At 43.6% G+C, this 60,948-nt stretch overlaps 1 protein-coding gene across 3 annotated transcripts; it reads left to right on the plus strand.

Moving 5' to 3' along the window:
• Positions 1-10,852: 10,852 nt before the first annotated feature.
• On the plus strand, positions 10,853-48,947 carry angptl6 (angiopoietin-like 6). Of its 3 annotated transcripts, XR_011883771.1 has the most exons (7): positions 10,853-11,190; positions 19,879-20,556; positions 26,752-26,944; positions 31,142-31,335; positions 36,526-36,796; positions 38,396-39,965; positions 48,704-48,947. XR_011883771.1 is itself a non-coding variant. In XM_072248327.1 (6 exons), the coding sequence occupies exons 2-6, from the start codon at positions 19,918-19,920 to the stop codon at positions 38,578-38,580; spliced, it is 1,482 nt and encodes a 493-aa protein (XP_072104428.1). In that variant the 5' UTR covers positions 10,853-11,190; positions 19,879-19,917; the 3' UTR covers positions 38,581-42,714. The 3 variants fall into 3 exon arrangements, 2 of the variants coding, with proteins under 2 accessions (XP_072104428.1, XP_072104429.1); XM_072248327.1 differs by lacking the exon at positions 48,704-48,947 and having other exon boundaries at positions 38,396-42,714; XM_072248328.1 differs by lacking the exon at positions 48,704-48,947 and having other exon boundaries at positions 26,755-26,944; positions 38,396-42,714.
• The last annotated feature ends 12,001 nt before the right edge of the window (positions 48,948-60,948 follow it).

Genomic DNA, 60,948 nt, shown 5'->3' on the forward strand with positions numbered 1-60,948 from the left:
TCTTACTCAAAAACTCTTCCAGCAGGGTACAGGTATCAATTTTAACAGATGTTTTGATGACAAACTCTGCCATCATCATCAGGGATTATGCCTGGGCATGTCTAGAGAAGAGTTTATTTGTCACTTATGTCGGGAAAGCATGAGATCCTATTTCATCTTACTCAAAATTTCAAAGTAAAATCAATTATCAAAGTACATATATGCCACCACATACAACCCTGAGATTCATTTTCCTGTGGGCAGACTCAGCAAATCTATAACAAGATCAGTGAAAGATCAGGCAGAGTGCAGGGAACAACAAACTGAGCAAGTGCAAACATAAATAAATAGTGATAAATAAAGAAAACATGAGATATGAGATAACGAGTCTTTAAAGTGAAATCATTGGTTGTAGGAACATCTCAATTGATGAGTGAAGTTATCTCTCTTTTGTTCAAGAGCCTGATAATTGAGGGTAGTAACTGTTCTTGAACCTGGTGTTGTGAAGCCTGAGGCTCCTGCACATTCAACCTGATGGCAGCAGCAAGAACAGAGCATGGCCTGGGTAGTGGAGATCTCTGATGATGGGTGCTGCTTTCCTCCAGCAGCTTTTCATGTAGATGTGCTCGATGGTTGGAAAGGCTTTACCCATGGTGTACTGGGCCGAATCCACTACTTTTTGCAGGGTTTTCCATTCAACAGTATTGGTGTTCCCATAGCAGGCCATGATGCAGCCAGTCAATATCCTCCCACCACACAACTACAGAAGTTTGTCAAAGTTTTAGACGTCATCCTGAATCTCTACAGATTCCTAAGGAAGTAGAGACACTGCTGCCCTTTCTTCACGATTGCACTTACGTGCTGGGTCCAGGACAAGTCCTCTGAAATAGTAACACCCAGGAATTTAAAGTTGCTAACCCTCTCCACCTCTATTCTGCCAATGAGGACTGGCTCATGGAGCTCCAGCTTCCGTCTCCTGAAGTCTACAAAATATTCCTTGGTCTTGCCGACATTGACCGAGAGGTTGTTGTTAATACAACACTCAGCCAAGTTTTCAGTCTCCCTCCTGCATGCTGATTCATCACCAGCTTTGATTCAGCCCACAACCGTTGTGTCATCAGCAAACTGTTGGGCCGTGCGCAATCCGGATTTGATGGAGGCAGCTGTGAGAAGCGCGGAGGGACACCTAGAGAAACTTCTGAAATGCCCACTTCGCTGCCGCTGCTACTGTGCGATCGAGAATCTCCGGAGACGAAGGCCCCAAATCCCCGGCTTTGCCTATTGCCTGTTGCTGGGGCCGGGGTCGAAGCGCTCAGCAGAGATGGTGCTCGGTGCTCGGTGTCGGAGAGCTGGTCGGAGGCTCAGAGTTTTCGGACGGACTCGGAGTCGGACTGTGGTCGGGTGCTTCCAGGATGCTGCATCGGCAAGTTGGCGGCGCTGGAGGTTCACTGTCTGTGTGAGATGATGGGACCTTTGAGAGACTTTGAGACTTTTTACCGTGCCTATGGTCGGTTCTTATCAAATTACGGTATTGCTTTGCACTGTTGTAACTATATGTCATAATTATGTGGTTTTAGTCAGTTTTTAAGTCAGTTTGTCATGTGTTTCTGTGATATCATTCTGGAAAAACATTGTATCATTTCTTAATGCATGCATTACTAAATGACAATAAAAGAGGACTACGTGTCCTCATAATCTAAAAAAAACTTGAATATGGTATTCTGGTTACGATTCAGAAGTAGATCTCTGCACGACAAGCTCCAAGATATTCAGTAGAATGAAATAATTTGTTGCTTTGCTCAGTAGTTAAGATCAGGCGTAGTACAGCAGGCCACAGGTCCTTGATGTCAGCCATGGAATCAGAGCATGCAAACAGATCATTCTGCCTAACTTGTGTATGCCAGAGCCCTCCGAGACCAACGCACTCATTTGCGTTTTCCTCAGTAGAACAGTTTCCACCGACTAACGCCTTCCATATCCAACGCGAATTAATAAGGAAAATTCTCAGATCGCCAATCAGAAACAAATTCCTTCAAGCTTGGAACTTTGTGACCATACACGACATTAATCCCCTCAAAGTGTCTTGTCAGATTAAATGTACAACCTGCCAAATCCATTGTGCTGCTGAGCACTTGGAATTTATTTTATATAACCACTGTAACATAACTTTCAATTCCCTGGCTCTGACCACCTCATTTTCACCATGGATGTTCAGTCCTTCTATACTTCTACTCCCCCAGCGAGGCAGCCTCAGAGCTCTCCGCTTCTTTCCTAACAACAGAACCAACCAATCTCCCTGCACTGCCACCACTCTCCTTTGGCTCCCCCCACCTTCTCCAGACCCAAGGGGTAGCCATGGGCACCCACGTGGGACCCAGCTATGCCTTCCTTTTGGCTGGCTACGTATAACAGTCCACATTCCAAGCCTTCCCCGGTAATTCTTCACAATTCTTCCTCCACCACATTGATGACTTCATTGGCTTTCCTTTCCAGGACATCATAGATGTTTTCTTTCCTCCACTATTGATGCTGTCCTCGTCCTCATCTCCTTCATTTCCCAAACATCCACACTCATCCCATCTTCCCACTGCTTTGCCAGTGACAGAGTTCCTCTCATCCTTGCCTACCACTCCATCAGCCTCCATATTCAACAATCATTCTTGACAGCTTCCGCCACCTCAAGGGATCTGACCACTGAACGTACCTCGCCCATCTCCTCCACTTTCCGCGGGGATCACTTCCTCCACGACTACTTTGCCCATTTGTCCCTCCCCACTTGTCTCCATTCCAGTACTTCTCCATACAAGTGCCCCAAGTACTGCACCTACCCATGCACCTCCTCCCTCACCTCAGTTCAGTCCTCAAACTGTCAGCCCTTCCAGGTGAGGTGACATCTTACCTGAAAATCTCTCGTGTCCGGTGCTCCTGATGCAGCTTCCTCTACAATGGTGAGACTCATTGTAAACTGGGGGCCCCACTTCATCGAGCACTTCTGCTCCATCCACTAAAAGCAGAACTTCCTAGTGGCCAAACATTTTAATTCTGATAACAAGCAACACACATCAAAGTGGCTGGTGAACGCAGCAGGCCAGGCAGCATCTGTAGGAAGAGGTACAGTCGACGTTTCGGGCCGAGACCCTTCGTCAGGACTAACTGAAGGAAGAGCTAGTAAGAGATTTGAAAGTGGGAGGGGGAGGGGGAGATCCGAAATGATAGAAGAAGACAGGAGGGGGAGGGATGGACAGGTGATTGGCAAAAGGGATATGAGAGGATCATGGGACAGGAGGCCCAGGGAGAAGGAAAAGGGAGCTGGGGGGAAATCCCAGAGGACGGGCAAGGGGTATAGTCAGAGGGATAGAGGGAGAAAAAGGAGAGAGAGAGAACTACAATTTTAATTCTGATTCCCGTTTTGACATGTCGGTCCACGAGGAGGCCATCCTCAGGGTGGAGGAGCAACACCTGATATTCCATCTAGGCAGCCTCCAATCTGAGGGCATGAATATCGATTCCTCCTTCCAATAATTTTCCCCTCTCCCTCCTCTCCTTCTATTTCCACACTCTGGCATTTGACCTTCTCTCATCTGACTTTCACTCCCCCGGGTCTCCTCCCTCTTCCCATTCTCCTATCCTATCAGATTCCTTCTTCTCCAGCCCTTGACCTTTCCCGCCCACTTGGCTTCACCCTTCACCTTCCGGCCAGCCTCTTTCCCCTCCCCCCCCCACCTTTTTATTTTGCCGTCTTCCCCCTCCCTTCTCAGTTCTGAAGAAGGGCTTCGGCCTAAAACGTTGACTGTTTATTCCTTTCCATAGATGCTGCCTGACCTGCTGAGTTCCTCCAGCATTTTGTATGTGTTGCTTTTGACTTGCAGCAAATGTCAAATCTCTCGTGTTTAACATAACTACTTCATCTCGTGGATTAAATACCAATCCAAGCTTCCATCTCACTCGCTGTTAATGATCACATGGCACCACTTTAAAAGGGCGATATTTATCTGACAGATTCACAGACCAACTTCTGAAAGTTGGTGTGCTCAAAATTGGCTGCTGCATTTCCAAAATTACAACAGCATCCCCAATTTGAACTTCAACAGCTGTAAAGCACTTTGATATTTCCTTAAAGAGACACGCACAAAGATCAATCCAAATCTTTGTCTCTGATGGTTAAATTGTGCAAAACAACAGTGTATTTAAAAAGACCTGTCTTCGGCCATTCTGACGGACAAATTACATCAATGGGATTCTATCAGCAAACCTCATCACTGTAGACTTCTGAGCAATCACTGACATTTGAGGAAATGTTTCTGTATAACCTTTGAACATTTTCCAATGCAATCTTTAAACATTTCCCAGCGAGAGTGCTTGTAGGAGAAAATAAAATCTGAAAGGTTTATCCCAATGATAGCAATCAGGAAATACAATTTTAGATATCATTCTGGCTGCTGGCCAGTGTCATCTGTCCTCTCATTGGACCTGCTTTAGATCTCTTCCTCCCATCACCAGTAGAAAAATCCAAACCATCTGCTCAGCCGCAAAGCAATCCTGCAGGGGCTGGTAATGAGCTTCAATGTTTTCAGCAGAGAACATGGAAGAAGACAGATACCTTCACAGCAAATAGACCTTTACAGCAGGGTAATCCCTAGTACTTCCCAGCCCATCAGCAATGCCTGTAAATTCCTTGCATTTGATTCCATGTTGTCTAGTCACAGAGTGAATGAAAGATTCATACGCCACCCTTCCACAAAGTATTTTGACATGTAATTACCGCTCAAATGCAGAAAAGCCCTGAACTTTCTGACAAATTCCCAAAAGCCACAGCATTATAGGACAAGACTGTTGGGGCATATTCTGGAGTGTGGGGTATATAGCAAATATTAATTTCAATAGTAACAAATCTTCAGATTCGAGCGTGGATTACAGATTGAGTTTAAAAGACAGCTCAGAACAATTCGACCTCAGATGTCTCCAAGTGCATGAATAGAGCCCAGAGTCAGTGACGATGAACAGACATTTTGGGTGCCTGGAGTGTGGGTGTGAAGGACGTGTTTGAAAACTGCATTGTGTTGGCGCATGGCCAAGTGGTTAAGGCGTTCGTCTAGTGATCTGAATGTTGCTAGTTCAACCTCAGCTGAGGCAGCGTGTTGTGTCCTTGAGCAAGGCACTTAATCACACATTGCTCTGTGACGACACCGGTGCCAAGCTGTATCGGCCCTAGTGCCCCTCCCTTGGACAACATCGGTGGCGTGGAGAGGGGAGACTTGCAGCATGGGCAACTGCTGGTCTTCCATACAACCTTGCCCAGGCCTGCGCCCTGGAAACTTTCCAAGGCGCAAATCCATGGTCTCATGAGACTAACAGATGCCTAATAGTAGATATGTTGTAACTACAGAATTATCCTGTTACCGTTGATTTTTAGCTCAAAGATACCATGCAATATTGGGTTGAGCAGGCCTCTTCTTCCAAGAGTGTCTCGAGTTATGAGGCCACCTGCTCATTTTTTTGTTGTTGAGTAAAAAGTTTTATATCCACCAGTTTCAGTGTTTCTCTGGTGACTTTGTTTACGTCACAACAAAGATGATCTGTTTTGGTGAAGTTGGTGGACCACTTTAAGGGACAGAAAGAAATGAAGTCATCCACCTTGGCTGGCTGAGTATCTCTATTATTGCTGAGAGACAGAATGATGCTAGAATGGAATTGGGAACAGGATTTGAAGCACAAAAGAGGAAGAAAGATTGGTCATTTTCCAACATCTCCTTTGAAAGGACATTCATTTCAATGCAAAAAAGCAAATCAAGTCTGATCAGCACCAACAATTCCAGTGGACTTCAGTTACCAGATGTGGCAACAGTCAGCAGATGTCAGCAATCTGGCTCTCATCACCAAGTGTGATATCAGTTAAGGGGGAGGTGGGATGGATGCCACGCTGAAGATACAATACACAGGAAAGCTGCTTATCATAACAAATAAATTCTCCAAGTCTGTCTATTCATCTCTGGGGGAACCAGAACTCCTCTAATTCCGGAATTTTGCCCAAATTTAATCGTCATGAGAGGCTGTGTCTCCTGCTCCCAAGACGCTCAGCTCCTGAGTGCTCTCCCTGCACCTCTCCACTTCTCCTTCGTGCAGGGTGCTCTTTAAAACCTTCATCCCTGAACAAATGTTTGTTCACATGTCTGAATATAGCCTCTACTATCATTCTGATAACCATCTTGTGAAGTATCTTCAGGAGGCTGTCTCCCCCATGTTAAAGCTGCTCTACAATGCATCTTCATTCTTAAACCAGACTAAGTTCGTCAGCAGTTTAACAATGGAGTTAGCGAACGGATTGTGCACCACACTCACCATGCATATTGTAACATTCAGACTACTCATTTTCTCAGCAACCACGTACCAGCTCCAAGCTCACCAGCAGGTCTGGAACTTCTCAGCTCTGTGAATCCTTTGATAGAGTAAACAAACACACTATCTCGAGTTCTTAATTTAGTGAGCTACTGTTTAGACTTAATGGCCACTGACCTGAATGTATACGTTAACATCTGCTCTCTTATCCATTTATGGAAGCCCATCCACAGACTAGCTCGGAAAAAGAATTCACTGGCATTTGCAAATTCCGTTCCCTACCCCCTTCCCAACCCACTGCCCTCCCTGCTCCACCTTGTATCCATTTCAGGGAGGATGCAGAAGGCTGGTAGGAAAGGGCAAAAAAAAAAAAAACACCAAAATAATCAAATTCTTTAGTCTGAGGCCTATTTAATAACAGAACAAGCAGGCCTGGGGATCATTGTTCATCTTTCAACCCTAGGAATCTGGGGCCACTGACCAGGATCAGCATGGACCAGGAAACCTCCAGGGAAACAGAAAAACTCCACTAACCTGGCTTCTAATCATTTCGAAATCCTGATGGCCTGGAACCTACCTCATTCATTTGGTCTGACACCACCAAGTAACCTGAAAGTATCAGATTGACGTTTTACTATAATAACCTTCTACTTAGTTACTAGTGCATTCCAATCAAACAGAAAAACAGAAGTCCTTTACGATTTTACAGTGCTATCTCAGGTTTTAAGCTGATGAAACAGTGAGCAGCATCCCTTTGATATATTAAAAACACACTTTTTAAGCTTTCTCAACAGATTGGAGACTCATGGGACTTAAGAAGAAAACCAGATTCATAACCTGGGCCGTGGACCTCAGCTAATACAGCAGCTGGTCAACTGGTTGAGTGGGGTCACAGCAACAACAATTCACTCTGTTGCCAGCAAGATCGAGGAAATGATTGTGGACTCTAGGAAGGAGAAGTCAGGAGACCACACACTAGTCCTCATTGAGGGGGGCGGTATTGGAAAGGGTGAGTATTTTCACGTTTCTGGGCGTCAACATCTCAGAGGACCTGACCCGAGTCCAACATATCGAAGCAATTACAAGGGCACACAAGTGGCTGTACTTTGTTTTGGTGTTTCAGGAGATTTGGTCTATCAGTAAAGATTCCTGAAAACTTCTGCAGATGTTCAGTGGAGAGCATTCAGTCTGGTATGGAGGCAGGTTCACAGAGGCTGCAGACTTAGTCAGCTCCATCATAGGCACAGCCCCTCCCCACCATTGAGGACTCCAAGAGGTAGCACCTCAAGAAAGCAGCACCCATCATTAAGGGTGCTCTCTGCCTCATTCTCATTACTACATCAGGGAGTAGATATAGGAGTCTGGAGACCCATACTCAATTTGGGAACAACAACTTCTCCTTCACCATCAGATGGTCCATGAATCCAAGCACATTAGCTACTTCATTATTCTTTAAACTATTGATTTACTTTTATTAATTAGATTCTTATGCTTTTTGTACTGTTCTACTCTCTCTACAACCATGACTGTGTGGCTAGGCACAGCTCAAACGCCCTCTATGAATTTGCTGACAACACAATTATTGTTGGCAGAATTTCAGTTGGTGACAAGAGGGCGTGCAGGAGCGAGGTGTATCAGCCAGTTGAATGGTATAGCAACAACGACCTTGCACTCAATGTCAGCAAGACTAAAGAACTGATTGTGGACTTCAGGAAAGGCAAGATGAGGGAACACACACAGCAGTCCTCATACAGGGATCAGAGGTAGAGAGAGTGAGCAATTTCAAGTTCCTGGGTATCAATATCTCTGAGGATTTAACCTGCACCCAACATATTTATGCAGCTACAAAGAAGGCACAACAGCATCTATACTTCATTAGGAGTTTGAGGAGATTTGGTGTGTCACCTAAGACACTCAAAAATTTCTACGGTTGTACACGGAGAGAATTCTGACGGGCTCCATCACCGTCTGGTATGGGGGAGGGTGGTTACTGTACAGGATCAAAATAAGCCACAGTGAGTTGTAAACTTAGTCAGCTCCATCATGAGCACCTGTCTTTATAGTATACAGGACATCTTCAAGGAGCAACGCCTCAAAAAGGTGGCATCCATCATTAAGGACCCCCATCACCCAGATCATGCCCTCTTCTCATTGCTACCATCAGGAAGGAGGTACAGGAGCCTGAAGGCACACACTCAATGATTCAGGAACAGCTTCTTCCCCTCTGCCATCCAATTCCTGAATGGACATTGAACCCATGAACACTACCTCACTACTTTATGTTTCTCTTTTTTCATTAATTTAATTTAACTATATATTTGTGGGAGTACCACAGGAAAAAACTGAATCGCAGTAAAGGCAACAAATTTCACAACATATGCTGGTGATATCAGGCCTTATTCTGAACTCTACAGTTGCCTCAAAATAATAAAATTCATGTCATATGTCTGAGATAATAAATCCAATTTGGATTCTGAGCTAGAATCTATTAGCCTCAACTAAGCTCAGTAAATTAAGGGTTCAAACCCTATCACAGACAACTCAGCACAAGATCCTGACTCCATCTGTGTCTTTGTTGCCCCAAACTTGACGATGCCAGTGCAAAGTGGCTCCCACTTCTACCCTCTAAAAATATTCAAACTCTGCTTCCTCTACCCCAACTCCTGCAATGTTCTATTCACCAGTTATCCAGTCTTCAGTGACCTACACTTGCTCCCTGCTATTCAATGCCTCTCAATTAAAATCCTGAACTTTGTTTTCAAATTTCATATCACTAATTTCTTCTAAGGCGATAATCCTCAGATTCCTGCCCTCCCCCTTAGATTCGGGCCATGTTAACCCCCACATTTAATCACATTCAGCTGCAAAGGCCCTCCTGGTGGCAGAGGCTCCTTTAAGACATGTTATAAATCTATTCCAAGTGGTCATACCACAAAAGGAGCACCTTGCAGAGAATGGTAAAGGTTGCTGAGACAAATGGAAAGAAACGGTCGAGGTTCCTGGGATCTTGAGCTTTTTTCCTCCCCACTTCTAGAGTTATGGATCAGTACAGTTTACCAAAACAGTGTTCCAGTTCACAGTCCGTTTCCCTGTTTACATCAGTCATGCTGTGACATAGTACGAATCAAGATGGCTGGACATGACGATTCTCTCAGTTGAACACGGATTGAGTAAGTAGAAGCAATGGTCAGTGCAAAAGGAAAGAAACCATTCATTCTGTTCATGCCTGTAGGTGCTAAGTCATGCAGGTTCATAAAAGCTGATGCCAAGAAACCAGGAGTCAAGAATTAATTAAAGATTTGATAGGGAAGCACAAGTCCTGGTTGTGTGACCACTGACGCCAGGCAGACAACCTCTGAGGAGAATTGATAACGGCTGGGGTCACCTGTCTCGTAAAGGCACTACTCAGAAGGCAGCAATGGCAAACCACTTCTGTGGAGAAGTTGGCCAAGAACAATCACGGTCACGGAAAGGGACCATGATCGGCCACGTCATACAAAACAGCACCTAACAAACGAGGGACGCACAGGGCGAACGTTGAGTGTTATTATTTATTTATTGAGGTACAGCACTGAATAGGCCCCTCCAACCCGTTGAGCCACGCTGCCCAGCAATCCCCTGACTTAACCATAGCCTAATCACAGGACGATCTACAATGAACAATTAACGCCAACCGGTACATGTTTGCACGCTAGGAAGAAACCCAGGCGGTCACGGGGAGAACGTGAAAACTCCTAACAGGCAGCAGCAGGAATTGAACTGGGGTTTCTGTTTGCATACTGATTACCGCTATTCTGATGTCCCTAAGGGTAACAATTCACTATATTTATATTTCCTCTTTATCATTAAAACCTCTCTTTGACTAAGTTTTTTTGGATCACCCCAGTGTCTCCTCGTGTGGCGACTGTTAGCTTTACTTTGATACTGCCTATGGAACTTTCTAAGATATCCTTACTGCAATAAAGTGCTATACAAATGAAAACTGCTTATTTACTTCACCGCAAGCTGTCCCCTCTCCCTTATCGAGATGGCCTGGTGTCCCAGACTGCTGCACGGCCTTGCCAGTCAGACAGAATGCCAAAACTCAGTCCTATTTCGCAAGGGAAAAGTGGTGAAAAGCAATCAAACGTCGAGAGGGAGGCCATGCTTTTGCAAGCGGATGCAGACATGATAACAAATCTCCATGCGTGTGAGCACACTTACACAGATGTATATACACACATTCACTTGCTCCCTGAACAAGTCTAGGTTCTCCCCCCACCAGCTGACTAATTTCTATTCACTTTCAGACAGGATATGCAACTGTTTTCAGAGGTTCAACAACTTCAGTTTACAAGAAAAAGGTAAACCCAAATCAGAGGACAGAAATTTTGAGGCAACAGGATTTACTGCCCGAATCAGTTGGATCTTGGTTAGGAGTTCCCTGCTGTTTGGGGAGGAGCCAGAACAGCTATCTCGACTCATTACAAGGAGAGAGCATTGAGGCTTTAATCTACCAAACCAAGCCTCTAATGGGCGGGGAGATGAGAGGCTGCTGCTGCTTTGAGCAAGACCATTAGTGCAAAGAGGAGCTGCCTCTCTTCACTGTCCCACACACAGTCACTGACAAGTTACAACTGCTCTCAGCTGCCTCACTCCAGCATGGGACAACAAGGCACCCAGTACTAACTCAACAGAGAGGACGATAATCTAAACCCAGAGAATTCACCTGCCCAGCCTGTTCAAGTACAGCCAGGAACCCAGTTAGAAGTGAACTGCTGAAGTGGGATCTACAATGGTTTGTTTTACACAAATTCTTCCCCTTGTTGGAAGCTGAGAACATCGAGGGCTGACAGATATTCACATTGCAGCTACTGAAAGGTCTTCTAAACATAGGTAAGGGTGCTAGAAAGTTAGCATCAGAACAGTCGGTTATAAAGTCTGAATGCATTTTAGGATTTTAGAGTTTTTAAAAAGAATATTTTTACTCTAATAAAAAAATTAGTTTGTTGCTTTTAGCGATGGATGCACTATAATTTCTCAAAGAAATTTAAATAAGTTATTTTCTAGTCACTGAGCACAAATGATTCCTTGCGTTTTTTTAGGCTGACATTAAACATCCTGTAACTTTCAAAGAGGCCAGAGAATAGTTATAGGTAACCAGGCAACCCATCTTTCACTGAAACTAGGTCACGTATATACATCTCATCTCAATCCTGATCCCATTTAGGTTAAGACCCTTCCCCACTATTCACCCCTCCCTTTCTCTGTAACCTTTTCCAGCACTACAAAGTTAAATTTTACTCCAATTCGAACTTCATCTTTAAATTTGATTGCTGCACTGTTAATAGCCATTCCTTCAGCTGCCAAAGCCTTACAACCCACTGCATCTGACCCATTGACTTTATGTAACTCAGTATCAATTTTGTTCCGCCACAGGCCTGTGAAATTCCTCGAGATGGATTACACATTAAAAAGTGTTTTATAAATACAAATTCTTGTAAGAACGGATGTGGTGTCTGCAAAAGATTTTGTACTTCAAGAAATAATATCTCAGCTGTTAAAAGTTAGTCTATTAACACAAGACACTTTTGTCCAAATTATTTTATGCAAACTATTTTTATCTGTAAGCAACTTTACACCTACAAGTAATATTATGAATGGTGATATTTCTGATGACAAGAAACAACGGATAGATACTCATCCAGGTTAGGAACGATACATTACTGAACAGCACAGTGGGAAGTTGGGGGGTTGTGCAGGGTACTTGCGTCCTGTGGCAGCTGTTTTGGCACACAAAAGCAATGTACACAAAGACCAAGCCACACAAGGTTCTTTCTTCTGCTCTGGCAACTGTAGAGAGCTAACAGAGGAAGTTCGGAAATCTGTGAAATGTGGGAATGTTGGTAGGAAGAGGAATTGCGGCAAGAATCAGAAGACGGAGGATTAAGAAATCTGGAATCAAATATACAATCAGGGCAGAGATAAGGACTGGGAGGCAGGATCGGTGACAAACGCCAGAGGATTCAGGGAGTAGTGAGCAGGGCCTCCTTCAAAACCCTCATGGTAGGGAAAGTGTACACCAAAGAATGTACTTAAAGGAGGCTTGTCTGCAAGATTTGAATTCCATAGCAGCAAAGCAGGTAAAAGTCAACTTCCTTCAAACGTCCTTCAGCACATATGGCCTGTGTCTTTTGGAATCTCCAGTGCAGATTAATTTTGTGCTCATGACATTCACCATACATGCATGGGAGTCCTCAAAGCACTCCCTTCTCATTACTGAATAACCTTCCCTCCTCAAAGAGATATTAAGAGACCTCTTAGGCAACTGGGAATTTAATTTCATTTATTTTAACACCAATGTCCTCTTCTTAATGGAATTCATACAATTGAATTTGTCAAATTATTACAAATTACAAGGATGACAAAAAGACATTGGTATCATCAGAAGGGTGATGGGGAAGATTTTGCTTCTAAACAAAATTGCAGATACTGTAATGCTGTATTTATATTCTTCACAACCCAAATAGTGACAGCACAAGATCACAGAAAGACCAGTAAATACCACAACCATAGACTTGTTGCAAAACTGTTGGAAGCCAGAGAGGACTGGTAATATTCCAAGAGGTTTAAATCAGGAAACAGCTCTTAGAGAGGCAGGAAAATGGGCAAAACTCTAATGCCCTACCCACCAGCAATCAAAATCAGTCCCAAGCACTAGGTGTTATCTGTAAAGACTCTTGCATGACAGAATCGTAGCAGGGAACAAGGGCAGACAAATAGGACTACAACTGATCGGCATGGAGCTCAAACTTCTGTTGAGGGCACTGCTCACCTTGAAGTTTTAAGCGTTTCATGGTCTGTGAACTAAACAATTCACGGTTTTCTCATGCATGTCTACTGCATGCTCTGTTCTACAGTTTCCATCAACTCACATGGCAAAGAAGCAGAATTAGGCCATATTGTCCATCAGGTCAGCTTCAATCATGGCTAATTTATTATCCTTCTTAACCCCATAACCTTTGATACCTTTACTGATCAAGAACCCATCACCCTCTGCTTTAAAATATCTAATGACATGGCTTCCACAGTCATCTGTGACAATGAATTAGTCATAGTCATACTTTATTGATCCTGAGGGAAATTGGTTGCACAGATTCATCACTTAGGATTGATCAGTTGGTATGTTCAAAGGTCCAGATTCTCTGCTTTTCGATAGATTATTCCAGTTTAATTGCAGGTAGGACCATAGAGACAAAATGTAAAGAGACCAAATGCTAGTGATGGTTCCCCGCCCCCCCCCCAGAATACATCGTTGGGATAGGGTGTTGTCCAATTGTCTTCTGGAGGAGAGACCTTGTCATGCAAGTCTTTACAGATGGCTCTCAGTGGACCAATTTTAGCTTCCGGAAGTAGGGTTTGGCCTTGGACATTTTCATCTCCCAGGATACTCTGGACTTTTCGAAAGAGGATGGGGGTAATATGCAATCCTGAGGTGGGTTGAGTTGGGGTTAACAAAGACCATGCTCCAGGCAAGTGTTGCTGGACAAGCTGAACTGTTCCTGGCTCACATTTTCAGGAGATTGGAAGTTTCACTGTGGGACTCTTCATTGTTTTGCTGGCCTTCTTGTTCTTCAATACATTGCAATTGATAGGCCAGCACTCTTAGAACTAGGATTAAGCTGCAACTACCCGACTCAAACCTGAAGGTAATAAAAAAACAATTGTTCAATCATAACATGCATCACATCTGGAAGCACAATTCTCTTCTGAGATCTGTGCACATGCATTCCAGGAGTATGTCTAGATTGTGAGGAGCCAAAGAGATATTTCCCACTCTCTGGGTCACTGGGCTACCTGCACTTAGTGGCCACTTTATTAGGTACACCTGCACACCTGTTTGTCAATGCAAATATCTAATCAACCAATCATGTGGCAGCAACTCAATGCATAAAAGCATGCAGACATGGTCAAGAGATTCAGCTGTTGTTCAGACCAAACATCACAATGGGGAAGAAATGTGACCTAAGTGACTTTGACCGTGGAATGATTGTTGGTGCCAGATGGGGTGGTTTGAGTATCTCAGAAACTGCTGATTCTCTTGGGATTTTCACACACAAGTCTCTAGAGTTTATGGAGAACGGTGTTTAAAAAAACACAAAAAAAAAACATCCAGTGAGTGGCAGTTCTGTGAGCAAATATGCCTTGTTAATGAGCAAGGTCAGAGGAGAATGGCCAGACTTGTCCCAGCTGACCGGAAAGCAACAGTAACTCTAATAACTATGTGTTACAACAGTGGTGTGCAGAACAGCAACTCTGAATGCACAACATGTCAAACTTTGAAGTGGACGGGCTACAGCAGGGGAAGACCACAATGTTTTCCACCAGGTACCTAATGAAGTTGCCACGGAGTGTATAGTTATACTTCCTGTTGTAAATCTGGTGTGTAATGCAGCATTTCCCATACTACAACTACTGTGGCATTCAGAAAAGGCACTATATAAAAGCACATCTGTTCCTGCTTTCAAAGCATTTTGGAAAAATGTAGTAATAAAAGCTGCCCTTGCCAACAACATCATACAAAATAACAAAACCAAACCACAAGATAAAACTCCACCAAAATATGTCAACCTGTTTCAACAAAGGGAATAATCTCCGTCAAACAAGCAATGAAGCTTTAAAGTACTTCTGCAAATTTTCCATAGGAGCAGAAGTCTATTTGGCCCATCAAATCTGCTGTGCCATTCCATCATGGTTGATTTATTATCCCTTTCAACCCCATTCTCCTGCCTTCTCTCTGTAACTTTTGACACTGACTAATCAAGAACCTATCAATTTCTGCTTTAAATATACCCACAGTCCTAACCTATATAATCTTTCCTTATAACTCAGGTCCTCCAGACCCAGCAACATCCTTGTAAATTTCCTCTGTACACTTTCCTGTAGATAGGTGACTTAAACTGCACACGATACTCCAAATCAGGCCTCACCAACGTCTTACACAATTTCAACATAACATTCTATCTCCTGTACTCAGTACTTTGATTTATGAAGGCTAAAAGCTTTGTTTACAACCCTATCCATCTGTGACACCACTTTCAAGGAATTATGGGTCTGTATTCCCAGATCCCTTTGTTATATCCGTTGAGCCTTCTGGAGACATTGTGGGCTTATCAACGAAACGTCAAAGAAGGAGGGAGCCCACCTGATGACCCTGATGACATACCTACCCTCCCTCTTTGTCACCACTCCAAACCCACTGCCAACATCGAGAGTGCCAACTTACCATAGGGATTGAAACATCAAGTCCTGGTAGCTGTACTGTAATGTTACCACATTTACAATTTACAATTTAACACCTTTCAAATCTTCATTTTTTAAAAAAAATTAGTAATCCAGAAGCAAAGCTCATGGAAGGAAGCTGAGCTCACGTTAGTCAGGGCTTTTGAATATTGAAAGACCTAGGTAAAATGGACATGGAGAGGATGTTTACTGTTGTGGGACAGCCTCAGAATACAAGGATGAGGAGGAATTTCTTAGCCAGAAGGTGGTGAATCCGTGGAGTCTATTGCCACCGGCAGCTGAAGGCTAAAGTCAATGGGTGTATTTCTTTCTCTATCAATCTTTTCACTAATTTTAAAAAAGTACATATATACAAACAAGAGGAGGATTATCTTAAATACCTATATTGATAACAATACATATAAAAGGTAAAATAAACATTATCAAGATTATACATAGTATTAATCTAATAGTATATAATAAAAAATAAGATAATCAATTCTATTTCATAAAAAGGTAAAAGATAAAGGAGCTTTTATAATATATATATATATATAAAACCCACTATTCTCTATAAACAAAAGCAAAAAACAAGAAGAAAAAGAAAAAGAGAAAAAAAAAAGGGGGACTGGGCAGCCCATATTGAGAGTAAAAGCAAGAAAAACAGAAACTTTCTGATCAGAATGGGTGTACTTAAAGCGGAGGTTGATAGGTTCTTGATTAGTCTGCTCCTGTATCTTATGGACTGGATGATTAAACTGGTTTTGTGGGTCACACTCTAGCTTATCAAGGCAAAGCCTGTGGGGTAAAGACCCCTCCCACAGACCTCAGAAGCAAGGCCTGCTGGATGGGATGATATGTGGGCCCTGAATATGAAAAATCTCAACATCTCAGACTGCGCTGCTCCTTGAACACAGTATGGTGACAAGAGGGTGTAGGGGAGTGAAATATATCAGCTAGTTGAGTGGTGTTGCAGTAATAGCCTTGCACATCATGTCAGGCCTAAAGAACTGATTGTGGCCTTCAGGAAGTGTAAGTCGAGGGAACACATACCAGTCCTCTCAGAGGGAGCAGAAGTGGAAAGAGTGAGTAACTTCAAGTTCCTGGGTTTCAATATCACTGAGGGTCTATCCTGGGTCTAACGTATCGATGCGGCTACAAAGAAGGTAGGACAACAGCTGTATTTCATTAGGAGTTTGAGGAGATTTGGTTTGTCACTAAAAACACTCAGATTTCTACAGATGTTCCATGGAGTACATTCTAACTGGTTGTTTCACCGTCTGGTATAGGGGTGGGGCTTCTGTACAGGATCAAAATAAGCTGCAGAGAGTTGTAAACCAAGTCAGCTCCATCATGGGCACCAGCTTCCACAGTATCCAGGGCATCTTCAAGGAGAGATATCTCAAAAAGGCAGCATCCATCATTAAACACCCTCATCACCCAGGGCATGCCCTGTTCTCATTGCTACCATCAGGAAGGAGGTACAGAAGCCTGGAGGCATGCACTCAATGATTACGGAACTGCTTCTTCCCCTCTGCCATCCGATTTCTGAATGGGCATTGAACCCATGAACAGTACTGCACTATTTTCAAGCAACACACACAAAATGCTGGTGGAACGCAGCAGGCCAGGCAGCATCTATTGGAAGATACAGTCGACTGCCTGGCCTGCTGCGTTCCACCAGCATTTTGTGTGTGTTGCTTGAGTTGCCAGCATCTGCAGATTTCCTCGTGTTTGCACTATTTTTATTTATGTTTTTGCACTACTATACACACACACACATATATATTACATACACACACACATTACATACACACAGTATACTTACTGTGACATTTTTCCATTATTATGTATTGCATTGAACTGCTGTCGCAAAGACAACAAATTTCACAACATACACCAGTGATATTAAACCTGATTTTGATATTTTAAAAAAATTGCTCTTTTTCAGAGCCTGCTGTGCAGAAATTGGCTGCTGTATTTTCTACATTACATCTATGACGATATATCAAAAATACTTCATTCACAGTAAAGTAATTGGAGACTGAATTGCATACAGGATCACCAACTTCTGTCTTGGAGCCGCTTCTTTTTTCTCCTACTGCCATTTCACCTTTGAATTCTGTAACTCTGTCCAACAAGACGCAACAACAACTTCCCGATATAGAGTGCAATATTTCAAAGCTTGGCTCATCACCTTCTCAAGGCACATCCATACTCTCCCAGAAGATAAAGTTCACCATACTTATACAACCCGCAGTGTTTGCTCTTAGAAAAATAAAGTGAAGTCATAATAGTTGTAATTAAAGGGAGCAGCAGACATATATCCCTTCTCTTCATTTCTGCTATCAAATGTTTATATATCATCAATGCTATCCTTCAAAAGACAAGCTTTCATTGCCCTGTAACATAAACAGACCTTGAAAATACCAACCGAGAACGAACACACTGCAATCAGGCAATCCTAGATAACACACAACACAGAGTTCTTCCTGCACCCTAGAACCAAAGATTGTATTAAGTGAAGGTCTTTTTTTAAACAAAAGTAATATTTTGTTATAGATCTCAGTCAAATCCCCAGTGAGAGACAACAAAGTCAGGATTTACACACACAAGGGTGAAATCTCAAATGAGATCCTCTATCTATAAATATGTTGGCAGAGAGGACTCGCGAGCTTGTGTGGAAAGCAAAGCAGCTATAAATATTTTACTGATGTTCTTTTCCAATAAAATATCATGTTTACTTGGTGCCTAACATCAAAGGATTTCCAGATGAGCCAAGGAGGGGTCAGTTGCTGATTTGCTCAGAGGTAGACTTTCACAAGCATCTTAAAAGCAGCAACACACACAAAATACTGGAGGAACTCAGCAGCTCGAGAAACAAAGAGCAAATAGTCAATGTTTTGGGCCAAGCCCCTTCAGGGCTTTATTCTTTTCCATGGTTGCTACCTGACCTGCTGAGTTCCTCTGGCATTGTGTGTGTGTTCCTCTGGATTTACAGCATTTGCTGATTTTCTCATGTTCTTAGGAGTAACAGAAGTAACGCCAGAGCTGCTGGCAGACGACAGTTAAAAGGTGAAAGTGAAGGTGGAAGCAGTCAGGGAAATAAAAAGGGGAAAAAAAATCAGTTTTCAGAAATGCTAGGGCTAAAGCCTCAGACAGCAGGGTTAGGAAAAGAAAAAAATGAACATTAAAATCCAAATGTTATCCCACACCTTTCCCCTTTAAAAGTACTAGCACGGGCGAATGGCAGAGCAGATCCAATGGGCCGAATGGCCCAATTCTGCTTCTATGTCTTATTGCACTCCCTCTGGATGCAATTCCACAGCTGGCCGCTTCTGTCCAGAGCGGCACCAATAAGTAATGTAGAGGAGTTCTATAAGCCACCTGAGGGAATCTTGGAAGCTCAGGTATGTTACCACTTGTAGGACAGAGGACGCCTGAACACGAGTCCAAACACTGCATCACTTCCACTTCCGCCTAGTTTCAGCTGTGGCTCAGCTGGTCCCGCTCCCCCCTCTGAGCCAAGTCACAGACCACAACGTGAGCCCAAAAATTTAAGCTGATACTCCAGCTCGTTAGAAAGGGAAACTCCCATGTTGGCTGAGATGTTGCCTTTTGGATGGGATACAAAACCAAAGCCCTGTCTACTTTCTCAGGTGCCTGCCAAAGATCCTAAGGCACCAGGTTAAACGGCAAGGCATTCTCCTTGGTGTGGTAGAGCCAATATTTATCCCTCATGAATACAAAAGGGTCTGTGGATGCCGGAAATCCAAAGCAACACACAGAATGCCGGAAGAACACAGGCAGCAACTATGGAAAGGAATGTTTCAGGCCGAGACACTTTATCAGGACTAGAAAGTGTGGTGGGGGGGGGGAGAGAGAGGAGGGAAGGAGTACAAGCTATAAGGTGACAGCTGAAGCTAGGTGGCTGGGGGAGTGGGCAAAGAAGTGAGAATCTGGAAGGTGATGGAGGTGGAAAAAGGGATGAAGGAGGGATCTGATAGGAGAGGAACGAGAGAAGGAGAAAAGGAGGAGGACGGGGGAGGGAGATGGGCAGGTCAGAAGAGGCAAGGGGAGAGCAGAATGGGGGAATGGACGAAGAGGGAGGATTACGAGAAGTTAGAGAAATCGATGTTTGCGCCATCAGTTGGAATACCTGGTCATTATCACTTTGTGAGAGTTACTATATGCAATAATGCTGATGCACTTCCAACCATACAATAATGGCTGTAGTTTACTTTAGGACACGGTTAGAGGGACGATTACAAGCCTGAAACTCAGGATTTTATTTCATTGCAGATTTGGGAACTGCTTCACGGCTCCCCCCCAGTTTGAACCATGCTGAAGCTCACCGTCTGTGTTTTCCTGCTGATCAGACTAGCAGGAGCTGAGAAGACTCGCACTGGAGCTGACGCCGACAAGCTCACAGAGACCGGCGAGCCCAACCGTCACAACGCCCGATCCCCAGACAGCGCGCCAGCCAGCAAATGCACCTACACCTTCATCGTCCCCCAGCAGCGGCTGACTGGCCCCATCTGCCTGAGCACCAAGACCGCAGCGAGCGGGAATGACAGCGTGAACAAGAGCGAGCTGCAGGCCATGCGGGGTCAGATGCGCGAGCAGCAGCAGCAGATCGAAGACCTCAGGCAGATGGTGGAGCTGGACGGAGGCGTGATCGAGGAGGTCAAGGCCCTGCGGAAGGGAAGCCGCAACATGAATTCCAGGGTGTCCCAGCTCTATGCCCAGTTGCTGCACGAGATTATCCAGAAGAAGGACGACTCCCTGGAGATCTCCAGGCTGGAGAACAAAGTGCTCAACATCACGGCTGAAGTGCTGAGGCTGTCCATCAGATACAAGGATCTGGAGCGCAAGTGCACAGTCCTCACCACCCTCGTCAACAACCAAAGCCGCACCATTTCTCAGCTGGAGAAGCATTGCAGACAGGCGGCGCCTGGGCACAATCAGCAGGTCCAACAGGTAAGAGACTTGAACTTTTCTACCAGATGCTCACTTTCACATTCACCTCTGGCACGTGGCCATCAATGACAAGCTGGGCATCTTTTGCCCAACCCTAAAATGTTCTTTCCACTGTAGCTGGAAGGCCATTCCAGAGGGCAATTCAGTGTCAGATCACATTGCTGTGTGCCCGGAGCTATAAATGAGCAAGAATGGTAGATTTGCTTTCCTGAGGAATAGCAGTTTCAAGTCACAGAGCCTTTGGCCCAGCTTGTGCACACTGGTCATCATGAACCCAACTGGACACGGTAGCCACACAAAATGCAGGAGGAGCTAACCAGGCCAGGCCAAGAGTGACGTTTCGGGCTGAGATCATTTATCAGGACCGGAAAGGAAAGGGGAAGGAGCCAGAATTAGAAGGTGAGGGAGGGGACGGAGCACAAACTAGAAGGTGGTTGGAAAGGTCAGGCGGTGGGAGAGGGTGGGTGAATCAAGAAGCTGGGAGCTGATAGGTGGAAAAGATAAAAGGCTGAAGGAATCTGATAGGAGAGGAGAGTGGACCATGGAGAAATGGAAGGGAGGTGGAAGGTCAAGAGAAGGAGGAGAGAGGAAGAGCAGGGGTAAGAGTGGAAACAATGGTGAATGGAAAAAGAAAGGAGTGGGGGATGACTGGATGTTAGACAAATTGACATTCACACTGTCAGGTTGGAGGCTAACCAGACAGAATACGAGGTGTTGCTCCTCCAACCCGAGAGTGGCCTCATCTTTGCAGCAGAGGAAGCCACGTACAGGCACGTCAGAAGGGGAATGAGCAGGGGAATTAAAATGATTGGCCATCAGGAAATCCTACTTGCGGCAGATGGAACGAAGGTGCTGAACACAGCGGTCCCCCGTTCTGCGGCGGGTCTCACCGATGTAGAGGGGTCCTGGACACAGTGACTGACATACTCCCGGGTGAAGTGCTACCTCACCTGGAAGGATTGCTTGGGGCCCTAAATGGTGGTGAGGGAGAAGGTGAATGTGCAGGTGTAGCAATTCTCCCACTTGGTAGGGATAAGTTCCAGGAGGGGTATCAGTGGGGAGGGATGAATGGACATGAACCAGGAACAGTTGTACAGCTTACAAACGGGTCCATTAATTCCCTCGGGCATGTTCCCAGGGATCCCAGAGTGTCAGTATTTATCACCCACCCGTAACCACCCCCTAGAAGATGGCGATGAGCCACCTTACTGAGCCATTGCATTCCGTGTGATGAAATTACTTTCACAAAGCTTTTGAGCTGGATGCTCCCGAGAATTTGACCCACAACGATGAAAGAACAGCAGTACCTTTTCAAGCGGCAGGGTCACTTGAGAGGGAAGCTGGGTGCTGTACAAACCCCTCAGCTGTACAAACATTTAACAAACCCACCCCCACTCCCAGGACAACAGATGGACAGCAAATGCAGTCTTGTTGACAGAGAGGCCCGAGTCCCATAAAAACTCACCTACTGTATAAATCATGAAAAATCTGGAATTAAGACCATCAAAGAAACATTTCGATGGTTGAGTGGACAAATAAATAAATTGCAATCCAGCCTTGTTCCAAGTTAACATGGACTTTTAACATAAAAGAAACTGCTATCACGTATTTAATTTTTACACTAATTTAAAATGTCTTTGAAACTCATTATTTTGTTTTTATTTAGACACAGCATGGAAAAGGCCCTTCTGGCCCTTCAGCCGCGCCACCCAGCAATCCCCCGATTTAACCCCTGCCCAATCACAGGACAACTTGCAGTGACCAATTAACCTACCAACCGGTGCATCTTTGGACTGTGGGAGGAAACCGGAGCACCCGGAGGAAACCCACACGGTCACGGGGAGAACGTACAATCTCCTTACAGGCAATGACGGGAATTGAACCCGGGTTGCCCGCGCTGCAAGGCACTGTGCTAACCACTACACTACCGTGCCGCCCCTGAACCATACAGCAAAAAGTTTATGGTTTTGTAAATTTCATTCAAGTACAGAATGAGCAGGCTCACGGAGATGGAAAGATATCCATGCTGCTGTTCTGCGTCAACAGAGCAGATTGCACATCAGCCCCACTACAATTCGCGCTTTAGATCCTCTCCCCCCACCCAGTGTATGCAGAGATAATTAAACGTAGAGAACTTGTGGCTTGAAAGCTCAGGATGCCAGGCCAGATTGGTGCCTCCCATCACATTAGCCCTGGTGAGACCACACCTGGAGTACTGTGTGCAGTTTTGGTCTCCAAATTTGAGGAAGGACATTCTTGCTGTTGAGGGAGTGCAGCGTAGGTTCACGAGGTTAATTCCCGGGATGGCGGCTCTGTCATATGTCGAAAGATTGGGGCGACTGGGCTTGTATACTCTGGAATTTAGAAGGCTGAGAGGGGATCTTATTGAAACATATAAGATTATTAGGGGATTGGACACATTGGAGGCAGGAATCATGTTCCCGCTGATGGGTGAGTCCAGAACCAGAGGCCACAGTTTAAGAATTAGGGGTAGGCCATTTAGAACGGAGTTGAGGAAAAACTTTTTCACCCAGAGAGTGGTGGATGTATGGAATGCTCTGCCCCAGAAGGCAGTGGAGGCCAAGTCTCTGGATGCTTTCAAAAAAGAGATGGATCGAGCTCTTAAAGATAGTGGAATCAAAGGTTATGGGGATAAGGCAGGAAATGGATACTGATAGTAGATGATCAGCCATGATCACAGTGAATGGCGGTGCTGGCTCGAAGGACCGAATGGCCTACTCCTGCACCTATTGTCTATTGTCTAGCAGCTTTGTCTCAGTGTGCATAGCCTTCCTCTCCCTCTGATAATACGACATACAATGCTCTCTCTGTACCACAAATTCTGTAGATCGTATTCCTTTGCATTTAATACACTAGAAATAAAAGGGGAAAATCACAGGGCAAGTAGACAGAAACTATTTCTATTTGTTGGGGAGTGTCAGATGTCATAAATTAGTGCTAGGTTACTTAAGCACTAAGATGGGAAACAATCCTTCACACGGCAGGGGTGGAAATGTTGTATTTGTTTCAGGAAACAGTAATTGACACGTGTTTCATTCAGTAATTAAAAAAATGAGATTTATATTACCCACCATTGATGCTGCCCTTACCCATTTCTCCACTTTCCAAAGATCTGTGCTCACCCTATCTTCCCATCGCCTTAACAGGGAGGAATTCATCTTGTCTTTACATATAAGCCATGAGCCTCTACATCCAACAGATTATTCTCAACAACTTCTACCACCAAATACATCTTTACCTCCCCCTCGCCACAGGGATCATCCGTGACTCCCTTGTGCATTTGTCCTTCCCCCACTAATCTCTCCCGGCACCTAACCCTGCTAGCCACCAAAGTGCCAAACTTGCCCATACACCTCCTCCCTCACTTCCATTCACGGCCCCAAACAGCCCTCCCAGATGAGGCAACACTCCGCCTGCGAATCTGCTGGGGTCGTCTGTTGTATCTGGTGCTCCCGAAGTGGCCCCCTCTGAATTAGTGAGACCCCTCGTAAACTGGGGGACCACTTTGTTGAGCACTTCTGCTCCATCTGCCAAGGTGGAACTTCCTGGTGGCCAAGTATTTTAAATTGTGATTCCCATTCCCGTTCTGACATGTCGGTCCATGTTCACCTGCTGTGCTGCAATGCTCCACCCTCGGGATGGAGAAGCAACACCTTATATTATGTTTGGGTAGCCTTCAACCTGATGGTATAAATAAAGATTTCTCATTCTAGTAAAAAAAATTCCCTCCCCCCCCTCTTCTTCTATTCCCTACTCTGGCCTCATACCTCTTTCTCACCTGCCTAACCCTTCTCCCTGGGTCCTCTCCTCCTCCCCTTCCTCCTGTGGTCCACTCCTATCAGGATCTTTCATCTCCAGCCCTTTACCTTCGCGACCCATGTGCATTCACCCATCATGTTCTAGCCAGCCTGCTCCCCTTCCCTTCCTTTACTTTTTTTATTCAGGCATTTCTCCCCTTCCTTTCCAGTCCTAATGAAGGGTCTCAGTCTGAAATGCCAACTGTTTATTAATATCCATAGATACTACCTGATCTGCTGAGTTCCTCCAGAATTGTGTGTGTGTTGTTCTGGATTTCCAGCATCTGCAGAATCTCATGTTAATACTACTCTGTTAGCCAAATATGTAAAAGATTGTGTGAACAAAAACTGTAGACACATACAATTAGGTCATACTTATGAAGCTTAAAAAGGTATCCTACAGGTTCTATGTTCCTCTACATTGTCTCCTGGAATGGTTTCTTCAACAATATTGTATGGGTGAAACTCCAATATACCCAAGTCTTGTCAGACTAGTAACGTACAATAAACCCTAGTCTGGGTAGTGCAGAAACACATATTGCATTAGAATTACTGGACGTGTAGCCATTTCAACCAGGTATGGAATGGGGAGAAAGGATACAGATGCAATGGTCTTAATGTTGAATCAGCTGGTCAACACCTCCCCACCACAGACACAAGCATCCAAGTAAGGTCAGGATCTTCAACAGATGGTCAATACGCAAGCAGCCCATGCAAGACATCCTATGGGATGACATCCAATGGGATACCAGTGGTGACTCCCTTTCCAAGTGCAAAAAGAGTTAAGAGGTTTGGAGGAAGAGACAGAACAATACTGAACACAAACAGGCCTATGAATCTTTGAGTATGAAGCAATTCACTCTTTTTCTATTATTAAGTATCGCTACTGCAAAAACAATGTATTTTTTGACACGTGCTGGTGATATTAAAACCTGATTCTGATTAGGTCTTACTGCACATGATGTGTGCAGTAACCACATAACCCTTTATTCCCTACAATGGATGCCTCAATAAGTACAACAGAGGTCAAAAATTAAACGTGAGGAACACTAAAGATGGATTTTATTTGTACTGGAGTAACAGATATCAGTTGTTAGTGACATGGAACAGTACAGCACAGAAACAGGCCTTTTGGCCCACTATGTTGTGAACTAATTAAGCTAATGACAGCCCTTCCCTTGTGCCTGTGCGTGGCCCATATCCCTCTTCAACGTCCCTGCACGGGTACTTCCACCACCACGCTGGCAATGCATTCCCGATACCCACAGCTCCAAAAGAAAATCTGCTCTGCACATCTTATGAAATCTCCCAACTTTCACCTGAAATGTATGACCACTGGAATAAGATTTTTCAGCTCTGGGAAAAAGAGGTACCAGCTGCTTACCTTATGCTCCTCATGATTAAAAATCTCTATCATGTCTCCGTTCGGTCTCCACTGGTTCAAAAAAAACCCAACAACTCGAGTTTGTTCAGCCTCTCTTTATGGCACATTCCCTCCAATCCAGGCAGCATCCTGGTAAACAACTTCCGCTTCTGCCTGGTAAGTTTCACATCCTTTCTATAAAGGGCCGACCAGAATTAAATGCAATGTTCCAGATGCAGCCTAACCAGAGTTTTATAACTCCCTCACTCTTGAACTCATTGATTCAACTAATAAAAGCAAGCAAGCCATATGACCTCTTCTCTACTCACTTTCAGGGAGTTATGGTCTTCGACTCCCAAGAGCTCTCTGTACATTATTGCAGCCGAGTCCTGCTACTAACTACATACTTCTCCTTTACATTTGATCTTCCTACTGCACACTTGCCTGGATTAAACTCTAGCTGCCATTTCTGCACCCACATCTGCAACTACCTTTTGGCAACCTTCTACACCATCTTCGATGTCACCAATCTTAGTATTGTTTGTAACTTTACCAGCCAACCCAGCTATGTTTTCATCTATTTCATGATGAGAACTGCAGAGGTTCCAGTGCTGTTCACTGTAAACCACCACTGGCCACAGATCTCCAGCTAAAAATCAGTCCCATCAACCACTACCCTATATTCTTTGGACAAGCCAATTCTGAATCCAAGCAGCCAATTCACCATGGATCCCATTCATCTTGACCTTCTGGCTGAACCTACCATGAGCCCAATGTTCATTCCTGATATGTCTAACAGCTGAGGCCCATTTATGGTCTGACCTAATAGAACTGTAGCTATCAACACAGGGTCAAAATGGCCCAGGGTTCTGAGCCCTTCTTGGTATACTCTCTTGGATAATGTTCCCAAAATTTCAGCACAAGGATATTTTCAAGCTATAAGCCAGGAAATTCATATTTGTCGTTTCTGCAAGTCCTTTGCCCAAGTTGATACCTGGAACTCATCTTTACCAGCAGGAGTCAGGACAGACATCTCTTGGCACCATAGCCAACAATCTGAATGGCAGCACCAATAAGAGCAATAGTCTGGTCTCTGGCAATGAAATATTGAGAGACCAGATATACAGCATGACACAGGATAGACTGAAGAGAAGGGAACAGTCACCTCCTACTGTAGTTCCAATTGTGACAACTGCCAAGTCATCAGGTGAGTGAGTAATGGCTCCATAATCTTGGTTGGAAACCACTTTAAAATAATACTTTTTTAAAATTACACGATTTGTACTTTTTAACCAACTCATGCATTTTTCACACTCACTGGCAGAAAGCTGTATAGCCGCTAAACTAACAGTTTATGTCCTTTCTCATTTTTTACTGGTTAAGTTTTAGCACATTACCCACATGATGTAATTTTAATTATGTAGCTATTAACTAAATTATCACTATCTAAGGAATTTCCCTCATCTATAAAAGTGATAGATTTTTCAGAAACACCATCTTTATTCCTTTGTCTTACATCCTTAGCATTGTTTCTCAATTCTTTAATTTGCTTAGTATTTGTATGCTTATAAACAGAAATCTTGTGATTAATACTGCTCATCATTTTTGACTCCTGGAAGAACCCAAGGATCAGAAAATAAAAGGTGATCTAATAATGTGTCACAGGAGAGATACTGGCATGGATAGAGGGATGGCTGACAGGCAGGATGAAGCCAGTGGGAATAAAGGGGGCCTTTTCTGGTTGGCTGCCAGTGACTAGTGGTGTTCCTCAGGGGTCAGTATTGGGACCACTACTTTTCACATTGTTCGTCAATGATTTAGATACTGGAATTGATGGCTGTGTGGCAAAGTTTGTGGATGATATGAAGATAGGTGGAGGGGTAGGTAGTGCTGAGGAAGCAATGAAATTGCAGCAGGACTTAAACAAATTAGAAGATTGGGCAAAAAAGTAGCAGATGGAATACACTGTTAGGAAATGTATGAAAATGCACTTTGGTAAAAGGAACAAAGGTGCAAAGTATTATGTAAATGGGGAGAAAATTCAAACATCAGAAGTGCAGAGGGACTTGGAGTCCTTGTGAAAGTCTCCCAGAAGGTTAATTCACAGGCCGAGTCTGTGGTAAAGGAGGCAAATGCAATGTTAGCATTCATTGCAAGGGGAAGAGAATATTAAAAAAATAAGAGGATAATGCTGAAGCTTTACGAGACACTAGTCAGGCTGCACTTGGAGTTATTGTCAACACTTTTGGGCCCCATATCTCAGAAAGGATGTCTTGTCATTGGAGAGAGTCCAGAGGAGGTTCACAAGGATTATTCCAGGAGCGAAGGGGTTAACATAAGTATTTGGCAGCTATGGGCCTGTACTCACTGGAATTTAAAAGAGTGCGTGGGGATCTCATTGAAACTTACAGAATGTTGAAAGGACTAGATAAGGTGGATGTGGAGAGGGTGTTTCTTCTGGTGGGGGTATCCAGAACTAGAGGGCACAGCCTCAAACCTGAGGAGTGCCCTTTTAGAACAGAGGTAAGGAGGATTTTTTTTAAGACAGAGTGGTGAATCTGTGGAATCCTCTGCCCACATACTGCGGTTGAGGCCAAGTCCGTGAGTATATTTAAAGGGCAAGTTGATAGATTCCTGATTGTTCAAGGCATCAAAGGGATCTGGTGAGGGCTGGTGGATGGGGTTGAATGGGATTCAGGAGCAGCCATGATGAAATGGCAGAGTGGACTCGATGGGATGAATGGCCTAATTCTGCTCCTACGTCATATGGTCTTATCTCTCACTACACTAGAATCTTGCTGCGTGCAAACTCACAGATGTTTCTCTTTCATTTAAGTCACCACATTTCAACCAACTATCCCGCTCCCCCTTTGGTTGTAAAGCTTGGATGCATCGAAAGCGATGCAAAAAGAACTTTAGACCTGCATGTCAAAGTTAAAAATAACTTTGGATGAATACACTCAAAGTCTGAATGACCAGAAAATAGGGAACCATAACACAAGCAAAGCTCCCAAAGGCACAATGCAGCTGGTGAAACAATACACAGTGAGTGGGAAAGGATTAAAAATTGGGTCTTTTTAAAAACCGCCATCTCTAACACAATTGCCTCTTACTCACCGGAGAGCTCTCATTTGTGCAAGGATAGTTTTACTCGGGTGCAGCTGGTTCTATGTGCCTTGAAGCTCAAAGTAGTAATTAGGAAACTTTGAAACCTATTTAAACAAAGCTCAAGGGAGAAACAACAAAAATATATCACTTTGGTTAATTGCCAGTTGTGGTCTCAGATAACAGAGCAAGCTTTTGCCAGCAGCTATTAACCTCAGTACTTGTAGAAAAAAAAGTTACAGTAAAGGACTAGACATAATCTGGAATACCATGTCACAGCTCTAACAAAGTAACATGCTCTGTCCAGTTGCACCTTTAACAAATTCAGTTATGTTGTTTTGTTTTTTCTTGTGAATACTGTGCATCTGATGCTATGTTCCTGAATAAATATTGTGTATCTGATGCTAGGTTCCTGAGTAAATATTGTTCAAAGTACATTTATCAAAAGTATGTATAAATTGCACAGTCTTGAGATTTGTCTGCTTACAGGCAGCCACTAAACAAGAAACCAGAAAAAAAATCCAATTAAAAAAAACAGAGAGGGAGAAAAACATGAATAAAAGTAAACAACAGCATTCAGAACAAAACTCAGTCCGTAGACAGGAAGCCCAAAGCAGCCGGAGCAGTCTCACGGTCTCTGGACCGTGGAGAGAGGTGTAAGCATCCTGGAAGAATGAACAGGATTGGTCTGATCCACGTCTCCGGTCCTGACACCCTGCCTTTTTCAGTCCATCTGCATCAGCATTTAAATTCTCCAAAGACAGGGTTGTGACGCGGCAGCAATATGCTTTGGGCTTAGACCGCACCACCACGTTCCGGCCTGTACGTGGCCTTTCCAAATTTGCCCAGCGCTTAGATTGATCCAACCTTGCTGCCGGTTTTGGTGGAGGTGCTCCGAAACTCCTCTCCAATTCACTCTCTCCAACTCCATCTCCGTCTCGACCTCACTCTGAACATTTCTCCTCGAACATGTCATACTCCAACTTTGCATCTCACCTGCAGACCTTGACAGGCAAGGCTGCCTCACCTTCACTCGCCCTTCATTGCTTGCGCTGATAGTTTACCACAATTTACCCCAAAAAAGAGTGATGATACATTCAGTCCTATTTAGCTTTATGAACCACCAGTAAAGCGTCAGCCAACTTCGCTTGTGCCATCCTAAACCGGAAATTGTGTACTTGATGCTGTTGCAAGTAAATTTTTCATTGCACCTGCACATACATGTACTTGTGCAAATGACAAACTCAACTCTGTGTGGAATGAGCTTCCAGCAGAAGTGGTTGAGGCAGGTTCTATGTTGTCGTTTAACGTTAAATTGGATAGATATATGGACAGGAAAGGAATGGAGTGTTATGGGCTGAGTGCAGGTTAGTGGGAATAAGATAGGGTAAGTGTTCAGCACGGACTAGAAGGGCCAAGATGGCCTGCTTCCGTGCTGTAATTGTTATATGGTTATACAACTTTGTCTGTGTAACTAAAAGCCTTCAAACACTGCATAAGTAGACACACATGGGCCAGTGCGCATGGAAAACACAGCCCAGATTATACTACACTAGTGGCTGGCCAGAGCTAGATCACACTACCCCTAGAAGCCACAGTTAAACTGTGACCTTGCAGACATAGAAGTTGAGTATTAGGATTACCAATCCACAGAGAGCAGAGTCTGGTGTTTCCTGCCACGACAACAATGATAGCCAAGCTACTCAGGTAGAATTTAGACCAAAGAACAGCAGGCTCTGGTCACCCATCAAACCTACAACAGCAGGCTATCCGTCTCATTTCTAAATTCAGAATTACATTAACAAGAGCTCATCTTGTCTGACTATCACCACACTTGTCTGTCATTCTACCTCCAGCTAATTTAATGAACCCGAGCAAAACACACTAAATGCTGGAGGAATTCAGCAGGCCAGGCAGCATCCAGGGGGAGAAAGCACAGTCGACGTTTTGGGCTGAGACCCTTCATCGGGATTCATGAAGGGTCTTGGCCTAAGACTTCAGTTGCTTATTCCTTTCCATAGACGTTGCCTGACTTGCCAAGTTCCTCCAGTATTCTGCACGTATTGCTTTGGACTTCCAACATTTGCAGACTTTCTTGTGTTAATGAACTTCAACGGCCTTGTTCTGGACCAAGGTAGAGGATCAATTCCAGACATTGTTTCAGATCCAGTTCTCACATCTCCTACCGGACTTAACGCTTCGTCCACAGATGAATGGGGAGGTGAAACAGATGGTCAGAATTGCGTGATTAGAGGGATTCTGAATTCTAGTTTGTATTATGCTGTGATCTCCTGAACAGGTCCCTGGAAAGACTGTCTGCATGTTATGGGGGAAGGCCACAGATCCAACGGAATTTACCTGATTAAACCTCAAAACACCAACCGACTGATGCAGGTGTGGTGTGAACAGCAGAAGGAAGCTGGTGGCTGGACAGTCATCCAGAGGCGCCAAGACGGGTCGGTCAATTTTTTCCGGAATTGGGAGAATTACAAGGTTAGTTAAAGGTCAAGTACATTGGCCTTGGGTTCATCGTTAGAGGAGAACTTTGCTGATGGATAGAAGGATAAATAGCTCTTTGCCCTATAAATAATGACCAAGTCAAAACTTACATACAAAATCCTTTTGCATGACAAAAAAAACGTTGCAATTGACATACCATTTATCATGTTGAGAAGTGCTGGAGGAGAATGGGATAGTGGCTAAATATATTTAGTCATAATGTTGTACAGCATAGAAGCCGACCTTTGACCCACTGCCCATCTATTCTAATCACACTTTCATACATTCACTTCAAATCCTTCAATGTCTTGCACAATCAAATGTTTCTTGAATGTTCAAAGTTCACAGTAAATTTTATTAGCAATGTTCTTATACGTCACCACAAACAACCCTGAGATTCACTTTCTTGTGGGCGTACTCAGCAAGTCTGCAGAATAGTTCGATAACCGTTATTGTTCCTGCCTCTACCAGTTTATTACAGCTGCTCTGCATAAAATATTTACCTCTCAGATCCCCTTTAAACCACTTCCCTCTCACCTGAAACACCTTCTAGCTTTAGGCAACCCTACTCTGCAAAGCAGCTCTCGTAATCTACTCCATTTATATGTCAATTTTATATGCCTCTATCACGCCACCGTTCATCTTCCTCTGCTCCAGGAAAACAGAGCCCGCCTATCGATTTTCTCCTTATACAAGACCGTAAGACATTGGAGCAGAATTAGGCCCTTTGGCCCATCGAGTCTGCTCCCCACTCAACCATGGCCGATCATTTTCTCCCCTCCTCAGCCCCACCCCCAGGCCTTCGCCCTGTAACCTTTGATGCCATGTCCAATCGAGAACCTACCAAGCTCTGCCTTAAATATACCCAATGACCTGGCCTCCACAGCCACCTGTGGTAACAAATTCCACAAATTCACCACCCTCTGGCTAAAGAAATTTCTCCGCACCTCTGTTTTAAATGCATGCCCCTCTATCCTGAGGCTGTGCCCTCTTGTCCTAGACTTCCCCCACCATGGGAAACATCCTTTCCACATCTACTCTGTCTATGGCTTTCAACATTCAAAAGGTTTCAATGAGATTCCCTCTCATCCTTCTGAATTCCAGTGAGTACAGATGCAGAGCCATCAAATGTGCCTCGCATAGTAATCCTTTCATTCCTGGAATCATCCTTGTGGACCTCCTCTGGACCCTCTCCAATGCCAGCACATCTTTTCTTAAATGAGGAGCCCAAAACTGTTTCAAATACTCAAGGTGAGGCCTCACCGGTGCCTTATAAACTCTCAGCATCACATCCCTGTTCTTGTATTCTATACCTCTCAAAATAAATATTGACATTGCATTTGCCTTCCTCACCACCAACTCAATCTGCAAGTTAACCTTTTAGGTATTCCTGTTGAAATGTCCCATGACCATCATAACATTGCCCTTTTGACACGCCTTTTCTATTTCCTGTTGTAATCTGTGGCCCACATCCCAGCTACTGTTAGGACATCTGTATATAACTGCCATCAGGGTCATTTCACCCTTGTGGATTGAGTTAAGAGATTCAACATTTTCTGATCCTACGTCACATCTTTCTAATGATCTGATGCCATTCTTTACTAGCACAGCCACGCCACCTGCTCTGCCCACCTTCCAATAAAATGTGTAACCTTGGACATACAGCTCCCAACTACAACCATCCTTCAGCCAAGATTCAGTGATGGCCAGAACATCATATCCGACAATCTGTAAAAGTGCATCAAGATCATCTGCCCGTTTCTTATACTCCATACATTGAGTTCTGTATCTGCTACTCTTTTTCATTCTGCATCCCTAATGCACTGACACTCACCCTGCCGGTTGCAATTATGTCCTATCATCTGCTTGCCCTTCCTGACATTATGACTGCATGCCATCTTTGCTTCTTTACCATCCCGAGTCCCTTCACTCTGGTTCTCACCTCCTGCCAGATTAGTTCAAACCCTCCCCAACAGCTCTAACAAACCTGCCCGAGAGAATATTGGCTCCCCTCAGGTTCTGGTGCAACCCGTCCCTTTAGTACAGGTCATATCTCCCCCCGAAGAGGTCCCAATGATCCAAGAATCTGAAGCTCTTCCCCTTGCACCAGCTTCTTAGCCACGCATTAATCTGCCAGATCATCCCGTTTCTACCCCCACTGGAACATGGCACAGGCAACAATCCAGAAATTACCACCCTGGAGGTCCTACTTCTCAGTTTTCTGCCTAGCTCTCTGAATTCTCTTTTCAGGACCTCTTTGCTTTTCTTTCCTACGTCATTGGTACCAACATCTGGCTGCTCTCCCTTCCCCTCCAAAATGTTGGGGACGCAATCCGAGACGTCCCTGACTCTAACACATGGGAGGTAATGTAGCATTTGGGTGTCCTGTTCACATCCACAGATTTTCCTGCCTGTTCCCCTGACTTCCGAGTTCCCTATCAGTACCACTCCCCTCTTCTCCCGCTTTGCCTTCTGCACCATAGACCTGTGCTCAGTGCCAGTAACCTGGTCTCCATGGCATTCCCCTGGGAGGTCATCCTCCACAACAGTATCCAAAATCGTATACTTAATATTGAGGGGAATGGCCACAGGGTTGCTCTGTGCTAACTGTCTATTCACATTTCCATTTCTCCTAACCGTCGTCCAGTTCTGCAACTTCAGGGTGACTACTTCCCTGTAACCCTGATCAATTATCTCCTCACTCTCCTGTACAAGCTGAAGGTCATCCAGATGCTGCTCCAGATCCCTAACACGGCCTTCAAGAAGTTGAAGCCGGATACACTTCACCCACATGTAGTTCCCCGGGAGACTCTGGGTCTCCCAGGACTCCCCAACATCCAGCATGAAGAACACACAACGACCATTTTCTACACTAGATACAGTAACAGAAAAAAGAGAACCTCAACAGAAACTTATCCAGAGCCAATGTCTCTTTTGAGCCGAAGCCTCCTTTGAGCTCACACTCTCAACCACAGCCTTGTCAATCTCTTCTCAACTTCCTTCTGAATCGCATCTTTCCTGTAGTTCTGTATCCAGAACTGCACGATTCTCCAGAAGTAAACTGCCTAACATTCTGAACAAAATCGTAACATGACGCCCCAATTCCTTACTTCATGCCTTGTCCTGTGAAGGCAAGTGCGACATACTTTCAACACCACCTACCAGTATCGCCACTTCCACCCAGCTTGAAAAAACATTTAAAAGGGTTAGGCAAGAGGCCGTGTGGTGTCTGCCACAAAATTGCAACTCATTTGCACAGCGTCTTGCAGGTAACAAAAACCTTAGTGTAGTGGTTAGCACAACGCTTTACAGTACCAGCAACTTGGGTTCAATTTTCACCACTGCTGCCTGTAAGGAGTTTGTACGTTCTCCCTGTGACCGCGTGCGTTTCCTCTGGGTGCTCTGACAATCCAAAAACATTCTGGATGGTAGGTTAAATAGCCATTGTAAATTATCCTGTGATTAGGCTAGGATTAAGTCGTGGGATTGCTGGGTGGCACGTCTTAAAGGGCTGGAAGGACCTGTTCTGTTCTGTATCTCTGTAAAATTAAAACATTAAGATGCTTAACAAGAGCATGCTCAAATAAAAACGGTCAGGAGTTAGGCCAGTTAATCAAAAGCTTGGTCAAAAAAAGTAAGTGTTAAAGAGCACCTTCAAGGAAAGAGGTGGAGAGCAGGTTTGAAATTCCAGAGTTTATGGCCTAAACTGCTGAAGGCACGGCAATGAATGATAAAACTATTAAACTGTGGGGAGAAAATGAACAAGCAGCCAGAACAAGCAGAAGACAGAGGTCTGAGAGCTGGTGGAGATTACAGAAGCAAACGGCACCAAGGAATTTGAAAATGATGATAATTCTAAAAAGGTGCACTTGGGCTATGTATTAATTGTATGCAAGTCAGAATTGCGGCAACAGATTTGGATAGCTTCTGGGTTTATGAACGGTAGAGCAAGGGTTACCAGAATTGAGGGCATCGGAACAGGAAAGTCTAGAAGTAATGAAGGGAATGGATGGAATAGCACATGAACTGAGGACAGGACAGAGATGGGCATCATTGAAAGGTACAAATGCTGTAGACAGACAACCACATCACCTCTATGCTAAGACATAAATCATGTCAAACATGGAGGTTCACGAAAATGACTCCAAGATTGAAAGGCTTCTCGTACAAGGTTCATTTGATGGCTCTGGGCCTGTACTCACTGGAATTCAGAAGATTGGGGGGGGAGGGATCTCAATGAAACCTACCGAGTGTTGAAAGGCCTCAGTACAGTGGATTTGGAGGGGATGTTTCCTATCGTGGCAGAGTCCAAGACCAGAGGATACAGTCTCGGAATGGGGTTGTCCACTTAGAAGAGAGATGAGGAGGAATTTCTTTAACCATAGAGCAGTGAAACTCTGGAAGTCAATTGCCACAGGTGGCTGTGGAGGCTAAGTCATTAGTTATATTTAAGGCAGAGACTGATAGGCTGTTGATTAGTCAGTGCATAAAAGGGGTACGGGCAGAAGGTAGGAGATTGGGGCTGAGAGGGAAATGGATCAGCTATGATGAAATGGCGGAGCAGATTCGATGGGCCGAATGACCTATTCTGATCTGATATCTTATGACTGAGCAATGAAAGTGACAAGGTAAGTTCAGTTATCAATGGTGGAGATGGAGGTACAGGCATGGGCAAGAGTAATTGAGGGGTCTTGACCATGTGAAGGTTATATTTGAACCTGTGGTTAGACTACCAAGGTCAGCAAGACAGGGACTGATGATAGGTCAGGACTGAGGATGTGATGTGATTGAGGATAGAACAGGATAGGATTTGAACAAAATTCAGGGTCAGACTGTCCATTTAAAGTAATGCCCAGTATGCTATCTTTTTAAAAATGGGGCAAGTGATGAAGGGAAAGAGAGAAAGAGAGCACCAAGCTCTAGGTGTATATAGATTCAAGTTTTGTTCCAGTGACCAGGCAGGTTTGATAAAGAGCCTAGATCCTGTTTTTCTTAAAATACTAATACAGTACTGAATTACAAATTACTGCACATTCAAAAATTGTAGCTACTTTTAAGCAAGTTACACTGGAGAAACAACTAGAGTGGAACTGGTGTGTCAGACTTCATAACACTTGCCTTTGGAAGTATCTGAAACCACACACAAATTTATTAAGACACTAAACAATTCATGTTCATTTGTAGCAAGGCTTTGGGAACATAGATGGTGAGTACTGGCTAGGCTTGGAGGACATCTACTGGCTGACAAATCAGGGCGACTACAAACTTCTCATCCTCATGGAAGACTGGCAAGGGAGGACAGTGTTTGCCGAGTATGATAACTTCTATCTGGAACCGGAGAGGGACTTCTACAGGCTGCGACTGGGCCAATATCGTGGGAATGCAGGAGACTCCTTATCGTGGCACAGTAACAAACAATTCACTACACTGGACAGAGACCGGGACCAGTATTCAGGTAGGGTCCATTATAGGGTTACAGTACCGGGTCAAAGGTCAATCAAAAAAAAGGGGGGGGTTCATTTTGTATGGGGAAAGGTTTAAACCGCAAATAATGGGCAAAAGCTATTGGGAAGATGGATCTCATAGAAACATTCCAAATGTTAAAAGGCCTGAACAGATTAGATATGGCAAAGTTATTTCCTATGGTAGGGGAGTCTAGGAAAAGAGGGCACAACTTCAGGATTGGAAGATGTCCATTTAGAACAGAGATGCAGAGAAATTACTTTAGTCAGAGGGTGGTAAATCTGTTGAATTTGTTGCCAAGTCATTGGGTGTATTTAAGGCAGAGATAGATAGGTTCTTGATTAACTAGGGCATCAAAAGGTGTGAGGAGAAGGCAGGGGAGTGGGGATGACTGGAAGAATTGGATCAGCCCATGATTGAATGGTAGAGCAGACTCGATGGGCTGAATGGCCTACTTCTGCTCCTATGTCTTATGGTCTTATGACCATGAACATGTGCTAATTGACTTTCTCTGCACATCCATTTAAAAACCTTATTCAAGATTCCACTTTTCCATATTTCCTCCTCAGGAAAGGCAAACCTGAAGTAACAGAACAAGGACAATTACCAATGGCGTGCAGAGTTCATCTATTATACTGACCACCTGTAAAGTTACCCAACCCTTTAATGAAAAATATTGCACAATGAAATAAATTCAATGACCTAAATTTCTGTACCATCTTTCATAACCCCCAAAGTGATCCATAGTTATTTTTCCCTCTTATATATGCAGTAAACATAATAGCCAATTATTGCATTGTAGGCTCCCAGTACAGTAATCTGACTTGACCTCGAGTATTTGAACATTAGAACTAGACGTAGAAGGGGAATATTCACCCCTTATCTCACCACTCAATACTTTCAATCTAAAGCGCATGCAACATCTACAACTTTTGATAGAGTTTTAGAAACTGATAGTCTATTATTTAAGCCTCACTTGATTTTGACATTGAACCATGCATGAAGTAAAACTCAAAATTCAGTACCTGAAATGTGAAAACCTGACGCTCCTACCAAGCTGAAATTTGCAAACTGAAGACTCCACAAAAACAGAGCACATGAAAATTAAACTGCTTATTCGTTACCTTCCGTAACCTCACCTCATTCCAAAGCATAACCAATAACCATTAATGTTTAACACTAGAGCTCCCATTCAGTCAGAATATGGCTGACCTGAGTTTCTTTTGGCCTTCCTTGACTTTCTGTCCCTTGACATCCTTTGATGAAATCCTCAGGCCTGAGATAGATAGATTTTTATTGGGCAAAGTCTGTCAATGTAGGGAAAAGCTCCAAAATTTCATATCTCCTGTGCTCATGATTCAATTCGATGTCAGAGAATGTATACAGTATACCACCTGAAATCTTTACTCTTCACAGGCATCCACGAAACAGAGAGAAAAACCCAAAGAATTCCTTCACGTCTCCGGTGTGAAGGAATGTTTCCCAATGTTACTCCTGAATGGTGTGACATAATATTACCTCAGCCATTCTGGTAAATTGCAGAGGGCGTGTTTCCACTGCCGCGTTCGATGACCATCTGTTTGCTTTATAGGTAACTGTGCCCACTATCAGAAAGGAGGATGGTGGTACCACACCTGTGCCCACTCAAACCTGAATGGAGTATGGTACAAAGGAGGGCACTATCGTAGCAAGTATCAAGATGGCGTTTACTGGGCTGAATTCCGTGGAGGAGCCTACTCCCTGAAGAGAGTCGTGATGATGATACGTCAAAGCTAGACATTTATGTAATATAATCACTACTCGATCACAATCATATATGGACTACAATCAATAACAATATTGTTAGAATGTATTAGGAGTTAACAGAAGATGCAGACAACAGAACTACCTACTTAAAGCATTATCTTTTAGCAATAACCATGTAGATCTAGAGCTAAGGGAATATCCTCTCATAGGCTGAATATTCCAGTGGTCTATAGATAGATAGATACATATACTTCATTGATCCCGAGGGAAATTGGGTTTCGTTACAGCTGCACCAACCAAGAACAGAGCATAAATATAGCAATACAAAAACCACAAACAATCAAACAACAAAATGCAAACTGTGCCAGATGGAAAATAAGTCCAGGACCAGCCTACTGGCTCAGGGTGTCTGACCCTCCATGGGAGGAGCTGCAAGTTCGATGGCCACAGGCAGGAACGACCTCCCGTGCCGCCCAGTGTTGTATCTCGGTGGAAAATGGCCGAAGTCTGACAGTAAAAAGTTCAATATCCGGTCTACAAACATGTTCCTCGATCGTAATATGACCTGGATAGCACCACCTGTTGTTAACCAGAACAGTAAGCACCAAACTCCTTTACGCTTCAGTGCTGTTGGCTCTTTGAGGCTCATGCATTTGACTTACAAGCCTATTTTCGTTGCAACAAATAGTGTGCACAGGAACGCAATGTGCCAAGCTCCACCCACTGAACTAATGGTTTTCTAGGATCACATTCCTTCCATGTCTGAAAGGAGGGCTATTAAAGTAGTAAAGCAGTTTTAAAATATTTTTTCTATAGTCCTGCTTCAGTGAACCAATTGTTAACACTGGGAGAAGAGACAGCCATCTTGAAAGTGTCAGGAAATAAAATCCAAACAAGTCTGATTTAGCACAAGGGATTCTGCAGATGCTGGAAATCCAGAGAGGCCACACACAAAATGCTGGAGGAACTCAACAGGTCAGGCAGCTTCTATGGAAACGAATAAAAAGTTAACATTTCAGGCTGAGACACTTCACCAGGATTAGCTCCATGCTCCTAACCAAAGCAGATAAAGGACAACATAATTATTGGATGTGGTCGGACCATCAGAAGAGAGAATGTCAAAGACAGAAAGTGGAGCTGGTGAACGCATTTAACATGGTAGACCAAAGTGTTTCCAGCATGGCAGCGAACAGCATCATTAACACAGAGCACCGACTATGCAGTTGGAATTCACAAGTCTTACATGATTAGTTTTCAACTCTATACTTTGGGATTGTTCTAAAACAGTCACATCATCATTACAGGAATGTGACACATGGAAATCTGTAACCAGAAGTCCCAGCAGGAAAGGCTCATACCATAAACAGCAACAGAAATGGATTGGGATGGTTACCGAGGTTGACGAAATGAATTAGGTATTGATACCCAATTGGGACTTGTGTTGACAAACTATCATTACCTTGGTGTGGGTTCTGGTAAAACATTAGAACTAGTACAGCTTTTTAAGTTTGCTTCATATTGCTTAAAAAGCATGCAGTGGAATGGCTCAAACTGGTATTGGTTTGTTATTGCAATATATCCTAAAATAGAGTGGAAAGCCCATCTTGCATACTGTTGATACAGAACGAATCACTACACAGTCATTGACGTAGAACAGCAACTGAATGCAGAATGAAGTGTAAAACTTACTTTTAGAAAAGTGCATTGCAGGGAAATGACAAAGAGAAAGATCATAATGAGGTAGATGGTGAGGCCAAGAGTCCAAACTTATCATCCAAGTGTCTGATAACAGTGTGACAGAAGCTGCCCTTCAGCCTGGTGATACATACTTTCAGGCTGTTTCATCTTCTGCCCATTGGGAGAGGGGAGAAGATAATTGCTGGGGTGGGTGGGGTCTTTGATTATGTTGGCTACTTCACTGAGACAGCAAGAACAGACAGAATCTATTGAAGGGAGAATGGTTCCTGTGAGGTACTGAACTGTAGCAGGAGCAACATTATAGCACAACCTAAGATGGTTATCTGGATGTCCTTCAAATGCAAAGACAACTGTAATGTTAAACATCTCCTTTCCAAACCCCAACACAACTACAGATCTCCAGATGGATGCCTTTTCCTGAACTGAGGAACAAGAGGAAGTCACTCCTCCTCCTTAGCATGACACAAGAACTCAAAACATCACAGCATGGCGCAGGCCCTTTGGTGGCACCATGTTGTGTTGAACTTTTAACCTACTCCAAGAGCAATCTAATCCTCCCCTCCTACATAGCCCTCCAGTTCTCTATCATCCATGTTCCTATCTACGAGTTTCTTAAATGTCCTCATGTATCAGCCTCTACCAGCACCCCTGGCAGGGTATTTCATGCACCCACCATTCTGTGTAGAATAACAACTTGCCTCTGACATCCCCCTATACTCTCCTATAGTTACCTTGAAATATGCTCCCTTATATTAGCTATTTCCACCTTGGGATAAAGTCGCTGGCTGTCCACTTGATCTATGCCTCTTATTATCTTAATCTAATACACCTCTTTGCTCATTCTCTTTTGCTCCAAAGAGAAAAGTCCTGGATCACAACCTATCATCATAAGACATCCTCTCTAATCCAAGCAGCATCCTGGAAAATCTCCTCTGCACCCCCTCTAAAGCTTCCACATCCTTCCTACAATGAGACAACCAGAACGGAACATAATATTCCAAGTGTAGTCTAACCAGGGTTTTCTAGAGCTGCAGCATTAACTTGCAGCTCTTGTACTCAATCCCCTGGCTGATCTTGGTGCCATCATCCTTAACACAATGAGACAATAGATTTCAGTTGAAATATTAACTGACATCCAGGCGTGGCACTATTTCTGTTGGGGAAATTTCTATTGTCCTTTACGGGATATGCTTCCGGAACGGCTATAATCCTAAAATTACACCCCTCCATTCTGGATAGCCCAAAGGAATGAAACATTTACTTCCAGCTAGAATCTCTTAATCATCTTAAACTTCCCAAATAACATCACCCCACAACATTCTGTCTGCTAGCCTGAACTCTGTAACCATCGTCAGCATTAGCCTGGTATCACTCTGAATTATCGAATTCTGTCCTGAGCCATGACAAGTCAGAGTCAGGTTTAGTATCACTGGCAAATGTCATGAAATTTGCTGAATTTTAAGCAGCAGTACAATGTAACGCATAATAGAAAACAACGAATTACAGTAAATATACATATTAGTTAAATTAAATAAGCAGTGCAAAAATAAACATAAAAAAGTAGCGAGGTAGTGTTCGAGGGTTCAAATGTCCATTCAGAAATCAGATGGCAGAGGGGAAGAAGCTGTTCCTGAATCGCTGAGTATGCCTTCAGGCTTCTGTACCTCCTTCTTAATGGTGACAATGAGAACAAGGCATGACCTAGGTGATTTGGGCAGGGGGGAGTGGATTATCAATGATGGACCCCGTCTTTTACAGGCATTTCTCCTTGAAGATGTCCTAGATACTATGGAGGTTAGTGCCCATGTTGTTTTCTGACCAAGTTTTAGAAATTTCCTCAGTTTACTTCAATATTGTGCAGTAGCCCCCCCCCCCCGTACCATTCGGTGATGCAGCCAGTTAGAATGCTCTCCACAATCTAAGTCTGCAGCTTTATGACACTCAGATAGTCTTATACACTCTTCCACCTCATATACGATAAATAGCCGCAACATATCCCTTTCAAGGAGTAGGAACAGAATTTAGCCAGCATTCCCCTGCTGCTCCGTATATACCTCAAGGATCAGGGAGCACATATGCAACTTGGTCTCTCAGCTGTGCCTTGCCTTAAGACTACAAGTGTAGCTTCCATTCAATTCTGTACATACCGATGGACATTAATACAGCCCAATATGTGAAACTGGATACTAATCATCTGGACACAGCCTGTTTTGTGTTTGTTAAACCTTTTAAAGATGAGGACTACCAGTTATTCCTGATTAAAGCTGGATATATTAACAGGCAGAGGCCATTCAACCTCTTCAATCACTTCTATCAACCAGCTCATCGTTGATCTGTAAACCTATCTCCAAGAAAGCACAAAGTAAATTTACTATCAAAGTACATATGTCACCATATACAACTGTGATTCATTTACTTGCAGGCATACTCAATAAATCTATAATATTAAGGCATCCATTAGTCTTGCGAGACCATGGATCTGTGCCTGGAAAGTCTTCACTCTCCAGGGCGCAGGCCCGGGCAAGGTTGCCCATGCTGCAAGTCCCCCCTCTCCACGACACCAATGTTGTCCAAGGGAAGGGCATTAGGACCCGTACAGCTTGGCACCAGTGTCGTCGCAGAACAATGTGTGATTAAGTGCCTTGCTCAAAGACACAACACGCTGCCTCGGCTGGGGCTCAAACTCACGACCTTCAGATCGCTAGTCGAATGCCTTAACCACTTGACCACGTGCCCACACAAATCTATAATAGAATAGTAACCATAATCATAAGAGACTGCACCAACTTGGATGTTCTACCAGAGCAAAAAAGACAACAGACTATGCAAATACAAAAAGAAAGAAATAATAAATAAATAGATAGATAGATAGAGAACATGAGATGAAGAGTCCTTGAAAGTGAGTCCATTGGTTGTGGGAACATTTAAGTGGTGGGGCAAGTGAAGTTGAGCAAAATTATCCCCTTTGGTTTAGGAGCCTGATGGCTGAGGGGTAGTAACTGTTCCTGAACCTGGTGGTGAGAGTCCTGAGCATCCTGTACCTCCTTCCTGATGGCAGCAGCAAGAAGAGAGCATGACCTGATTAATGGGGGATGATGGAACAAAGGTTCATTTTATTGTGAAGGTATGTATGCAAAATACAACTCTGAGATTAATCTTCTCCAGATAGCCATGAAATACAGGAAAACCATGGAGACGTTGAAAGAAAAGACATCAATGTCTCCCTCACCACATGAAAAAGAAAAAGAAACAAAAACTCACAAAGCCCCAAATCCCCCACCCCTCCTTCACACAAAAACTAACATATCGCCCACCTGGAAAACAGCAGCTGGAACATTAAACCCCAAGCTCTCAACCCTCTCCCTCATAAAAACTAAGGTAACACCAAGGATAAGAAAAAACAGCGACAATAACACCAAAGGCCCCAAACCCGTCTCTTGCACACAAAAATTATCAGATCCCCCACATGGAAAAGCACCAAGAACAGACCCCAAATCCCCAACCCCTCTCTCGCACAAGAACTAACATATCACCCACAAGGACTTAAACCCCCAAACTGCCAATTGGCAACAAGGAAACAAAGAAAATGGAAGGAGACCAGTATAAATTACAGTCCCCGTCCTCCTTCAGCATTAAGAGCGTCTGCTCAAATTCCGTCCTTCTGTGAAGAGTGATTGCCAACCTGCAGCCTCCGAACCACCGGCTCACAGCCTCATCCACACTCGCCTTGTGGTTTCAATCTTCCTCGATGCTTTGATTAGTGAGAAACTGAGTTGATCACGCTCATGCTCGCGGTCCCCTCCTGGAATTTTCTTAGGGACAGCAGAGCGCTAGATTACTCAATTGAACTCCAAACTGCAAGTGACCGTCTCCAACAGTTTCCAAAACACAATTAAGATAGAAATAAAAAGTAGAAGTCAAAGAAAGAGTGAAATGATTGACTATCTGGAAGATGTTATCCGAGGAATTATTGCTCACTGGCGCCATCTTGACCCGCTTCCATGCAACAATACTTCATGTAGATGGGCTCAGTGGTGGGGAGGGCTTTACCCACCACTTTTTGTAGGATTTCCCATTTAATGAAGTATTGCATATAGCCCGCAGAACGCCGGTGTGTGGTGTGTGCTTCACTGGCACCATCCACACACCAACTAACTCAAAGTAATTCTACTTATTGTGGAATTTGGATATTTCTAGCATTTACTGGACATTTATATATGCTGTTGAACTGAAGAGGAGATTAAGAGCAGCGGTGAATTGCTGCCATATGCTACAATGGCTTGAGTGATCCTATCCACAAACATGGGGGTCTGGATCCACAATGGAGAATACCCACTTTCCATTCAGTGAAGGGTATTAGTAAATTATGACAATCCTGCTTCATACTGAGCATTAGTAATTCTTCTGGTCCTTCAAGCCACTCCACCCCAACAAAACTAATTACCCCAAACCTAATCACGGGGCAAGTTTCACTGACCAATAACCTACCTGTGGCGTAGTGGCATTAGTGCCGGACTTCAGAACGAAGGCTCCCGAGTTCGAATCCAGCCGGCTCCCTTGCTCGCTTTCCATCTGTGCTGGGTTGAGCGTCCAGCTAGCAAGTCGGCCTCGTAAAAATAAGAAAGTCTGCTAAAAAAATGCCATCACGATGGCGTCCCGATTACTCCACTCGGAGTTAAGGGCTTCCTTCATCTTCTTCAATAATCTACATGGTATTTCTTTGGACTGTGAGAAGAAACCAGTGCACCATGCTTTCCACAGAGCAGTGATACAGAGACTTCTTACAAGACGTTGCTGGAATTGAACTCTGGAACGCACTGAACTTCAACAGTGCCACACTAACCGCTACGACGTTTGCTAAATTTTATGCAGATTTAAAACTTCCACACAGCATTTGAACTTCTGCCACTAATAATTTATTTATTTATTTATTTTTAAAAAGACAAGTCTTTACTCCCAAATAGTTTTCCTTCATTTACCTAAACAGTTCTTTACCTTGAAAGCTTCGGTCAGATTAAAGAGTCAAAGATTCCGGGGTTCATTAATATCAGGGAATGTATACAGTAAACAACTTAAAATTCTTACTCCTCACAGACATCCATATAACAAGAAACATCATAGAAAGAATGTTAGAAACAACTAAGCCCTGAAGAGCTCTTCCCGCCCCCCCCCCCCACTTCACTCTTCACACAAGCAAGCACTCTAGCCTCAAATTCTGGCCACTGTTAGACCATTGATATATAAACTTACACTTCTGAACTTTCTAAAAGCAGGTCAGTAAATATCTCAACAAATAAAGAACTGTGTTGGAAGCTACTCCAGATGAAAGTGTAATTTTCAGTGAGGGACAAAGGTCACGTTGGCACCGATTAAAGTAACCATGATGACTGGGCTGGGCAAGAAAGGGATGCAAGTGAACTCGACACTTCAGTGCAAATTTAGATTCCACGTCCCTGGACCTTTCCAGAGATCATGGCTATATTCCTGCACTGGACGACAACCAGCTTCAACTGCTGCGACTGCAATCTGCTTGTCAGCTGCTTAATGCTAAAGTAACTGTGTACATTCTTCCACCCCCACTCCTGCTGATCCCTGCTAGATCTGTTGATGCATTTGCTGCTATTATAAACAGACAATACTAGGGATGCTCAGGTAGGCAGCATTTACGCACGTGTATATAGACAAAAGATTAATCTGATCTTAACTACCCCATGAGGTCATCTGGTCTGACCCTGTCATGGATATTTGGCTTGTTCACATCCTTCTGTTACCCAAATCTAATGTGTATTTCCCAGCCCCTCCTTTTCTAGTTCGAACGAAAGATATCAGACCGGCAGTGATAACTTTTTCTGGGGCAGATGCCGCCTGACCAGCACGTTCCATTAGTATTTCAGCTTCTGCAGCAGCCGTCTGGTTTATGATGATAATTTCCATGTGCCTGCGCAGTGTTTCACAGGTTTCCTCGCTCAGCTCCTCTCACAGCAACTTTTCATCCTTAGTGATTTCAATTCCCACCCCCCCTCCTCTGAATTCACTCTCTTCCAGTCTCACCAAATTCTCAATAAAAATCCAACTACTTGCCTTTGCCATCTCCTGTGGTCATTTTACTTATTTGGGCTCTATCACAGGGCCAACTTCCTTGTAACATGCTCCACTCTCAGTCCTCCTCCCATCATTTCCTTCTGAATCTGCCTCATGATGGATTCAGAGCCTTAGAGTGATACAGTATGGATAGAGGCCACTTGGGCCCATCCAGTAGTGTCCAAGGGTTCAATGTCCATTTAGGAATCAGATGGCAGAGGGGAAGAAGCTGTTCCTGAATCGCTGAGTGTGTGCCTTCAGGCTTCTGTACCTCCTACCTGATGGTAACAGTGAGAAAAGGGTATTCCCTGGGTGCTGAAGGTCCTTAATAATGGATGCTGCCTTTCTGAGACACCGCTCCCTAAAGATGTCCTGGGTATTTTGTAGGCTAGAACCCAAGATGGAGCTGACTAGATTTACAACCTTCTGCAGCTTCTTTCGGTCCTGTGCAGTAGCCTCTCCATACCAGACAGTGATGCAGCCTGTCAGAATGCTCTCCAAGGTACATCTATAGAAGTTTTTGAGTGTATTTGTTGACATACTAAATCTCTTCAAACTCCTAATAAAGTATAGCCGCTGTCTTGCCTTCTTTATAACTGCATCGATATGTTGGGGCCAGGTTAGATCCTCAGAGATCTTGACATCCAGGAACTTGAAGCTGGTCACTCTCTCCACTTCTGATCCCTCTATGAGGATTGGTATGTGTTCCTTCATCTTACCCTTCCTGAAGTCCACAAACAGCTCTTTCGTCTTACTGATGTTGAGTGCCAGGTTGTTGCTGTGGCACCACTCCACTAGTTGGCATATCTCACTCCTGTACACCCTCCCGTCACCGCCTGAGATTCTACCAACAATGGTTGTATCATCAGCAAATTTATAGATGGTATTTGAGCTATGCCTAGCCACACAGTCATGGGTATAGAGAGAGTAGAGCAGTGGGCTAAGCACACACCCCTGAGGTGTGCCAGAGTTGATCGTCAGTGAGGAGATATTATCACTAATCTGCACAGATTGTGGTCTTCCAGTTAGGAAGTTGAGGATCTAATTGCAGAGGGAGGTACAGAGGCCCAGATTCTGTAACTTCTCAATCAGGATTGTGGATCAATTACCTACACTCAAACCATATCCCACTAAGTCCCTTCCACCCATAAACCCTTTCAAATGCTTTTTAAACGATACTATTATAACAGGCCAACCACTTCCTCTGACAGCTCGTCCCATATACTCACCACCCTGTGTGCAAAACATTGCCCCTCAGGACCTCTTAAATCTTTCCCCTGTTAGCATCCACTTTGTCTAAGCTCTCATTTTCCTATGTTCCAATGAATAAACCCGTGTTCCATTCCCTCTTCTCATTGTTACTGTCAGGAAGGAGGTACAGAAGCCTGAAGGCACACACTCAGTGATTCAGGAACAGCTTCTACCCCTCTGCTATTTGATTCCTAAATGGACATTGACCCATGAACACTAACTCACTATTATTATTTCTGTTTTGCACTGTTTTTAATTTAACTATTTAATATACATATATCCTTACTACAACTTACTTTTCTTCCTACAGCATGTATTGCATTGTACTGCTGTTGTTAAGTTAACAAATTTCAGGACATATGCCAGTGATATTATACCAGATTCTGGCCAACCCTAGCCTACAACCCAGGCTGACTCGTCTTGGCAACAGCTCCGCACATTTTTTCTATACCTCCTTCCAGACTACCATCTCTATGATGAGTCAGAGTTGCAGAGTAACACAGTGTACTTGCATTCAATGCTCTGGTCCACATTAAGACCACTACTCTTTCACCCCACCAGTCCCCTATGCTCCAAATCCTGCTCCTTACTCACCCCTAACATTAGGTCATTCAACAATTAGTTGCGGTGCACAACCCTCAGCTTCAGCATCCCCTCCCTACACTTCACTGCTTCTCATCGCCCTTAAAAAAAAGTTGAAGATCTTAAACACAAAATAATCTGCAGATGCTGGGGTCAAAGCAACACTCACAACACGCTGGAGGAACTCAGCAGGTCGGGCAGCATCCGTGGAAAAGATCAGTTGACATTTCGGGCCGGAACCCTTCGTCAGGACGTTGAAGATCTATCTCTTCAACCAAGCTCTTGAGTACTTTCAGCTCAGCATTAATTTGATAACAACCTTTCTGTCAGTTTACTACACTGTCCTACTTCAACTGTAGAAGAGAACTGGAAGTTGTACATCTTGTTCACAAAAATTGACATTGGAAAATATTGGTATAAAAATTGGCCTAAGATAGAAGGAGATGAGTTATACAGCTCTCGTTACGTGCACGTGCAGTTCAACTCTTTGAGTGTTTATATAGAAAGTTTGAAGTTAATAACCCATCTCCTTCTACCTTAGGCCACGAACTTATCAACCACCCCTGCTGTGGACCACTTGCTGGAGGTCCAAGACGCTGACTTCTACAAAGAAGGGATCTGTATGCTCCACGACTGCTGGACTAAGTGTGTAAGTGTAGGAGGGGATTATGTTAAAAAATAAATGTGCTAGGTTTTCTAAAGTTGACACCTTGTACCTTAGGCCACAAACTTATCAATCACTCCTCGTATGAGGTTATTCTTACCATCGGCCATTAGGCTCTATAACGAGTCAACCTATAGCCGGGAAAGTGATGGCCCTTCCTGTTAGGCTGTTTGAGGTAACTTATTTTTCACTCTTTCTTACTTCTCTTCTAATATTTGTACATCTGTGCACTTGTAATGCTACTGAGACACCGTAATTTCCTCTGGGATCAATAAAGTATCTCTGTTGCAGTCACATCTCTGCTCACTGGTGGAATGATAAGAGTCTTCTGCCCACTACTGGCAATTTACTCAACTCAAAAGGATGATGAAAGTTAACCATGGAGAGTAAAGAACCATTAATTGACAGGAACAAGAGAAGATCTGCAGATGCTGGAAATCCAAGCAGCACACATAAAATGCTGGAGGAATCCAGCAGGTCAGGCAGCATCTATGGAAAAAAGTACAGTTGACATTTCGGGCCGAAACGTTGACTGTATTGCGTCCCCCACAGATGCTGCCTGGCCTGCTGAGTTCCTGCAGCGTTTTGTGTGTGTTAATTGACACGAGTTGATTGCCACGTTATAGCTTCACACAGATTGTCTAATCAGTGGCCAAATTCCCATGATTCTTCTTCCTGCCTGCAGCCCAAATGTCAAATAAAACACCTCCTCAATGGACAGCTCAACTCTCCTTAAAAAGGAATCCCAATTTTTGATGAGAAAGATAGGCTCATAAGTGGTTATTCATTGAATTCTTCCGATTGATAATTGGTTGATTGATCGATTGCATCTGAACATGGAATACACAGCTCTGCCAATAAAAGGCAAATGGACACACAAGAGCATGGCGGTTGTGAAAGGAACCAAATGTTAGTTTGAAGAGTTGGCTACACATCCTGTTCTCATCATTTTCCCCCATGTTTCTTTTTCCATTTTGAATCGTACCACATGGCTTAAATTAAATAATGGAAACTATAAAACACCCCATGCCTGTACATTATATTTTTTAAGTTAATGGCAGCCTCCTGCTAAGAGTTTCAAAGGCAAAGACTTCTGAAATCCATTAAGCATTTCAACACATTTTTTTTAAGAATACATCTTATGATGCTCTGAACACATCATCAGCGTGGAGACCTGAGGTCAACAGGTTTGGGTTTTTCCAACATCAGGCGTCTTCAGCCAGGCGACCCAGCTGTGGCTGATCGAGCCACGACTTGCGTTCGGGTAGCATGTGCTGCAGATCCCCATGGACTAGCTCATTTCATCCAGAGCCATCTTGAGGCTTTCTCTGCTGCCCGATGGCTCTCCGCCTCCTTGGACTAGTGATACCCAATGCGCTGAGGGCTCCATGAGGAGACTGTGCAGTGAAGCCCCGGTAGCCCACGTCAACGGGCATGCACTTTGCCTTCTGTCCCTGCCTCCGACAGTCGCCGACCATTTCCTCGTGTCTGGCAAGTTTCCTCCATTGGGCCTCACTAATATTATTATGCAACACATTGGTAACATGTGTGTTATCAATATCTTTGTGCAGAGTACGAAGAATCCAGATTAAACCGCTGTAAGTACTTTCACTAAAGGTCACAATTCTTGGGTAGTCTGGTGAGTGCTGAAGGGGATCAATGGACCCACCATTTGGTTAATCATGCTACAGAAATGCATCTTTGGAACCATTGTTCTGCATTTCCAAACCCCGAAATCCACATTGTGTACAATGCAGAGCAGATGTTATTTAGTTGATATATTAAGCACATCAATCCCACTCTTCACATAGAGGGGAGTCTCATATACCGTACATACCGTCAAGTTTACAAACAGACAACGTGCCCGCTAGACTCAATAAACAGGATTCAGTACAACTTGCATATTTTACCACTTAAGAAAGCAAAAATATTTCAATCTGAAACATGTACAAACCTAGATAGGCAGGACCACCACAATGCCAACTTGCAAGAGAGGAGCTCAGCATGGTTCATCCCATCGTTTTGGCCTGCTCAAGAGCAGCTGTGAAAAGGCAGAGCCCAGTCAAATGTCTGCCCGCAGTGGCAGATGGGCCCAAAGGACATCAGAACGTAAACAGAAGCACAAAGCTACGTGGCTTCATTTACTGACATGGCGTTCAAATATATCACGGCTGATTGTTTGTCTAAGCACATGCCTGCCCCGAAAGGGAATGAGCCTCCATGGTGCCCTTGGGTAGAGAACTCCAAAGATTCATTACTCGAGGTATTCTTTCCTCTCCCTTCACTCCTAAAGGCTGATCCCTTCGTCTGAGATTGCACAGCATTTAGTTAAAGTGCAAGTATATCACATCCACTGGTTCACCCTAATCTCTACTCATTACAGCCTCAGAGTTCAAGACATGTCAAACATTACTTTCATAGATCTATGTCAATTGCACCCAATGCTATTATTTTCTTTGTGCTTCAGAACTACACCGAGTGCTTTTCCCCAACATCAGGCTAACAGTCTGTAGATCCCAGTTTGCCACTCTCCTTTCTTAAAAAGTGGGCTTACATTTGCTACCTTCCAATCTATGGGACTTCCTCTAACCATGATGGAACTTAGGAGGTTAGCATTCCAGCACATCCACTTTCTCCACAGACAGCTCCTTCAAAACCTTGGGATGCAGATCAGGTTTCAAGGATTTTCTGTTTGTTTGTTTGTTTGTTGAAATGTCGCACGGAGTAGACTCTTTGAGCCATCCCACCCAGCAAACCCCAATTTAACCCTAGCATAATCACAGGACAATTTACAATGGCCAATTATCCTACCTATTAGTATATTTTTGGGAGGAAACCAGAGCACCCAGAGGAAACCGGAAAAATGTACAAACTCCTTACAGGCAGCAGCAGGAATCAAACCCGGGTCACTGGTACTGTAAAACGTTGTGCTAACCACAATTTCATTTACTTCTCCAATATCCATCCGCTCCTTATTCACTTTGGATCTGCTGCCCTTCAAATTTTCTGGGATGTTTACTGTATCTTCATCCACGGAAGCAGGCAAATATTTGTTTCGTTTATCTGCCATTTAGATTATGAAGACACGTAGTCCTCTTTTATTGTCATTTAGTAATGCATGCATTAAGAAATGATACATTATTTCCTCCGGTGTGATATCACAAAACACAGGACAGACCAAGACTGAAAAAACTGACAAAACCACATAATTATAACATATAGTTACAACAGTGCAACAATACCATAACTTGATGAAGAAGTCCATGAGCACAGTAAAAAGTTCAAAGTCTGTCAAATGTCCCACATCTCACGCAGACGGGAGAAGGAAGAACTCTCCCTGCCATGCCGACCACAATCCGTCTCTGAGTCATCTGAAAACTTCGAGCTCTGATCAGCTCTCCGACACCGAGTACTGAGCGCCATCTCTGTCCGAACGATTGGACCTCAACCTCGGTCGCCAACAGCAGGCAAAGCCAGTGATTTTGAGCCTACCCTTCGAAAGATTCCCGACCACGCAGTAACGACAGCAGCGAACGAGCGTTTCAGAAATTTCTGCAGATGTTCCTCTGTGCTTTCACATCCATTCTCCATCAAATCAGAATTGTCCACAGCCCCTATTTAACAGATACGATATCATTTTTCACCGGAGGGCTGCGCACACGCAGGCGTGCTGCCTCTCTCTTCCCACCTTTATTTTTTTCCTCAACACATCTTTCATGTCCAGTCTCTAACTTCAGCGTTAATTTGTGCTAATTGTTTTCTTTCCATTCATCAACAGAAGCTTGAAAAGTTTTTTTTTGCCAGATTCTTCTATTTTTGTTACATTACTCTTGTATCCTACTTTCCCTTTCCTTGTCATTTTTGGCCCCACTGTTGAATTCTGAAATTCCCCTAATTGTGGCTTACTATTCTTTTAAAACACATACAGCCCTTTTCCCTTGATCTAATGCCATCTTTAATTTTTCTTTGTGATCATAGCTAGGCCACTTTGCTTGGGTTTCTGTGACACAGAGGGATAAGTCTGTGGTAAAACATTACTAAATGCTAGTTGTTGGTTGTTTATCTTGTCCTAATCCCCTATGGCCAACTCACCTCTTACCTCTGAAGTTTAAATTTATGACCTGGTTTCACAAAAGAGCCAACATTATTTTTAATCATTATCATATTATGAACATTTCCCCCTTCACCATAGAATTTATTGCCACAAATGTCTGTTGAGTCCAAGTCATTGGATATACTTAAGGAGATGGTTAATAGATTTTTGATTCGTAAGTGTCAAAGGTTACAGAGTGAAGGTAGGAGAACGAGGTTGACAGGGATAATTAATTTGTGATGATGGAAGGATGGAGCAGACTTGATGGGCCAAATGGCTTATTCTGTTCCTATGACTTATATTGTCAATTGACTAATTTTCTTTTTTTGTTGTTCAAAACTCCTAAATAGCCTTTTCCCTCCCTGGATCCTCAATAAACTGACCTACAAAATCATTTCAGCTACACTCCACCAAGTCTTCCTCCACATTATTAGTGTTGATTTGGCCTGCCCATTCTATATGTAGATTGAAGTACTCTATATAATAATTGTATTGCTCTTATCACATCTGTCATTAAAAGTTTGATATATACTTATGTCTTACATTACCACCACTGCTTTTTCTTTGGATATTTTCTGTCCTATTGCTGCTTCTCAGCTCCAACCAAACTGATTCCATTTGACTGTTCAGACTATGATATTCCCTAATAATTTTCCCCCGTTCTTTATTAAAGGAGCCATTTGTACTTTGCTTATCTCTTTTAAAACAAAACACTAACCTGGAATAGGTTATTCCCCACTTTGGTTACTTAGCAACGTACTTCTAAAATGAGTATCAAATCATATCTATTCCTGCCCGAATGCACACACCACTTGCAGCAGACCAGACAAATGAAGAGCATTCAACGTGGTCTTTTACCATTTTTCCCAGGCTTAACTTTTATTAGAGAATCAGTCCTATGGTTATGTCCTCTGTCACTTCTTGCCAAACTCTTGACTTTCAATACCCTAGTTAGGGTGTATTCTGGAGTTCAGGTATACAGCAAACAATAAATTCAACAGTAGCCATTCTTCAGATTTGAATGTGGATTGCAGATGGAATTTAAAACACAGCTCAGGACAATGGGTTTCCTAGAGCTGCAGCTTGGAGTCAATCATAAATAAACTTAGACCCCAGATGGTGTAAGATCTCCGAGATCTCCTTCCAAGTCACGTACCATCTTGACTTAAAATATATCACCAATCCCTTATTGCTGTAGGGTCTAAATCTACTTTTTCCTCCAATTGAGAGTGCTTTCAAGATGAAGACTGCAGCAGTTCAAGGAGGAAGTGACAAGAACAATTTGGGACTAGCAACAAACGCTAGCCTTACTAACATTGTTCAGATGCCGCAAACGAACAAAAATTCAGACTCACCTAAATACGGGATGCATGGTGTATTTCTCAAGCAGCTGATGTAAGCTCTTAGTTCCTTATAGTTATCTTCCTTGGACAAAAGAGTCTCCAGTTTTTCAAATGTAGCCCTATCTTTCCTGCTCAGCAACTGCAATCAGATATGGAAACAGACCTCGGGTAAAACCTCATCTTGAAAACACTTGCGCATTTTAATCACCAACACCTGTATTTTTAAATAAATATCAACAGGAACACTTGGCTAAGGAGATTCAGCACCAATCAAAATTCTCCAATCCCAGAAGTCTCATAATCAATCCCAGCAGCCCTAGTGCTTTCCATTAATTACAAATTAATCCCGCCGCTAGCTATCCAAAAATCAGCACCGACAGGGAACTTTGCAAACACTCAAATAGTAGATGTTGGATATACACGGGTCAGACAACAATCTATGAAGAGAAAAACAGTTGACGTTATGGGTTAATGACCTCATCATACTGGAGTCCTGCTGGAAAGGACAGAGATTGGTATCTCCAGAAATAATAGCAATGAATTGAATTTCAGTTGCTATTTCCCAGTGCTGATGTATTTTTTTTTCCTCACTACAACATACACTGAATGCAGAGTACTCCCAGCATACTCCATTTTTGCCTTGCAGTTCCAGCAATGTCTACTACTGATACCCTCCTCATCCTTGTTAGGTAGCACAGCACCCATCCTGGTATAATACCTGATGCAGAGGTTCATCTGAAACAATAAAGGGAAAAACAAAAGAACCAAGAATTTGCCATCCATGTTTTTGACAGCCTGAATATTGGCGAGCTCTGCAAAGCTGAGATGACTGCCATCAAGCCATGAAGATTATTGAGATCAATGAAGTTTCTGTAACATAAACGGTCACATAATGCTTTTTTTTATATAACCTCCAGACAAGTAGCCAATGGCACAGTGGCAAAGTGATTTCTACGGATGTACCATGGGGAGTACAGTATTCTAACTGGCTTCATCACTGTCTGGTATTGGTTGGGGGGGGGCTGCTATTGCACGGGATCAAAGAAAGCTGCAGAGAGCTGTAAGATTAGACAGATCCATCATGGGTAACAGCCACGGCAGCTTCAGGGAGCAGTGTCTCAGGACGGCAGCGTCCAGTATTAAGGACCTCCACCACCCAGAACATGCCCTGTCCTCATTGTTCCCATTAGGGAGGAGATACAGAAGCCTGAAGGCACATACTCAATGATACAGGAACACACACGCGCACACACGTGCAATAATTAAGTTTTTTCTCTCTCTGTTATCATGTCTGGCACTATTTTGCTGCCGCAAAGCTAACAAATTCCATGACATTTGCTGGTGACATTAAACTTGATTCTGATATGGTCAAGAAGTTCATTTGTTCAGACCAAACATCAGAATGGGGAGGAAATGTGATCCAGTAACTTTGGCCGTGGAATGATTGTTGGTGACAGACAGAGCGGTTTGAGTACCTCAAATTGCTGACCTCCCGGGATTTTCACACACAGTCTCTAGGGTTTACAGAGAATGGTGTGAAGAACAAAACATCCAGTGAGCGGCAGTTCTGTGGGCAAAAACGCCTTGTTAGCGAGAGGTCAGAGGAGAAAGGCCAAGCTGACATGAAGACAACAGCAATTCAATTAACCACGCGCTAAGTTACAACAGTGTTGTGTAGAGGAGCATCTCTGAATGCACAACATATCGAACCTCAAAGTGGAAGGGCTGCGCAGAAGACCACAAACATACACTCAGTGAATGATTAAGGAGGTACCTAATAAAGTGGCCACTGAGTGAACTTCCCAATAAATGCATCTTCTTTATGACATGCTGTCCCATTGGCAGTGCCAATTTTCAATGCTGACATCTGCCTTCATTAAGAAATGTTTCGCAACATACTGGAAGTGATCAGTATTTTTCCAGAGTCTCACTGTGAGCCTTTACTGTCAGATGTGACAGCAATGCCATCTGCTTTGGCTGGAGAGTTGACAATGTATTGAAGCAGTGGCTGCTAAGGTGCGAATCTATGAGATTATCTACCTAAACCTCTTCTCTGACACTCACCTTAAAATCTGCCTATTAGAATCAGGTTCTATTATCACCAGAATGTGATGTGAAATTTGTTAACTTAGCAGCAGCAGTTCAATGCAATACATGAGAAAAATTTTTTAAAAATCAATCACGGTATACATATATTAAATAGATTAAAAATTGTGCAAAAACCAGAAATACTGCCTATTAAAAAACAAGGTGAGGTAGTGTCCAAAGATTCAATGTCCATTTAGGAATCGGATGGCAGAGGGGAAGAAGCTGTTCCTGAATCGCTGAGTGTGTGTCTTCAGGCTTCTGTACCTCCTACCTGATGGTAACAGTGAGAAAAGGGCATGACCTGAGTGCTGGAGGTCCTTGATAATGGATGCTGCCTTTCTGAGACCCCACTCCCTGAAGGTGTCCTGGGTACTTTGTAGGCTAGTACCCAAGATGGAGATGACCAGATTTACAACCCTCTGCAGCTTCTTTCTGTCCAGTGCAGTATACCCCACCACACCCCCCATACCAGACAGTGATGAAGCCTGTCAGAATGCTTTCCACAGTACATCTATAAAAGATTTTGAGTGTATTTGTTGATATGCCAAACTGCTAATGAAGTATAGCCACTGACTTGTCTTCTTTATCTCTGCAACTTTTTAACCAAGCATTTTATCATCAGTCCTAAAATAGTCACATTTAATTAAACAATTAAAATCAGTTGCAAATTCCACATATTCCTCAATTTTACGTGGAACAGGCTCCCCAGATTACACATAAATGGGCAAGTCACAAAGCCAATTGGGAGATTACCTACAAAACCAGAACTGACTACTACTACAAAGCATAAACTTACTTTTGCAATTTTGATAAAGTGGTTGAGAACGTCAACCCTTGTTTTAAGCATCTGTTTGGTGAGAATTTCTCTGACCACCCAGAAACTGTTCTTGGAAAAAGAAAATCAATAATTTATGCTCATCCTTAATTTCTATATCATGTTCCAAGTACGGCAAATTTCTAGCCAAGGCCAGTACAAATAATTATTATTACTGAATCTCTTTCGCAACAAGCACAAAGCTTAGAACTACCTCCCAAAGACCAAATTTCCGAACTGAAACGGATTCCTTTAAGGTTTGCACACTCTTTCTCTAATCAACCAGTTAGATTTCACTTTCAATTATAATCAAAATTTAGATCAAACAAAAGCAAGAAATGCATGGGCAACAGACTTCAGTGCATGGAAGTGGCCAGGCAAGATGTACAGGGTCAAGCTGGAGATGGTCGAGTTTAGGGGCATTTCTCTCACTGTGACTTAGGGAAGCACCATTGGGTGGTAATGTGGAGGAGGGTCGATATGACTGCGTCACGGCTTCTACTACACGGGTCAGGCTCTGACTTCCTGTGGCGTCTCTATGTAGCTGGCACATTCTCTGTGACCAGGTGACTTTCCCGCGGGTGCTCCAGTTTCCAGCCACATCCTGAAGATGTGCTGAAGTAGGCTACTGTAAAATGCCCCTTAGTGTAGGTAGCTAGCGGAAAACTGGTTAACGGGCACGTGCAAGAGGACAAGTTGTAGGACTGATCTGACTGCTCTAGAAGCCAGCATAGAGGGATACATTGTTCCCCGAGTTCACGTCAAAAGAAATGCAAATAAAAATTTCAATGACGTCCTGGATGTACAACACCAGATAGATACAGATATTCTAACAACACACATCAAAGTTGCTGGTGAACGCAGCAGGCCAGGCAGCATCTCTGGGAAGAGGTACAGTCGACGTTTCAGGCAGAGACCCTTTGTCAGGACTCGTTTTTGAGTCCTGATGAAGGGTCTCGGCCTGAAACATCGACTGTACCTCTTCCCAGAGATGCTGCCTGGCCTGCTGCGTTCACCAGCAACTTTGATGCGTGTTGCTTGAATTTCCAGCATCTGCAGAATTCCTGTTGTTTACAGATATTCTACCCTACCTTACTGAAACCAAGACGTTGTGTATTATTTAACATTACCTGATTAAACCTTCTGGTAAAAGCTACAACATTCGGAGCCAAAGTGTACTTCCCCTTCTTGTTCCATGCACAACTGGACAATTCCTTAGGGGAAGAAAAGAATTTGATTTAAAACCCAATAGAAACAGAAGAATACCCAAGACTGGACAATTCGAATACAACTGTGGACTTAAATGCTTCATTCACCAAATATTATTGAGATCCTGGCCAAAATTAATCCCTCAATCAAGATGATCTGGTAGTTATTATACTGTTGTTTGCAAGATCTTACTATCTGTGAAATTCAACTCAATTATAGTGTCGTAAGGCCTACAAGTTTAAATGTGCTTTTTTAATCTTATTTCACAGTTGAAAGACAAACAGTATATTGGAAAATAATCAGCAGCATTAGAAGAGGGCTGAAGAATCATTAACCTGAAATGTTAACTGTTTCTCTTTCCACAGGGGCTGCCGAACATGCAAAGTGCTTCCAGCAATTTCTGCTTCTCCTCACAGCATCAGGTGAAATGCATTGTGTGTTATGAAGCAATGCATCCTCCAACTCAGGTGAGAAATGTCATTGAAGTATTGACAATGAAATGGAAGAAAAAAAACAATTCAACAATCATAACCAAACCAAGAGAACAGCCTCCTGCATTTTTCAAATTTTAAACCATTATAATAAATTGGAACGATTAAAATAGACTGTCTGACCTAGAAAGTATTTCAATCCCTGCATTCAAACTCTGATTAAATATCACCAAGACTCTAAAATTCAGGATTAACATCCGAAAGGCTTTTGCTTTTTAAAATAAAAAGCAGTCTTAGAAAAAATAGCTTGGTCACAGAAAAAGACCAAAAAAAAAATTCAGACTAACACTCACAACACGCTGGAGGAACTCAGCAGGTCGGGCAGCATCCGTGGAAAAGAGGTCGATGTTTCGGGCCGGAACCCTTCGCCAGGACTGCAGGGGGAACCTCTTGGTTCCGCCTCCTTCTACTACCCATTGTGTTTTCCCCTATTCTTTCTTCACCTTTCCTGCCTATCACCTCCCTGCCTCCCTTCCCTCACCCCTTTATCTTTCCCCTTACTGGTTTTTCACCTGGAACCTACCAGCCTTCTCCTTCCCACCCTCCCCCCACCTTCCTTATAGGGCCTCTGGCCCTTCCCTCTATAGTCCTGACGAGGGGTTCCGGCCAGAAACGTCGACTGATCGTTTCCACGGATGCTGCCCGACCTGCTGAGTTCCTCCAGCGTGTTGTGAGTGTTGCTTTGACCCCAGCATCTGCAGATTATTTTGTGTTTAAAAATTCAGACCAATTCCTCAGCTAGACATACATTTTCCTGGGTCTTGATTTCTAATTCTAGAACCTGTTCTTTGACAAGAACAACATGAATTCAGTATAAAAGGCAATCGTATTATTTAAACCTGGATGATGTAGTTAATGGGATGAAGGAGAACACAAGAAAATAAATGCAACAGGAAGGTTATGATGCTATTTCCCCACAAAGTTCACCTAAAAAGGAATTCAAAGGGAAGATCGAACCAAATGAACAAACATTTTGTCCTGATGAAGGGACTCAGCCCGAAACATTGACTTTTTATTTCCATCCATAGATGCTGCCTGACCTGCTGAGTTGTTCCAGCACGTTGTGCGTATTGCTCTAGGTTTCCAGCATCTGCAGTACCTCTTGTGTCAAGCATTTTGTCTATTAGCCCCTCAACTGGGGAAACATAAGGACCAGCCCTGCCTTGCTGGCAGAAAGCATCTCTGGTGCAAAGATCTGGCCACTTCAGTGCAATTACTGAGTGTGAACCCACAGCAGCCAACAGATACCATTAATAAAGCCTCTTAAAAAAACAAAAAGCTCAGTGTGCTTCGGGAGTATTAGTAAAATATAGTGTCAGCCACAAGTGAGGACTGGTGACAAAAGCATGATTAAAGTGGAGTTTGTTCTACCACAGATTTAAGGAGTAAACTCCAGATGGCAGAGGCTGGGCACCCAGTTACAAGGGCTAACCTGCTGACTCACCCAAGGGTTTTCATCAATTGCAAAGCACAGTGGATCAGTACAGCTCCAACTGAATTCAAGTGGCACCAGTATCATGCAGTACAAAACACTGAACTGTATTAGCAAAACTGATTTGAATGAGCAAAGAGAGAAATCTCCAGAAGTTAGAGTCACACCTCATACAAAGGAAGATGGTTATCATGGGAGGTCAGTCATCCCAGCCTGATATCACTGTAGGAGTGTCCAAAGTCCATCAATGCCCCTATTTTCATCAAATTGTCAGAAGCAGCGATGTTTGCTGAGGAGCTGGAAAGATTCCTTTACAGCTCCTCAGCAAACGAAAGCACCTAAAGTCTGCAGGCAGTAAGACATGGACAACATCTAGGCACGGGCTGATAAAAGCCAAAGTAATATTTGTGCCGCAAGAACCTGGTAGTGAATAGCCATCTCCAACAAGAAACCAGCCACCTACCCTTGATAATATCCTGGGAATGAGAGTCTGGAAACTGAACTGGGCCAATCAAGTCAAGTTTACTGACATTTAGCTATATCCATGTGCGCAACAAAATGAGACACTGTTTTCCAGGCCAGGGTAGTACACAGAACACACAATAAATTAGGAAAATAAGAACTAAATCAACAAATGAATATGCACAAACTA

This window comes from Mobula birostris, chromosome 32, assembly GCF_030028105.1.
Source record: "Mobula birostris isolate sMobBir1 chromosome 32, sMobBir1.hap1, whole genome shotgun sequence".
Lineage (NCBI taxonomy): Eukaryota > Metazoa > Chordata > Chondrichthyes > Myliobatiformes > Myliobatidae > Mobula > Mobula birostris.

Coding starts and splice junctions, on each gene's coding strand:
- angptl6 (XM_072248327.1), top strand. CDS start 19,918: ATGCTGAAGCTCACCGTCTGTGTTTTCCTGCTGATCAGACTAGCAGGA. Junction 20,557..26,751: donor ACAATCAGCAGGTCCAACAG/GTAAGAGACTTG, acceptor CATCTTTACCAG/CAGGAGTCAGGACAGACATC. Junction 31,336..36,525: donor GGAATTGGGAGAATTACAAG/GTTAGTTAAAGG, acceptor GTTCATTTGTAG/CAAGGCTTTGGGAACATAGA.